General features: G+C 34.1%; 5 protein-coding genes and 2 long non-coding RNA genes across 11 annotated transcripts in view; 2 read left to right on the top strand and 5 right to left on the bottom strand.

Annotated features, from left to right (window-relative positions):
- The window catches only part of LOC140021752 (uncharacterized), a 14,633-nt gene extending 2,104 nt beyond the window's left edge, over positions 1–12,529 (top strand). Inside the window, exons 2-4 of one of the 3 annotated variants that reach the window (XR_011825722.1) lie at positions 1–597; positions 8,921–9,013; positions 9,132–12,529. The exon at positions 1–597 is cut by the window's left edge and continues 1,764 nt beyond it. This is a non-coding gene — a long non-coding RNA (uncharacterized lncRNA). Of the gene's footprint in view, positions 808–8,920; positions 9,014–9,131 lie in introns of those variants that run through there. The other 2 variants (XR_011825723.1, XR_011825721.1) reach the window with 2 other exon arrangements.
- Positions 12,530–15,236: 2,707 nt separating this feature from the next.
- LOC113718927 (uncharacterized) lies at positions 15,237–18,307 on the bottom strand. The gene is made up of 5 exons (XM_027243861.2): positions 18,028–18,307; positions 17,770–17,857; positions 17,570–17,643; positions 17,405–17,461; positions 15,237–15,995 (listed from the first exon to the last, which is right to left on the bottom strand). Exons 1-5 carry the CDS (start codon positions 18,133–18,135, stop codon positions 15,705–15,707), a joined length of 618 nt encoding a protein of 205 aa, XP_027099662.1. The 5' UTR covers positions 18,136–18,307; the 3' UTR covers positions 15,237–15,704.
- A 22,075-nt stretch (positions 18,308–40,382) lies between these two features.
- On the top strand, positions 40,383–41,356 carry LOC113717652 (uncharacterized). Its single transcript, XM_027242427.2, has one exon. The coding sequence runs from the start codon at positions 40,649–40,651 to the stop codon at positions 41,057–41,059; it is 411 nt and encodes a 136-aa protein (XP_027098228.1). The 5' UTR covers positions 40,383–40,648; the 3' UTR covers positions 41,060–41,356.
- Positions 41,357–44,889: 3,533 nt separating this feature from the next.
- On the bottom strand, positions 44,890–48,701 carry LOC140004484 (uncharacterized). The gene is made up of 2 exons (XR_011825469.1): positions 48,386–48,701; positions 44,890–45,375 (listed from the first exon to the last, which is right to left on the bottom strand). It is a non-coding gene; the product is annotated as an uncharacterized lncRNA (long non-coding RNA).
- On the bottom strand, positions 45,468–48,390 carry LOC113717996 (nuclear intron maturase 2, mitochondrial). Its single transcript, XM_027242880.2, has 2 exons — positions 46,042–48,390; positions 45,468–45,828 (listed from the first exon to the last, which is right to left on the bottom strand). The coding sequence occupies exon 1, from the start codon at positions 48,252–48,254 to the stop codon at positions 46,071–46,073; it is 2,184 nt and encodes a 727-aa protein (XP_027098681.1). The 5' UTR covers positions 48,255–48,390; the 3' UTR covers positions 45,468–45,828; positions 46,042–46,070.
- A 4,510-nt stretch (positions 48,702–53,211) lies between the features above and the next one.
- Positions 53,212–60,552, bottom strand: LOC113718730 (protein WVD2-like 7). 3 transcript variants are annotated; one of them, XM_072072219.1, is made up of 11 exons: positions 60,281–60,552; positions 60,071–60,151; positions 58,373–59,188; positions 57,942–58,169; positions 57,765–57,805; positions 57,501–57,683; positions 57,318–57,414; positions 57,146–57,217; positions 56,753–56,860; positions 55,662–56,147; positions 53,212–54,949 (listed from the first exon to the last, which is right to left on the bottom strand). In XM_072072219.1, the coding sequence occupies exons 2-10, from the start codon at positions 60,137–60,139 to the stop codon at positions 55,671–55,673; spliced, it is 2,091 nt and encodes a 696-aa protein (XP_071928320.1). In that variant the 5' UTR covers positions 60,140–60,151; positions 60,281–60,552; the 3' UTR covers positions 53,212–54,949; positions 55,662–55,670. The 3 variants fall into 3 exon arrangements, with proteins under 3 accessions (XP_071928320.1, XP_027099436.1, XP_027099437.1); XM_027243635.2 differs by lacking the exon at positions 53,212–54,949 and having other exon boundaries at positions 55,323–56,147; XM_027243636.2 differs by lacking the exon at positions 53,212–54,949 and having other exon boundaries at positions 55,323–56,147; positions 58,391–59,188.
- Positions 60,553–67,816: 7,264 nt separating this feature from the next.
- On the bottom strand, positions 67,817–70,357 carry LOC113718562 (probable aquaporin NIP-type). Its single transcript, XM_027243457.2, has 5 exons — positions 70,235–70,357; positions 69,917–70,138; positions 69,299–69,496; positions 68,219–68,280; positions 67,817–68,033 (listed from the first exon to the last, which is right to left on the bottom strand). Exons 1-5 carry the CDS (start codon positions 70,349–70,351, stop codon positions 67,817–67,819), a joined length of 816 nt encoding a protein of 271 aa, XP_027099258.1. The 5' UTR covers positions 70,352–70,357.
- Between the last annotated feature and the right edge of the window lie 1,433 nt (positions 70,358–71,790).

Below are 71,790 nucleotides of genomic sequence, written 5' to 3'. Positions count from 1 at the left end.
GGAAATAATGAACAGCTTGAAGGCTAAATTATGGAGTACTTGAAGTCCATGGCCATTGGACATTTGTCCATTAAGGAAGTCTTTACGTACATGTTTCTTTGAGTGGCTAGGATAAATCATGGGGACAAAAGATATTCTCTTTTTTTAATTTTTTTTTTGTTTTACCAAATGGGGGCAAAAGATAGTTCACTGAATTTTAGTTGTACGTGGCAATGGTTGGTCCTTTTCTTCTAGCTGCTACATGTGCTGTTCCCAGTTGAACCAAATATTTCTTTGGGGTGGAATTTTAAGTCCCTCAATTATCGTAAGTTACAATTAGATGACAAGCAGTGTTTTCAGTATTTTTTTAGTTACAAATAATTATAGCATGCCATGAAACCTTGGAGTGAAAATTTAAGGTCGATCCGACAACGAATGTGAGGTATGGACCAGCAAGGACTGCTAACTTGCCAAGGCTTTGCATGGAAATCAACACCTTATTTTCCCAGGTTTCATGGTGAAGAAACCTGCCACAAGAAAATCAACAGGTGGAGGTACCATGTCAATCTGCTAATTGGTGACCTTTTTCTCTGTTCTTCCTCCGATCTACATAATCAAGTAAGTTTGACAAATATATCTCAAATTTAGTTCAATAATCAAAATTGAACAAAATACTTACCTCAATGTCTAAATGTAATATTTACCATGTACATAACTTGGCGTGTTCAAGGATGACAAGCACGAACTTAGCACCAATTGAGAAGTCCAGTAGGGCTGAGGTGTCTCTATTTAAAATGATATGCGATCCTATGTTGGTATTTTTTAGAATTGATACAGGAGATCTAAGCGTGCCGCTTCCAACATACAACAACTTAACATTATGATTATTACTTCCTTTTGATCTGCACAACCAAAAGCAGCAGAACCTTCCCAATATCTTATTTTACCCAAAGAAAATAGAAAAATGGAAGAAGAAATGAGTGTAGGAAGAATAGTGTTTAGAAAGAATTGTGAAAATTTTTCAAAGAATTTCACAATTTACATGCTACACAAACCCTTTCAAAAAGTAGATTGCATGTCCAAGTACAATGTACGTCGATTTTTTTTTTCATATAAATTGTAGTAAATATAGCACTTATAATACATAAATTTGTAGAATTTGTAACCTATAAAAACTTGATGACACAATATGTTTCATAGTTAAATTGTTTCATATTTATAATAACTTCTATCCAAATGATTCATAACTTTTATTTTATAATAACTCAAATATAACTCCCAGCATTATAATTCCCAAAACTCTCAAAAATAAATTACATTATAACTCATTGTAAAGATTTGGTCAAGAAAATTTGGAATTTTATTAAAATACACTAATATTCTCTTGTTTGTGTCATTGTGTGTGTATGTGTGTTTGAAGCCATTGCCAATAATTACATACAATTACAAGTAAGAAACCATTTCACAAATCACAATGAGCTTTAATTGTGTGTATATATATATATATATATATATATATATATATATATATATATGTGAAAGATAAGAAATTAAAGGGTCATTCTGTAAATTTGGGATGGAGTTTGAAAGGTCAAACTTAATTACCAACCAGCTGTGCGGCCAATTTTCAACACTTTTATCGTAAATCTGTACAGTAAAGACACTCCCGTTTGAAATTCATTTTCTTTCTGAGTTCCTAGTGGCAAGAGGAAAACTGAAACTCAGAAAACAAGATGATTATTAGATGAAGGAAGAACAATTACACAGGTTTTTATTTTTATTTTTTGATAACGAGATAAAGACGACAGAGGGAGGTTCGAAGGTCGAACCGTAAAAGTATATGACTAATGTCCTTACCAGCTTGAATTTTGGACTAGTTCCACAGGGCATGGAGAAAGTTTGATCAGGTTGAATGATTGAAGTCTAGTTTTTGAAAGATAAATGTATTTCTCAAAACATTGGATGATTTAAATTCTTAAAAGCCTAGACTACTGATATGAAAGAAAGCAGAGTTTATCAAACAAATCAAATTCATGTACTGATTTTCTTAACACGCAATCCAAGAAAGAAAAGTATTTCGTCACTTCACTTGAAAGTGCAAGATCGTATAAATATTTGCTCCTTTTGGTTGTAATGTGCGCGTGAAATTGATAGCTAGCCCCTATGAATGATATTCATTCCACTTTCCTCCATCTATTGCCTTCTTTCCCCTCGGCTTTCCTTCAGCTACTAACATTTTCTCCCGAGCACTAATAATATACTCTTGACAAGTCTGACTTCTTTTTCAATCATAAAAGGTGCCTATATTAGTGCCAATTTTTTTTTGTTAGGATTAATCCTAATAAAACTCCTCAAAAAATGTCTCTCTCTCGCATTGCCCTTTGGATGTTTAATATAAGGGAAAATCGTCCAAAACGTCCCTCACATTTTGTAAAATAACTTTTTTCGTCCCTCACTTTTAAAAGTGTAATTTTATATCCCTTACATATTCGTATCGGTTAAATTTAGTCCCTAACTAGATTTCCAATCATTTTTTGGCCGGAATCCATCATGTGCAAGGCACGTGATCATTTTTGAAGGGTAAATTTGTCAAATTATATTTTACATAATCTGATCTATAGTCCTCCACATTTTATAAAATAAAATTTTTCGTCCCTCACATTTTATAAAATGATTTTTTTTATCCCTCACATTTCACAAAATGAATTTCTCCATCCCTCACATTTCAAAAAACGCATTTTTCATTTCTCACTAATTATGTGTGAGAATACATTTTTTTTAAACACATGTATATGTCTATTTGATTTTACTTAATAATAATAGAATAAACACATGTATGTAATTGGGCCCAACTTGTGGACTATCTTCTCTTTTTGTATGATTATGACTAATATTTACCAATAGAACCTTAATTTGCATATTCTTATTGTATTTTGACCGAAAATAGCTTTATTGGCCAACTTGACAATGAATGCAAGATTTTTTACTAGCTAATACCAGATGAAATCAAATGATCACGTATAATATATGGTATTCGTATTGTTAAGTGAAATCAAATAGACACATACATATATTTATGCTATTCGTATTATTAAGCAAAATCAAATAGACATATACATGTGTTTAAACAAAATGTATTCACACACATTTTTTTTTAGGGTTTCCCTCACACACATAATTAGTGAGGGATGGAAATATTCAAATTTTGAAATGTGAGGGACGGAGAAATTCATTTTGTGAAATGTGAGGGATGAAAAAATCATTTTATAAAATATGAAGGACGAAAAATTTGTTTTATAAAATGTGGAGGACTATAGATTAGATTATGTAAAATATAATTTGACAAATTTACCCTTCAAAAATGATCACGTGCCTTGCACGTGATGGATTCCGGCCAAAAAATGATCGAAAACCTAGTTAGGGACTAAATTTGACCGATGTGAATATGTAAGAGATATAAAATTACACTTTTAAAAGTGAGGGACGAAAAAAGTCATTTTACAAATTGTGAGAGACGTTTTGGGCGATTTTCCCTTAATATAAATCAGTATATGTCTTGTGCTATTATAGTATTTCCAATCATGTACAATTGGATTGGGTAGCCCAATTTCGGGCTGAACTTGGCGTGTGAACTGCACTGGGTTTTGTGAACTGATCAAATTCCTATTCTCAAATATAAAATTTCACAAGAAAGTTTTGAACAAATAAAATGAGTCAATATAAGTCCTAGATAATTACACTTATTATAAAAAATTTTGGACTAATAAAACAGAAAGTACAATGTACTACTTAATAACTTTTTTCAACACATATTCATTTGTAACAAATATGTGAAAAACAGTAACCATAAGTTAATATATATTAAACCAAAGTTGAATTATGATAATAAAATAAAAGTTGCACAAAATTAGAATATTTAATGGTATAGGAACTAATTGGACGTAATTTAGAAAATTTTCATCAAGAGTAAATAAATAAAAATTTTGATAATTAAAAGCTAGTGGTGTAAATTGGTCATTTGACAAAACCATGTGCATTGTATAGTACCAATTCAGCTACAAACTGGGCTTCCCACTTTAACTGGACCTCCCACTGCAACTGGACCTGATTAGAAAGATTGTAACAGCTTAGGGGTTTGAATTTGTTCAATCACGTATTCAGTTTCCTTCACTAACGAGAGTTCAAACAATTGCTACTTTTGTTAATAAAGACGTTAGGTTTTTTTTCCCTATCAAAGTACTTCTGTATTAATCCTAAGGTGTAAGGGTAGAATGATCATATTGTCACCTGTGGCGTATGCATTGAATCCGAAATGACTGAGAAGGAAAGTAAGTAATATTTTCAAAACTTTAAGAGTGATGTGTGATTATGTCAGAAACCTCAAAGGAAAGACAAGGGGCAGGAACGGTTGCAGGTGCAACCGTTTCTGGCGGTTTTGGTCATTTTCAATAGCGCGTAACTTTGGTTGCACACAGCGTAACTTTGTTTGCACAACGTGTAACTTTAGTACAAAATTTTGCGGGCCCCACACACGTTGTGAAAATCGATGTACAACTAATGATTTGGACCGCATATTTTTTTTTGGGCCAAAATCTGGCTGTGAACAATTCAGGAGCGGTCATCCCCTCATCCTCAAAGGAAGGTTCTAAATTTACCCCTTAAAGGAATATCAAATTTAACTTTGTTACAAGTTTGAAATCAAAGATACTATTGCTACTTTGTGCCAGTGTTGTTCGACCCGAATCGAACCGACTGGTTCAGTCCGACCGTGAATCGGCCTTTTTTCCGAACTAGTTTGTAGTATAAAATGGCTTTGGTTAAAAACCAGTCAAAACTATCAAAAAACGACTAAACCAATGAGCCGATACAACTAGTTAACCTGGTTCTCAAACTTTTCTTTCTTCTTTTCCCCAAATATAATTTGAGTTATCTTAATTGTAACACTTTCATTTATTAATAGGAATAAGAAAACGTCACCTATTTAGTGTAAATATCAAAATCACTCGCTTTTTCTAAATGATCTCTATATCAAGATGCTTTCATTCCTATGATTTCATTAATTTAACATTAATGATTCCAACTTGCATTAATTTGTTTTAATTTAGTTTTTCAAGTAGTTTTGGAGAATGGACATATTTTAACTATGAATTTACATTTTTATATATAATTATTAGGTGTATATTTGATTGCAAGTATAATATTTTTGGAACATTTTTCATGATTGGCCAAATATAACCAAGAATTTAATTTCAATATTTTTGAAACTTATAAAATTATAAGATAATTATAACATCATACTGACGTCAGCGAATTTTTGAGAACGGTCCGACAGATCCGACCGGTTGACCTCTGACTCAATAGTTTAGCCGAATCACTATTTGGTCCGAGTATAACAACATTGCTTTGTGCTTTTTTTGTTTTGGAGAAAGGATGCCTTAAGTGGTACGGGAGGAAAAAGTGTAAGTGAGAAGTTCCAAACTTGGGACTTATTACTTACACTAAAAAAAATGAAAGAACATCTGTTTAGATATTTTATAGAAGGGATCAAGCCACCTTGCAAAAACATAAGTACCAAAAGACAGGAAATGCCTTGGAATTCACAGTAGGGATGTAATCGAGTCAAATCGAATTCGAGTATTGCCATATTTGAACTCAACTCGTCTCATAGAAAGGATACTTGAGCTTGAGCGAGTGGCATTACTGGAGGTCGAGCTTGATGCATTGCTCGTAAAACTCGAACTCGACTCGCATGGGCTCGAATCAAAGTGAGCCTTATCAAACTCGAGTTAGGAAGATTTAGAGATTTCATTTTTCTTAACAAATTTTAAGCAAAAAGACATTATCGTCCTTCAAAAAATTTCATACAATCTAAAATATTTCATAAATTTAACCAATCTTGTGGGCACAAGGGTAATTTCATAATAACAATATATTAAAAATTAAAATTTAAAAACTCGATAAGGCTCGACGGGTCTTTGGATCTTGCTACTGAATATTCAAACTGGACTTGTTTGGCCCTATCAAGCTACTTGAATTCGACTTAAATTCAGTCAACGCGAATATGAGTTAAGTTTTTGATCGAGCTGCTCGCTAGCAACTCCCGAGCAGCTCGATTCAATTACAACCCTAATTCACAGTCAGAGTCAGTAAAGAGGCTGGTCGCACAAAATGGGATGGCCGGCGTTGAATTAGGTGCATATCCATTGCTTTGGTGGCTTGCCACCTAATATGGATGGTGTGGCATAAAAAGAAAAAAAAAAGAACAAAAAAAGTGAATAATCCAAAAGGGGAATATGTATTTCATTAGTTAAGGATCAAATACGTCTAGTACTGTACTTATACAGATATGTAGCATATCGTGGCATGTCAAGTTGAATTGCATCCCTTTTATACTTCTGGTTTCTTCTATTTAATTTTTCTTTTTGAAGATGGCTATCATGACAAAATTGTAGTTGTCAACAACGATACATGCACTAGCATTCTACTCACCATTTCTCAACAACTTTTCAGACAATAGAAAGTACCTAGTTTTCCTCATTTACGATTTTATGAATAACCCATCACAATTTCTTTCTCTTGACTGTTTGACAACGTTTTAACTCGTCCCTGAAAAAATTAAAGTATGGTAGTGCATTGATTTGGAACAAAGTTAAATAAAGTGCCATTAGCTCGAACATCGGTATAAGCATTTCGAAAATTAACACAATTTTCACCTGCAGACAAAAAAATGAGAAATTTTGAAAAATGTCATAGTTGTAAGATAAGTAGCCATAAATTGGCTGAAACATTAGATCGCTACCTTCATTTTTATATAACTGTAAACTTATGGTAGGCTTGACCATTTCAAAACTTGGTGTTAATCAATTTTTCACGAGTTGGTAATTTCTTACTAATGATTTACTCCGAGCCATTTAATTTCGAATGTCCAGACATAATAATTTAGACTCATGAAATTTTTGATTATTGAAACCATGAACATGAGTAGAAGTATTAAAAAGGTTGTCTTTGTTTGAACCATAAAGTTAAACCACGAATAATGGGTGAAAATGATTATCGAACTTTATCCTTGGGGGACTCGATTAAGAAGGAAGTTTATTACCAAATAAGAAAGAGAAGAAGAAAAGTTTCATGAGTGGAGAAGTTGTTAGGTTAGGGATCGGGATCCTCAAAATGGAAGGTCCAAGTATTTTTCATCTTCAACGCAGTTTACAGTAAAAATATCCATATTTTCCAAGTATTTTAACCAGTTAAATTGAGTTGTTATATCCTAATTCTTTTGGATGCTCACCTACTGTTTTAAAATATTTCTCCAATAGATTTCCAGTGAGCATTTGTAAGGGCACCTAATTTTTTTTTTATGTAAATGCATATATCCACATTTATTACTCTCTACATTAATTTAGGCAATTTTTTGAATTAACTTTAGTTTATTTTACAATAAATTAACAAATTTCTCTTAATAGGTGCCAACTAACAAAACTTATTCCAAATGCATGATCTCACGAAACAAAATGATTTTGTGGCAGTCAATGCTAGAATATCCCCTATTTCAATCATCCCAAACAATTTACTATAGGATATATAATATAGAGTCTGTTTAGATATACAATTATTTGAAATAATATTATAATATTTTTTGTGATGTGATGTATGTGAGATGAAAATCTATTTATAAATATAAAAAGAGTGGTTAAAAAAAATGTTTGTGATGCAAGAATTTTTTTTACGAACAAATTTTGTATCCAAACAAGCCCATACTTACTTCTGTGTATGGGTTTTGAGGTCTAGTCATTTTTATTAACAATTCTTGATAGAACACAATGATCTTGAGACGCATAATTTTTGTAAATAATTCAAATCTTGTTATACATATTATTTTCATCAAGACATAAATACAACCATGATCGAATACAATCATCTTGATATGCATATAAAATTCGAATATGGTTCAAATCCTATTACACATATTGAATGCGTTTGGATAGGAGATTATATAGAATAATTTTTTTTTTTTAAAAAAAGTACTATATCACGTTTTTGTGATCTGCTATATATTGGATAAAAAGATAAGAAAAGTGTTACTTACACTCCATATTTCATTATTTGCACTCCCACTACTTGTTACATCATGTAATCTAATAAATGAAAACTATATAATAAAAATGATAGTGGAAGTGTAAATAATAGAAAGGGGAGTGCAAATAACATTTTTCGAAGATAGTTAAGAGGATAAAAAAAATTAAAAAATGTGTCTATGATATAATCAAATAACATTTTGCAAATAAAAAAAATCCAAATAAACCCATTAATTCCATCAAGACGTAAACAGAACCACCCTAAGAGGCTTATAAAATTTATGAATAGTACAAATCTTGTTTCATCCATTGTTTGTATGAAGATGTAACTCTATTTTTGTTGTATACATATAAGTCATCTACTAATCACTAATGATTTCAACCACGTAAAGATTTGACCTTTTCTTGTCTAGTCCCGATTGGTCACTTTCCAAATCGGTCCATTGGGTTAGATAGGGCATTGAGGCATGTGAAGCGGTCCGCCACACCACCAACTCATTCTGTTTCACCCTTTCCGGCAGTTAACAAGCCACGCGTGCAGCTAACTCTGCTTGTATTTATTGTGTACTTCCCGAAGCTACGAACATTCTCACTTTCAATCCCTTGTCTCCTCAACCGTTTTTGCACCCCCAATTTTTGTGATACATGAACTTTACACATCTTGAAAATCCTCGAAAATTCTTGATCACGTACTCTTTTCCCTAATCCAGTGTATGTTTGCGTTTTGTGAGTTGGATATTGGTGGTTAGTTTTGACGATGCACATGCATTCCGATTTTGCTTATATTACCTGTGAGTCAAAGCGCTCCATACGTGTCAACTGTCACCCATCTCACACGCTTTAGCTTCCCGATGACTTTTCTCCAGGTATCCTCTATAAAATCAGCCCAGGACGAGCGTAGGCCTCATAGATTGGAATCATGAACTGAGAAATATCAATCCTTTGATTCTTGTAACATGGTATATTCGTCTTCTGCTTTGTTTCTTCCAGAGTTCAATCTTAAAGATAACTGGTTTACCTTGTATTGAACTTTTCTTGATTTTTTACTCATAAAATATTTATCCCTTTTCGATGCAGGTAACTTGAGATGGGACAGAAATCAGAAATGTATATCGTCCTCGAATCTTGTTAAACGATCTGATTATACTGGAAGGTGAGTAGTTTCCTTGCCATGCTTGTCAAGCGAGCAGTCTTTCGCGGTTTGACCTCTCTCTCGTTGTCTGTTCGACCCGAACTTGTGGTTTTCATGGGATAAAAACCCTAGTATATCATGCATGATTTCCCTTAAAAACCATGCAACATAAAACTTGTTTTGAACTTGTAATAGGGTAATCTTTTCTTGGCTCAAGCTTTTCACCTTTTTCTACCATCAGCACACAGGAATAACCAAAAGATTAGTCTACTTAATCCTTCACGGAGCCCAAGTCGTTGAACCAACCCGTACATGTACAGACTGCCTTTTGGATGCTTAGATCTTAATTTGAAGATCGTTCCAAATTGTAGATCTCACTCATGAATCAAATTTTTGTGCATGTGTGTAATTAGATCTTCATAGTGACTTCTCAACATGGTACTTGCCTGCATAGTCCTCCATATTTGGGAGTTTTACTATGCTAGCAGAGTGCTATAGCTTCAAAGGTGAATTGCGCCGGTTTAGTAAGTAAGCTTCTGAATATGATCTTCATAGATGGTCACGCCTAGAGTAATATCCAATATTTCACCCAAACAAAGATGCTAAAGTTATAGGATGAACTATCAAATCTTCTTTAGTAGATAGGAAAACACCACATCCTTACAAGTACGTACTACGTGGAGACCTTTACGAGGATTTTGATTTATGAAGTGTGTTATAACATGGATATGATAACGTTAATACTGGGCTAGAATTTGAAGGGCAGCTACAACTTCTTTATCTTCTCAACCTAGTTTTTCTTTCATAAATCGTGCCAATTTTAACCTCCCATATAAGATAACCTTGTTGAGCAACTTTGTAGAAGACATTAGTACATGAAACTGCTTAAGTACTAATCATCCAACGACTCACTATATTGCTTCAATCTTTTTTTCTGTAAAGACATAGAAGTACCAATCTCTAGGACAAGAGAGAATTGTAGTATTTGAACATAAAGCCCCCACCTCCACCAATCCACTCTCTCTCCTTCCCCAATGGGCCAATAACATACGGGTTGCCTAGGAGGAGAATGACCTAGCTAACTGCAGATAAATAATTTAAGAACTTTGTACTTTTTGCCCCAGGCAAAGATGGAGTAAGATGCGATTTCTTGATTATATTTTGTTTGTTGACATATACTAAAACCTGAAGCCTGAGAGTTTACAAAAGGCACACAGAAGCAAAAGAAGTCTTTTGAAGTATAATGAAGAGGCTTAGCTAAACACTTTAAGCTCAGTACCAAGAGGGTACTATACAGTCACATGATTTACGGTGTAGATTAATTGGATAAAGGGCTATGGTAATATCTACTAAAGTTTATCAAGTATGACATGTACATGAAACCAGTTACAAGAAAGTGGCATTTTGATGTATGAGATAAATGATGGACTGTAACTTTGAATCTACCTAAAAGTGTTGCAAGTTTAGCCGCTTTTGAATCCCTAGAGAAGGTCCTAACGCCTTGGAAGTCTGGCACTCTCTTTTACTATTGAGTACCTCTGTAGCTTGTAGACTTTTTCTTTTGTCAGCTTGCTTGCTAGGAAAAGTAACCATGTAGCTAGCAGTAATTTTGAACCGTCAAAAAAAAAAGTTAGGTGTCGCTACCCTAATGCAGGAGCTGTTTTGAGAGTTAAATGTAGATGAATATGAACAGTTCAAAGGCTAAATTGTGGAGTAGTTGAAGTCCGTAACCATTGGACATTTGTCCTTGAACGAACTCTAGAGTACGCTTCTTTTGAGTGGCAGGGATAAATACGAGAACAAAAGATAGTTCACTGAATTTTAGTTCACTGAATTTTAGTTGTACGTGGCCATTGCTCGCCCTTTCCTTCTAGCTACTACATATGCAGCTCCCCATTGAACCTAACATTTCCTTGGGGCAGAATTTGAAAGTCCCTCAAATATTGTAACTATTCATTAAGTAATAAATAACAGTTTTTAATTTATGGACAAGTACAGCATAGCCTAAATCCTTTGAGCAAAGATTTAAGGTCGATCCGACAGCGAATGTGAGGTTATGACCTGCAAGGACTGCTTACTTGCCATGGCTTTGCATGGAAATCAACACCTTATATTTCTGAAGTTTCATGTTGAAGAAATCTGCGACGAGAGAATCAAGGGATGGAGGTAGTATATTTGCAATCAGAAATGACCTTTCACTCGCTCAACCTTTCTATTTGGTACTTTCTTTCTATTGTTTGTGCTGCGTAATTGTGTGTGAAATTATGTGGGTTTATGTGTAAAGGCATTGTGAATAATTACCTACAATATTTAGAAATAATAAGCATGTATCATGCATATATGCATATACATCTTAGTGCATCTTAACAATGAGCTTTACTTGGGCAAGACACGACTTCAATCACTAAGCAATTCGTATTATACTCTTGATGCATTAAGATGAAAGATTTAGCAGGCTATTCTCTTGTATGTCTACTGCTGGTACGTGATAAGTTTTGAGATTTTCAAAGAGCATTGTTTTGTTGGTAAATTATCTATCTCGTACAAATCAGATGAAAGTGATGGTGTTATTGTTGTATAATGTACATGTTGGGATTGTATTGAATTCTTGAAAGATGTTTTTGTCATGGATTTTCCATATATTCTTTCTTTTCCTTTTTGGGCTTCATATTTCCTTGTATAGTTTCTTGTAGCTAGTTGTTTTAAGATATTTTAATCTGGAAAAGAGAAGCTAGCCTTTTCTTCTACTGATAATAAATCTAGATTTTTTTCATCTTAGCCTATACATGCTCAAGTAAGTACCAAGATTGCAAGGTCATATATCCCAACAAACGTTTGAGTAAAATACAAAAGAAAACGTAAAATCTTAGTATCCATTCAGAATTTGGTTTGGTTACTACTTTATTCAACGTAGTAATTCAACTCGTGGCAATTCTCTGGCAGTCCTATTAATTGAAAAAGGGCTTTTAAAAAAAAAGAAAAATAAAGGGAAATTCACTGTTGGTTTAAAGGGGAAATTTTAGAAATATACCCTTCTTTGTCTTTATTTATTTGTATTTGGCAAGCAAGCATTCTGGGGTGGTTTCTTACGTTCAAGTTAGTCTATTTTAGGTCTTGCAATTACCTTTTTCATGTAATTGATTGCAAATTCTTCTTATTTACCAACTTTATATATTGCTTGCACATATAGAACTTTGGAGACCTTACCAATTAAAGTTGAACATGGATTATACGTACATTTTCTTTAAGGGGTTTAATTTTATTGCCTCAATGGTAAATTATAATATATCATCATGTATATATAATCAAGAACAGAGAAAGAGAGACAGCACTAAGTACCAAATATTATTTACTATATCTGCATGAATAGCTATAAACGAGAAAGGAAATAAAAATTCTCTTTGTCAACAGTATAAGCAACCATCTAAATTGAATTCTTAAGTAAATTGGAGTACAAGTGATCTTCAATACTGTAACTTTAAACCTTTTCATCTGCCACGCATGGTACAATTCATTTCACCTAATTTGCTGAACTAGTCTACAATTTTAGATCTGCCAAATTTTGTTGGATAGATACCAGATCCCGGTACCCTTTGGGAGTGGAATATTGGTCCCCTCACACGAATCCAGGTCCTCTGCAATCACAATCCTAATTGCTTAGAACAATTCATGGGGCGAGATGGAACAGTTAAGATTGAGTTCTTAGCACAATTTTTAACAAGCGAAAAAAATTTATTTTATTTTTACATATTTTGTCTTAATGTCTACATTTTTTATTTTATTGTCTACAATTGTTAAATTAATGTCTACACCGTTCGACCGAATTTTTAACAAGTGAAAAAAATTATTTTATTTTAATATCTACATTTGTTATTTTTTATCTTCTACATTTGTTAAATTAATGTCTACACTGTTCGATACAGTTGCTATTGACAATTGTTAATTAAAACCTACAAGGTTGCATTGCTTTTTTTTTTTTTTCCCAACCTGAAGGATCGATCCCAATCAAATCGATAGATAAATGTTAGCGCAATATTGCTTCGTAAAAGGCAGTGGTAAAATAATTTTCAGGAATAAACATAATACATTGGATGGAGACAATGAGATCAACATCTGCTTGTAACTTAAGTGTTTTAAACTAATATGCATACAGCAATACCGATTCCCATGCTAAGCCGAAAATTGATGACATTTGTAAGCTTGTAAAAGGCTATAGATAGCTGAATTTGTGGATCCATTCCAATTCTAATTCTTGAACCAAACAACTCCATACTATTTTTTTTGGCTTAATTACATGATGCCCCTATATTTTTTTTGGTGTTTTTTTGGGGGGGGGGGGGGGGGTAGTTTCAGTTTACCTCCTTTATTCACCAAATGCCCAAATCATCCCTGGATGACTAACATTAAAATTGTTAGTTAACTTTTCTTGTATAAGAGTTGCAGAAAGATAATCATGTTCTCAAATATTTAATCTTTTCCCAATTTTACCCTTGTGCTACCAAATACGTTCATTATTTCTTTAATTTTAAAAGCATGAATATATGTATTAAAATTATATAATGTAGCATGAATATTTTAAAACAGCTCCTTATTCTAAATTAACTGCTAATAAAATAGAAATTGAACATTTGCAAAGATTAATTGAAATTCAATACTATTAAATATATATTGTTTTCATTGGTTTTTTTCTTCATTATCCTTATTTACAAGTTCTTTTCATGCTTAAATACATATAGTAATACTTCTATAGAAAATACTTAATCAAAATAAATTAACACAGTTAATTGAAAGGTATATAGTTTGTAAGAATACTTTATGAAAAAAAAAGTAGTTCATATGTACTAACAATTAATGCATCACCAAGAAATTAGCAATTACATTCCATACAAAAAAAAACCTTATAATACATTAATTGTATCATAAAAAATTTAAAATGATATATCACAATCGCAATTGAAAGTTTAATTTGAATTTTTTTACCTATAAAAAGAAAATAATTGGCATTCGTGGAATTAAAGAATAAAGAAAAAAAAGGGGCAAAAGAGGAGGAAACAAGAACGAGAGACACATAAATGTTAACAATAATATTTTTCTTTTTTCAACCTTCTGCCCTCTCCTAATCCCTCCTTTTAGCAAGAAGTCCCTAGCCAATGGCCAATATTAGCAAGCATATACTTGTTCAATGTACCGCGGCCGACCGTAATAGGTCTAATTACATTAGCCATCAAGGGAAATGTTGTGTTTTTTTATAAATATAGGGGGAAATCGCCACTCACCCCTATAGTTTCAGGGGAGCAATAAGGAATTAAGCCCTTTTTCTTCTCTCCTTCCAACCGATTGATAAGTGATATGGCTTCTCATATGGTTTGGTTTAACCGTGCTGCATGTCCGACTTGTGAGTCGCGCTTTTTTTATTTTGCCACTGAGTCAATGGGTTGTTTGGATTGAAATGTTTTGAAATAAAATAATTTAATTTACAAATTTCAATCACTTTTTTATCTTACATACATCTAGAACTGTTCACAAATCGAACCGCTTTCGAGCTCGAGTTCAAACTCAAAAACATTAAGTTCGGTAGCTCGCGAGCTCAATTATATATTTTATTTTTTATTTTAATAGTAAAATTACATATATCTCTAATATTTTATTATTTATTAAAAAATAATAATTTATTCATTTTTAAAAATACAAAATATATATTTTTGAACTCGTCGAACTCGAACTCGAGTTCGAGCTTGACATTTTGAACTCGTCGAACTCGAACTCGAGTTCGAGTTTCATAAAATTAATTGGAAGCTCGGATCAATAAGGCCAAAACTCGACTCGACTCGGCTCGGCTCGTTCGCACCCCTGCATACATCACATCACAAAAAGTGCTACAATAATTATCTCAAATAAATCATCCAAATGAACTCCTATCCAAACAAATCCATTATACACAATTGAGTATCATTTTAGCAAAGTCGACGTCCATTAAATAACCCTTTTGTTACTTTTACTTCCATAAAAGATTTGAAAACTTGAAAGAAGCCCGTGAACACAACTGAATATGCCCTTGTCAAGATCACTTGCATTCAGTTCAACCTCTCAGCAATTCAGCCCTTTTTTTTTTTTCTCAAGTGTCAAAAGGCAGCAAATTACATAAACTGCTTTAGTCACTAAATAAGATGACCAAGAAGACCGTACAAGGAAAAGAAGAGAGAACACTTTGTTCTTAACAAAACGTGGAGATGATCAATTGCAATCCCTACAAATCAAGTTGAGATTTCAAGCATGGCAGCTCTACAGCAGCTGTGTTAAATGCTAACCTCAATACTGTCCTACAAATCCCAGAGCATCCACACGAGGGATGGCAATGTGCAAGCAACCAAACTTTCATGTTCTTGAACCCTTCAATTTTGCAGGTGACTTTCTTGCACTTCATCCATCCAAAACTGATTTTTGTGCTCAAGTACCCATTATCACTTGAATTTCTCCACCGTCTGTCGACATTCCTACAACAGGACTTTCCACCATCTCTAAAATGCATAAAAGGGCTTGCCCCATGGATCTCCAAGCATAGAAGAAACGCTTTTTGATTCCACTCCCGTGGACCAGCATTCTCTCGCAAAAGTTTCGAAAGACTTCTGTTCACTTGACCAGGATACACCGGTTGAATTCCCTAAACTATTTGACGTGGAATGTTCATCAAACCAGGCAGGAGATTCATACATGTATTGCAAAGGATTAAAGGACCATTCAGGAGTCTCAAAACTTTGAGCCATCTCCCAAAACGCTCTTTGCAGCTCCTCCAAGCTGTGCACCTTATCCTGCATTAACAAGTGATACAAGAGGAACTAATAATTAATTCCATGCCATGTACTTTTTTTTACAGGTGACTGAAAAACAAATATCTTGACGAAACTAATTTGGACATATGATACAAAAGAAATTCTCATTTACTTCCATACCATGTGCCTGTTCTTGGTACTTCTTTCCTATTCACAGACGTTGAAATTTAATCAAAGTGCAGGTGAAAAATGTTAAGAGAGTCCATGAAATTAGCTACTATCGTTTAGCAAAATGACCACCAACCAACATAAATAGCTTAATTAACAATCCCATTTCCTCTCAGACTTTAAACTAACCGCTATAACCTTTCCCTAAAACCTAAGTTAAATCAAGGCCTCTCTGGTCAAGCTTGCAGATTCTGTGAGTCTCGGCTCAATTCCAAAAAATACAGAGGTTTCACTGTAATAATACACATGATTGCAAAAACATTAAACTACTGTTATAGCAGTCAGCTCATGTCACGGTCTTCCAAATGCGAAAAAGCCAGTCACTACCTACATCCAGGCTTCAGTGAAGCAGCCAGCTTATTCAGGTACAAATTACAATGCATAACAAATGTTAGCCTAAAAAGCTCGCTTTTTTAGCTCAGATTAAGATCTGGTAGTCTCATGAGAGAAAAACTGATGCACATCATCAAAATATTTCACAAAGCACTTTCAGCTCTAGATAGCAAACTAAATCAAATAACAAATACCCTGCCCAACAGCCAAGGAAGAGTGATATCGCATCTAACCCGTATAGAAGGCCAACGTAGGGTCAAGTGTACCATTATTAGTTGAATGACTTACTACCCTTTGACTCACCTACATCTTGATTTTCTTCTCTTCCAATAACCTGTTCATTTGGGTGTGTATATGTCCTATGATCATTTTCTGGTTACACTATAAACAAGCTACTGAACCTTCACACAATCTCAAATACTCTTCTACCTTGAAACTGAGGTCAAAATAATTAATCAGACTTAGAACTCCCGGAATTAAGTACTTAGATACTCAAGTCTGATTAATTCTGTGTCTTATGACTCCAAAATGTATGCCATGCTAGATATAGGATCCAACTATGATTAGTTATATACCGATGGAAGCATTCATTAGAGAAGGCTAATCAGCACCATAGGGCCTAGGATTTAAAGTGCAAAAGGGACACAAGGTTTCTGGGCCATATGGTTCGATCTCTTGTATCGTGCCTATATCAGAAGCCTGGATGAAACAATCGACTTGGAAATGTTCCTCTCTTGCTTCATTTTGATGCTTTTTAGCCATAAGCCCCTAACCTATGCCTGCTTATCAACTTGAGTGATCTCTAACTCACATGATGATGGACTGTGAAATAAGCAGAAAGAACAACACAGATAATCTTTCAAAAAACATGAAGATCATTTTCTTACCTCTTTTCTCACATTGTCTACAAGAGACACCATTTCTTGTAGAAAATCAGCAAATCCCTGAAAAAAAAAATGATAATCAGCATACACCTTGCTCGATGAAAGAAATTTGCAACCTCAAGAAGGGAAAAAAATAAAAAATTAAAGGAAGGATAACGAAACACTTACCTCATCCTCTTCTTCTTCTGCAGGATCATAAAGGCCAGTATCATACATTATCCTCCTTTTTTGATCCGACAGCACTGTTTCATAAAGAACAAATCAGAATACCATCTCATATAAGAAACTAAAAGATGAACAGAATACTACTGAACAAAGTTGCAAGTACCAGAGAACTGGGATTCTTCAGGGGATTGATGGTGCATTACCTGAATAGGCCTCCTGAATCTGTTGGAATTTTCTCTTTGCTTCACCCAACAGTGAAGGCGTTCTGGTCCATTTATCAGGATGCCATTGCTGCAACCATAATTAACATCCCACAGGCAAATCAACCAATAATTCGTATTAACCAATTCATATTCAAGAAACTATACGCTTTATTTCCCCCGTTTTAGCTAACCAAAAGAAAAGAAAAAAAATTGGCATAAAAGGAAAAATCAAGAAACTGAGACCGTTTCTGAACTCACCATAGCAAGCTTCCTATAAGCACGTCTTATCTCTTCATCAGAAGCATTTGTAGGCACACCAAGAATGCCGTAATAAGAAGATGACCCCCTAAAATATTCCCCCTCCATCGCAATTTTAACACAGAAAAACACCAATTCAGCACCACCCCAGATGAAATTTTACTGGGCTCAGCAATTGGTTCCCTCTTTCAAGCTTCAGTTTGATCGCATTCGCAAGAGTTTTAACAGAGGTCAGGTGATCAATTGGCCATCGAAGGAAGCCAAGTCTTTTATACTCGTCAGTAATAATCTCTGTTGTTGACTGAGCAGGGAATAAGTCGTTAGTTTAGAGGGTCCCAGTGGAAATTCCAAAGCTACGTGGACAAGTGTTGAGAGAAAATATCTAAGCGGACAACATTTGCGTGAATCTATCGATTTATCCATCGAGCTTCTATTGGTTTCTGGAAGACTTGAAAAGTGATCCGGAAAGTTCCGGAACGCTATCTTGGCCCACGTTTTGTTGGTAAGGACTCTAAGATTCCTCGTTGATGGCCGAAAGTCTTTTGGGAAGATATTTTCCATGGAAAACTCTCGTGCTCGATTGCTCTTCAATTGGCCTCTTTCTATGGTCTCAACCTAGTAACTCTTGACTATTTTATTTTATTTTATTTTATTCAATTGGCCCCTTTCATGGTCTCAACCTAGTAACTTTTGATTATTTTTTTATTATTTGATAGCCGAAAGTCTTTTGGGGTAGATATTTTCCATGGAAAACTCTCGTGCTCAATTGCTCTTCAATTGGCCTCTTTCTGTGGTCTCAACCTAGTAACCCTTGACTATTTTATTTTATTTTATTCAATTGGCCCCTTTTATGGTCTCAACCTAGTAACTTTTGACTATTTATTTTTTTATTTGGACAAATGATCAGTTTCAATTTTCACATTTCACAAAAATATTCTTTGTATTCCTCACTTTTTATAAAAAGAAACAAATTCATTTTTAACATTTAAAACCTGAAACTATTACATTCCTGAAATCAACTTTAACAACCTGATTATAAATTTTGGGAATATAATTGGTAGAACACTTGATTAACTAAACTTGATATTCATGTGAAATTTAATGAATCCAAAAATAAAAAAAAATTATAACATAAAAAAGAACGATTAATTTTTCCTACATTATTATTGTATACATTGACGAGTCTAGATACATGACATATCATTTTAATTTAAGTTTAAACACTAAACTTTGTATGTATGATATACACCTAGACTCGCAAGTGTATGTACTAACGGTGCATAAAAAGATTTATCCATAAAAGAAACCCTACTTTCTAAAACAAAGAACGGCCTTTTTATATTATAATTTTTAATTTTTTTTCTTTTTTGGTTCAATAAATGTGATGTAAATGTGTTGGAATTGATTGAGTGATCTATTAATTCTATCCTCAAAATTTATTATTGGGCTATTGGATGATTTAATTCAGATTGAACGTTAGGTTTAGGGATGTAATAGTTTCAATTTTTAAGTGTTAGGGACGAATTTGTTTCGTTTTAAAAATGAGAGATGAAAAGAATATTTTACGAAATGTGAGAGATGAAATATATCATTTTCCATTTTTATTTTATTCTAATAGGAAAGGAGTAGGATTTAAGAGGGACAGAGGAAATGGCGGGTTTAAACCCAAAATTTTTAATTTATGGAGGATTAATTTTAGGATTAATATTCTATAGTCTGACAGTGTATATATACTTTCACTATTGAATGCATGACACATAATCTGAATTTAAATTTAAAATTCAAATTTTGCATATGTGTTGTGTATCCAACTGTGATAGTGTATATTAAATATAAGATTTACTCTTAATTTTAACCACTAAATCAAAGTCCCATTGGTAAATATTATATATTTGTACAATTACAAGAATAATTTGCATGTTTTTGTAATAAATGGATCGCCTAATAAAATACACGCGTATGAACGGATGGGGTTTTTTTTGGGAGCATATAAGCAATTGTGTAAGAATGATAAAAGTTCAACGATGAGTGATTAGATTTAGATAACGTAATTTCTGAAATGAGTGGTACTATAGTTAGTGTAGAGTTGTGGAGAAATTAGTATACAATTTTAGTTTTTTTTCCTTTCCTTTTAAGGAAATAGGGACCAATTAACTACTTGAGAGTACAAAATGAAACTTGAAAAGTGATCATCATGCTTTAACATATATTTTACGTAGCACTGTCAATAGAGGCTGGCTAACTCAAGATCGGCCCGTTTGATTAAAAAAAAAGTTCACTGAGTCTAAACTTTAATTAAGCCAGGTAGAATTAAAACTTGAATATTAGGCCCAAACTAAATGCGAATCGAGCTTGAGCCATATTAGGTTCAGATCCGATTAAAATTCGGCCCATATATGAGTATAATTATATATGTAAAAACATATATAATAATATTTATAATTTATAATTATACATATTACAACATAAAATGCTAATAATTTATATATAAATTTGTATTAATTCATAATTATAAAATACATATTATATATAATTATGAGTTTGGACTAATCCTGATTTGAATCCGAATCTCATATTATAGTGTGAGTCGAATTTGAGACTTAGTATTAGCTTGAAACTCAAAAGTCCGAAACCCAAAAATTCATATAACTTGTGAGTTGAGTTTGAACTTGCTAAAGCCCAGTTCAAAAAACCCAATCGACACTTCTAATTTTACGCATGTATGTATATATTCTTGATCTTTCCTTTACATCTAATTTAATTTGGTAGGGGGACTAAATTTGCATATTTATGTTCACACACTTCGTTTACTGCTGATAAAATATTACATTTAATTATACAATATGCACATTTCTGACAAAATTGTGTAAATTTAATTCCATTTTCCACAAGTGGTATGTGTGAGGAGGCCAAACCTTACGATCTTACCAGATCAAGAAGTAGTTACCAGTATGAAAAGAACATAGAAAATATGACCATTAACTACAGGCCATAGGTAAAGATAGTTGAGCATTAACTCACGGTCGCACAACTAGAGAAGCTTGCGAACTGGGAAAAAATTATGGTGTAGAATCGTTCAAGGATTCCGAGTGCCTGGGACAGAAGATATTTCTCGGACGGGAACGTGTCCATGAGTTGGAATTTCAGGGTGACACGCACTCTTTCTAGAGAAAATCTTATCAAGCACTGAAATGCTAAGCTCTAAATTTTACAAGGGGAAAGATGACTATATATATTAACCATTGATGAGTTTTATTGGAGATAAACCGTAGGGTCAATTGCACATTGCAACCTCAGTTTTAATTTTCCACAATTTACTAACTTTGATATTGAGTTTTTTAAAACCCACTACAATTAACTGAAATTTTGGCAATTTGAAATAGATTTCATTTGACTAGTGATTAGTTAAAAAAAAAATTAAAAATAAAAATCCTTTCAATTCATGCCTTATCTTGCCCCCGAAATGCAAATCTTTTTTATTAAGAAATAAAAATTGGTCGAAGTGATTTCCTAACCAGTATTTTCAAGAACGCTCTTGCTGGGGGACGAACTGATGATAATATTGTGCTTTTACTTCTAGACGGAGCTCCAGTTAAAACTCATGCTGCTACATCAGGATGTCAGGGAAGAGTATCACTCGTCCCTCAATCCCGAGTGAACATTTCCAGGGTGGCATGATTATATGATCAATTATATATATGCCGTTCATAATTTTGTTCCAAAGAATTCTCCAAGGACATCTTTTAAAAATTAAATTAATTAAATGATTAAAATTTTCTAATATTGGATGCATGTCACATAATTTAAATTTGAAATTGAACTCTACATTTTACACCTGTTACATCCATTCTAAGTCAACAGTGTATATGCTGTTAGGATTCATTTGGTTCATGAATTGGATGAGATGGGATGACTCATTCTCGAATTATTAATCCTGAGTTAAGTCATCCTGGGATTAATTATCCAAATTATCTAGTGTTTGGTTGGTTTATGTTGGATAGGATATATTAGGAAACAATTCTATCAAGTGTTTGGTTGAAAATTGGATCGCCAGATGAGATGGGATGACTCATCCTCGAATTATTAATCCTAGATTGAGTTATCCTAGGATTAATAATCCAAATTATCTAGTGTTTGGTTGGTTTAGGTTGGATAGGATATAGTAGAAAATAATCTTATCATGTATTTGGTTGGAGATTAGATGAGATAGTATTACTATTTTAATGGCCAAAATAGCCCTTAATTTGTAGGATCGTTTTAATAAAATAATTTAATAATTTATAACTTTTATTAAAATTAAGTAATTTGAAACTTTAGAATTATAAAGTAAATCAATGGTTTTGATATATAAAAATTTGCATTCATTGAAACTTAGCCCATTCGAGCCCTTAAAAATAGGTTTTAACATTGTTTTTGAATCTAAATTTGAAATTTAATTAAATAATGGGCTGAGTTTTGTCTAAGTTAAGATTGAATTGAATAAAATCAAACTCATTTAAGAGTTTTAAATGAGTCAAGCTCAATTTAATTTAGAATATTTTTCTTTGGACTAAGTTTGAGCGTATTGAAACCCTCATTCTTAAAATCCAGTTGATAAGGTTATGTATTTTTATAGAATTTAGTTGAAAAAATAAGGTTGGTAAGGGCAATTTAGTCCAAGGGCAATATTAATTTTAATCTTATTAAACGTATTCTTTATTTATTTCTATCTATTTTACTTTTTGTTATTAGAAGTAATGATTATCATAAAGTCTATGCTATAACAAAGTATATGTTATTTATTTACATAGACTGTGTCTTATATTACTTAAATTAATACATTTAGAGCTTAAAACAAATTAAATTTTAATAACAACAATAACAAATTTAAATCATTATAACATAGTGGTTATCAACTAAATATAAAAGAAGTAAATATTATGTAATTTAAATTTCTAGTTTGCTAATATCTTTTAAATATTCAAATTACAAATTTTTTATGCTATACATTTTTTCTTGAATTTTTTGATAGTATAACTAAATAAAACAAGAATGAATTATAAGTAAAAAATAATTACAATATTATAATAAGCATATAAATTAGTAATGCTAATAGGAAAGTGAAACAAAATAATAACATAAGAAATGTGGGGTAGAGAGGGATTAGGGGGAAAGATTAAAAAAGGACATAAGAGAAGTAAAAAAAAATAAAAAAAGATGAAATCATAAAAAAATAAAAGAAAGTAACAAAAAATGGGAATGAATAAACAAAAAATAATAATAGGAATACTTTTGTCTTAAAATATCAAATAGGGGAGCAAAGTGTCTCTTTAATGAGTTTAGGAGGACAAAACACAGCTAAGAAAAAAGTTCAGCGGCGTTTAGTGCATTTAACCCTAATAATAAGGGGTATGTCACATTTTGAACTCGGTCATCAATTGGTAAATGATACGATACAACTGCTCATTGCTTGATGCATTAAACATACCTTTTCTTTTTGGTATTTATTGTGTACAGCTACGACACCACGATTTCAGAGTTTAGACTTAGGATTTTAGGGGACTAAGTTGAACCCAAAAAAAATAGAGGGTTATTTTGGTTGCGTAATTCGGGAGCAAAAATGTACCAACTCTCCAAGTAATTCTCTTGGGAGTTTTGTGGAGGCCTTCCTTGGCACCAAATTCATAACAGCTCTCTTTTAAATCATTTGCTTGACAATTATATTGAAGCTGCTGGGAAAAGTAGATACAATTATATTGCTTAACATACGATTTTGTATTAATATTTGGGAAGAAACCATTGTTGGGCAATGTAAGTAGTAAGCAGTAAGTACTACGTCTCCAAGAAAAAGGTTAAAGATCATGCAGATCCCATTGAGCATTTTTGATAGGAAGGACAAATACAGATGGCAGTACACAGCAAATGGTTGTTACTTAACTAAGTTTGGAATGCGTGAGCCAAAGAAAGACAAGGTAAAGTGTGGACCTAGCAAGGCATAAATGAACTCCAGCAGAAACAAAGAGATATCCGGAGTCTGGAACCAACTATGGGGCCTCAATACTAAGCACACAGTAAAACACCTGTTGTGGAAGTGTCTTCACTTTTTCTTTCCCACTAAAGAGGAGATTTTTAGGGGCACCGACAAAGGAGACCCAGTGTGTAAAAGTTGTGGTGAAGCATCTGAAACACTAGAACATACCTTCCTCTAGTGTAAAGTTAGAGGGTTTGCTTGGATTACGTTTCCCACCTTATGGGGTTGGCATCATTGAGTATAGATGGAACTTTTGGTTATGGTAGGAATCATTGCAAGAAGCAAGATCAAGAGTCGATGGAAAAGATCACATTGAGCTCCCTACCTTCTTTGGCAGTTGCGGAAAGCAACAAACGAATGCTCTTTCAATCATGAGCAAAAAGACAATCACCAAATTTTGCAAAAATGCTTTTGTACGGATGTGGATAACTGGATTAATTCAAAGAAGCAGGGAGGCTTGCAAACAATGTTGCAGAAGACCACAATTTTATGGAAGATAGACAGGGTACTAGCTGGATTACAAGAGCAACATGCCACTGTAATGTATATGGATGCAACTATGAACCAGAACAGCACCAACGCTGGGATAGGAATTGTTGCAAAAGAATGTAATGGCAACATTATCACAACTTAGTCCATACCATGTAGATGTAATGATGATGCAGCAATATTGGAAGCTCTAACCATCCATACTATCTTAGGTAAAGCCATTGAGGAAGATTTCGTTGGATTGTAAATTGAGTAAATTGTCCAACTGGCCCTCAAACTATTGCTTTTGTACGTTTTTGGCCCATCATCTATTTTATGTAATAATTAAACTCCTAAACAAGTCGGTATGTATGAATTTGGCTCTTCCATCCAAAAAAGCCATTTGAGCTCACAGCACAAGGGATAATTTTGTCCTTTCATAAAAAATAAACCTGGGGGAACAGATTAAAAAAAAAATCACCCAACCAACCCTCAAACTATTGATTTTGTATGTTTTCAACCCTGCAAAGCAAATGAAGAGCAAAGCAAATGAAGCATGTCAAGAAGTAAACCAACCCCTTGGACTGCTACAAAAAACACCATTGAATTCCAAAGTAGCGCGATCTAATTCAAAATTTTCACCAAGAGAGAGAGGAAGGGAGGGAGGGGTGGGTGGTCTGTGCAATGTTCTAGTTTCCTCTTGTAGGAAGCTGAAAGATAGAAGTGAAGCTGAACAGTACTTGCGTGGCTCTTTTGCATGTATCTTAGACTATATTGTTGGGTTTCTTCTACCTTTTTGCCATGTTGGTCCAATAATTCTTCAACTTCAATGATGATCCACTTGTAATTTAAGATTCTCAGTCTATTTGATTTTAATACTTATTTTTCCCCTGTTTTTGGGAGGGGGGTTGGAATGGAGTTGTAGGAATTGGTGGTTTCACAATTAAATAAACTAAAGATTTCTCCTTGAGCCCTAATCTGGCCTATCTGTTTCTGTTAACCAAGATCGTCGAAAGAATCTGAAATTGGATTTGACATTTATAGAGAGGCAATGATCCATGGTCTGTGCTGGTTGGATAGGGATGGATAGATGGCTAGTATTTTCGTTGATGGGAGAATTACTGTCTAGTTATCTGATTGTGGTTGCTTATTAGGTTAGGTTCAGCAGCTTTGCAGCTTGTCATGGGAAATCTATGCATAGTTTGACACAAATGCAATGTTTTGGATGGGTCATTTCTTAGTGTGACACATCCTACACTTCTTGAACATCTAATCTATTCCTCAATTTCCATTGCTGCTTGTTTCAATTTTATGATGATCTTTTTACTTTTCCCTTGATAAATAGCAATTTTGACTTGCCTCTTATTTTGCCATTCACGTGCTTTCACATAAGTAAAATTTGCTAAGCCAGTTTGTTTATCACAAAAACTTATTTGCTAACCATATGGAATATGATTAATCTCACGATTAATGTGCTAATTTGGTGAAGCAACATTCCACAAGTTGGCCTAATATGAGAATTTTAAATAGCAAATGCATAATTGACGTGTGAAATCTTGATAGGAATAGAGAAAAGCTTATGTATGTACGCTTTCTTTTTTTTTAACTTTTTATTTTATTCAAATCTTGTGTTCTTATGTATTTTTGTCGATTACACCAATGTTAGGCTTGTATCAACTGCTTTTGGTAACTAAATGATAGATAATCCATCTTCTCAGTTCTTCTCTGATATGACTTAGAAATTAAATATGCTTTTTAGCCCCTTCACTTTCTAGTGCATAACCGTTGGCATTCTCATTCTTCATCTTAAAATAGAAGAATTTGAAACTAAGGTGGTTGAAGGCACAGCTTAGTTGGGTTGCATCCTCTGTGCTGCTTACTTTCTTGGGTATTTGTAGGTTAACTTCAACTTGTGTCTTTTCAGGATTGAGCTTGCAGAAGTGCTGGGGATTTCAGTGGACTTAGAGGTGGCAATATGGATAAATGGTTCATAATTAGTTTTGACTTAATGGATGGTGGATGAAATTTATCAAATCTATTTAGATTCATTTAATAAATGGATTTAAATTAAAATCAATTATCCATTTATAATCCATTTAAATATTTAGATCTCATTAAGTGCAAAATAACAGCAAAAAAATACTAGTTAGAGGAAAGAATTGAGATAACACTAAGCATTTACTCCAGAAATCCCAATCGCTTCACCAACAAGTCCAAATTTGAAATTTTGAATAGACTAGCATGGAATACTTGACTTTATGCAAGACAAATATAGGATTCAACGTTCTCAGGGGAATTTCATCAAGCACTTCATAAACATAATAAGCATAGTGCTAGTAACAACGCCTTCATGAATAGCTAAACATAATAAGCATAGTGCTAGTTTCTACTTTGAAGCAATACTATGCAGTAGTAATAATAACTACTAAGTAGTAATATACTCATATCTAATACTACTATCGTTCATCTTAAAACGTCCCAGAAACATAGAAATAAAGAACGCAGCACTCCAATAGTGGAGGAGGGTACATATGTACCAGACCTACACACAGAAGCATCTTTATAATAATGGCCAAGCTTCAGCGAAAGCAGCAATACTTAAAGATGAGTCAGTCACAACATTTCAAAGCTACTGGAAGACGTACTCTGTCTGTAAGTAGTGTTTTCTTTCAATAAAGAGTTACTCCAAAAAGGTAAATAAGCATTTTGATTTTTGACAACAAGACTTGCACTTTAGATTAGTCTATCAATGTTGAGAATCCCCACTTTTATATTTTTCTTGCTTGCAAGTTTTGACTGAGATACGCTACTTTTATTTGATTTTTAAGTAAATGGATATATGTGGTTTTTGTGGATAATTCATAAAAATCCATTTAATTTAATGGTTTTATTTTGGTCAACCATTTAAAACCAATATTATAAATGGATAATCCAAATCCATTTAATTATGGATTATATGGATGGATAAATGGATCTCAATCCAAATTGCCACCTCTAAGTGGACTGATGCTCTGCTTGAAGATAATGTTATCAGTTATTATTTTTTGGGAAGCTAATTTATCTTGGTGGCCTTTGAATGAATGATAAGAAATTCGGATTAAATAAGCTATATGGTCTTTTTCTCCCCTATGTGCACAGACATTAAATCTATTGTCTATCTACTAAATTTTAGTTCTTGCAATTTTCCTTTTTTGTTCTGTAGGATGAGTGGAGATCAAATGGGCTTTTGGTCCAAGGTGAAGAGCATGTCACCAGGTATGTAATTTCAAAAAAAAATTTCTTTTGGTTTTGTCTCCTTTTCATGGTTCATTTCTTTGTTGCAGATGAATATTGGATCACCTCTATGTATGCATACATAGTTGCTGGAAGTTATTTTTTGGGGTGAATGGTATCTCTATGTAGCAATATCTTTTTTATTTTTCTTTCTGGATTAGGTTTAACTCTTCTTTTGGTCTAATCATGTTCTCTCACTTTGATTTTCATTTGTCTTTGCCTACAAGTATGAGTTAGCTCTCTTATTCCCTTACTTTCCCGACTTTAAAAAGTTTTTTCTTCCCCCTCCCCACTCTCCCTTCCAAAAAAGCCTGCTTGCTCGCCTGCGAATTACTAACGTTGCTAAATTCTCTCTTTACAGGAGGTCACTTAAGAAATAAATGGGATCAAATGACAGTCTTTTGGTGCTGTGATTTAATTGCAAGATTGGGTTGCTGTTTCTATTTAACTAATAGCTTACTACTAACTTAAGGTTTAAATGTAAATTCAAATTTAGCTCAACTGGACTCACATTTTTATAGCTCATATTCGACTTACTACTAGCCTATATTAGTTGATCTAGAAAGAGTTTCATTTGGATATATAAAATAGAATTTGATTTGGTAAGTATGGCCTTTGTCTATCCAAATGGCTTGCTTGCAAGCTATGTCATGTCATTGGGTTCAAGACCAACTAATATCAAGTAGTCATTTGGATTGAGATAAAATTTCTTGTGCAATATTCTATTATATAAATTTTAGCATTAGACAAACAAAACCCTCCAAATGGCTTGGGAACTTTTTTTATACACAAAAGATTTTAAAACCTTTTTCGGCTATTAATTCAAGAGACTTTCTACAAAGGATGAGAAGAAAGAAAAATTGAAAAAGTTGAATAAAAAACTATTATATTCTAATATTAATTTAGGGACTTATCAAGCAAACACGAGCAATTCACCGTCCACATAATTAGGCAGCACAAGTTGGGCCCTTGCCCCTTAACAAATATAAAATGCTTTAGAACATTAGGCTTTTGAGCCGAAAAAACACTAATCCGGAATAGATCAAAGCTTACGTTAATATTAATAACATCCGAACAGAAAATAAGAAGAAAGGTTTGAGAAGAAGTCGGAGCTATGATGGAAATAAAGCAGCTAGGGTAGGTTCCCTTTCTTCTCGTCATCTTTTTCTTCTTTCTTTTTTTTTGATTTTCCTATAATATATCTAAAAAGTTTTCATTTGGTTAATTATGCAGAAGGATCACTTCTAGGGCTTTTTCAACTGTTGCAAAGGTAGTTGGAGGTGAAGGGTGCCTACGAAGAAGTATGTCGATTATTTACCCTATTTTTAATGATATTCTTTAAGTTAATCACAAACCCCAATTTTAATATGTAGCTCTTATCCTCCAAAGGTGATTAATATGTGCATGCACATAAGTTGCTGCTGCTTAAGTGAATTAGATAGTCTAAATCTCTCTTCTCCTCACTATACTTTTAGGTTTCATTTGATAGAACTAAATTTGAATCCTGAAATCTGAATACTGAATGAATTCTGAAATTTGAATACTGAAACAATTAATTTGTTGAATTTTAAGTACTGAAAAGAAATATATGAATGTCTGAATTTTAATGCTAAACCTATTTATACTATTTGATAAACATTTATAATTGAGTGCTTAATAAGCTAAATTGCATGATTTTGCCCTTATATCTTTTCATCCAAAAAAATAGATCCTCTGAAGTAATTAGCTTAAAATTGTTAGATATGAAAATGACAATAATTATTTTTAAATCAAATTAAAATAAAAGATGAAATATATTATGGAAAAAACAAATTTGAGTTTGGTGAATATGGGAGGAACAGATAAAAAAAGTGAAAGGAAAAAAATGAAAATCATGAAAGAGTAGAAAGATGGAAAATGATAAAATTATGACAGAGTAAAAAGATGTGAGGAGTATGGTGTAACTATGAAAGTCATCCAATAAGGAAAAAAGAGAAATATAAAACCATTAGATAGAGAATATCAGATTATTTAATTAGATAAGGATTTTGAACATTGTTAACAAACAAGGGTAGATTTGATAGATAAGATAATATGGTTGAAGAAAATCCATTGATTCTAATCAGAATTAAGCATTCAGTTATGATTCTTATGCTCAAAAAAATATACACAAGTTGAGCACCCTTAACAAGTTTAGCAGATGATTTTTTATTTATCAAACATCTAAAACTTCTGAATGTCCGAAAATGTTCAGTTTCAGCACTTTTTTATGTTATCAAACAAACCCTTAGTTTGTGATAGAAAGAGTATTAACCAGAATGGAAAATGTAAGTCATTATTTAAGGTCTTGATAATGTACCACTTTTAAGAAGTTCAATTTTAGTAATTATCCTACCCATACTCACACACTAACTTAACTCATTATTTTAGGTAAAACTTAGTTAGTCAAGGGATAATGGGTATGACTAAGTTATCCACTCATCTCCTGAAATTTATCTTGTAAGTAAAATTTACCCTATTTTACTTTTATCCTTAGTGAATTAAATTCATAAGGATTTTTCAAACGGGTGCCCTTATTATTGCAGTCGTCCCTGAAGCTGTAGTTCATACTTCGTACGAATATATGTAATTATCCCCTAGCATTCTATGTATTTCAAGGAGGGCGGAGGCAAGGAACAAAAATTAAAATTTACCGACATAAGTATTATATATTTAAATAACTAGGGAGAGGGAAGTGCCCGCGCATCACGCGGGTGTTTGGTGCCGATATTTAGAGAGGTAATTTGAGAAGAAAGAGTCATGAAATATGACAATTCAAGTTTGAAATTATGCATGTGAGAAGAAAAAATAAGTAAAGTGTATCATATAACCTATCTCGCATCTTAAAGAATCTGTGACATCACAAAATCCAAAATCCTCCCACTTCCAGAAAATGTTTTCATTTTCAACAGAAACAAACTCGTAATTTCATTTAAACTTGGGTTAAAAAACCAAAGTTTAAACTTGTCAATTCTTTATCTTATAAACTTGACATTTATCAGATGCCATGTGATCTACTTTTAGCTCAAGTAAACAATCAGTCTAAAGATGAAGATATAATTTAGAAATAGAGAAATAGTTATGCTCTCAAGATAAACTGAATTGTATAAATATGGTAAAGAGGATAATATTAGTGAAGATGGGAATCTGATACTTGATGGCAATTCAGTGGTTGAGAACTTTAGCATCTTGTGATATCTTCTTTGTGTTTTGTATCTCAATGTTGTCTTTATTCTTTAATCATCATGCATTTAAAAGATTGCAGGTAATTTTATTAACTTTATATTGGTTATATTTGTGATTCATTTTCTAATTGGATTCTATAAACCTGGTAACAAGGATAATACTACTGAAGCAGAGGCCAAGAAAAGGGAATCTTGAGGCCAAGATATAAGGACAGAGTAATGGCAGCCAAGACACTTAACAATGGCTGCAAATGATTGGGTGTCAACAGGAGGTGTATTAGGATAGTAAACCAAAGGTATTAGTAGTAGTCTTGATCAGCTTGCATTTGACAAATTAGTGCATGCAAGTCCAATATTGCTTTTTTTCATTATAGATTAAATTCGACAAGATATTAGCAAGTGCAGCAGAGGTTCTAATACTTGATAGCAGTTTAGTTATCGTGAACTTTTATAGCAATTTCGGAATTGTAATTCAGCATAAAAATTTGTTCTTATACAATATAAAATAAAGCACTCATTTAGCAGTGAGTAAAGTGAACACTTCACACTCAAATCAATAATAAACGATATAATCAGGCAATTCACAAAGCTTTACAATCAAACTCTGTGAAAATGAAGTTCGTACATAATGTAGAAAGGCAGAGCACCACAGAAAGCTAACCTTATTCCATAATCCTCACCGAGAGCTCTCTCCTGTTGTTGCTCCAAACCTATAATATTATAAGCATACCAGTCAAATTACAGAGGGCAACCGAATTTGTACAAAAATCTCTTTCTTGCAGCTAAAGTTCATGATGAGAGTCTCCAATTGCAGGAACTAAGCACACACCGACAAAATTAAGAGAGGAACTAAAAAAATTGGGGGGAGGGGGAGGGAAATCTAACCTCAAGCTAAACCACCAGGAGTAGTTGCGATTGAAGAACATTCTGAGATGCTTAGTATAAAGCCAGGAAGAAATATCCCAATCATAGAATGCGAAAAGGGAGAAACTGATGCTCAGTCGTTTAGGCATTAACATACCAACGTTTTGGCTATTTAATTGGGCTGTAATAAATGACAAGCAAATGGGTAATTTCAGAGCTGAGCTCGGATGAAAGGGGAAACGATGAGGCAAATCGTTTTAGACAAAAGCAAAAAGGGAAAACTTAATCCCTGAAGTTGAAAGGGGATAAACTGACCCATGTTAATGGCTATAAAATTCAGATATAAATGACAGAGAAATAGGTTCCGACCAAAGCTTTAACATTGATAAGAGTTCAACAACCATTCACACGTTTCAGACAAAGCAACATTCTCAAACGGTTATCTGCATCTCAAAAGTCACACTGTTGTTAAGACATTCTAGTAATTACACTAACACACAAGCATATATGTATTGTATGAAATGCAAAAACGGTTGCACACTAATTACACATTTCCCAAATACCCAGATGTCCCACTTCCAGAAAATGTTTTCATTTTCAACAGAAACAAACTCGTAATTTCATTTAAACTTGGGTTAAAAAACCAAAGTTTAAACTTGTCAATTCTCTATCTTATAAACTTGACATTTATCAAATGCCATGTGATCTACTTTTAGCTCAAGTAAACAATCAGTCTAAAGATGAAGATATAATTTAGAAATAGAGGAATAGTTATGCTCTCAAGATAAACTGAATTGTATAAATCTGGTAAAGAGGATAATATTAGTGAAGATGGGAATCTGATACTCGATGGCAATTCAGTTGTTGAGAACTTTAGCATCTTGTGATATCTTCTTTGTGTTTTGTATCTCAATGTTGTCTTTATTCTTTAATCATCATGCATTTAAAAGATTGCAGGTAATTTTATTAACTTTATATTGGTTATATTTGTGATTCATTTTCTAATTGGATTCTATAAACCTGGTAACAAGGATAATACTACTGAAGCAGAGGCCAAGAAAAGGGAATCTTGAGGCCAAGATATAAGGACAGAGTAATGGCAGCCAAGACACTTAACAATGGCTGCAAATGATTGGGTGTCAACAGGAGGTGTATCAGGATAGTAAACCAAAGGTATTAGTAGTAGCCTTGATCAGCTTGCATTTGACAAATTAGTGCATGCAAGTCCAATATTGCTTTTTTTCATTATAGATTAAATTCGACAAGATATTAGCAAGTGCAGCAGAGGTTCTAATACTTGATAGCAGTTTAGTTATCGTGAACTTTTATTGCAATTTCGGAATTGTAATTCAGCATAAAAATTTGTTCTTATACAATATAAAATAAAGCACTCATTTAGCAGTGAGTAAAGTGAACACTTCACACTCAAATCAACAATAAACGATATAATCAAGCAATTCACAAAGCTTTACAATCAAACTCTGTGAAAATGAAGTTCGTACATAATGTAGAAAGGCAGAGCACCACAGAAAGCTAACCTTATTCCATAATCCTCACCGAGAGCTCTCTCCTGTTGTTGCTCCAAACCTATAACATTATAAGTATACCAGTCAAATTACAGAGGGCAACCGAATTTGAACAAAAATCTCTTTCTTGCAGCTAAAGTTCATGATGAGAGTCTCCAATTGCAGGAACTAAGCACACACCGACAAAATTAAGGGAGGAACTAAAAAAATTGGGGGGAGGGGGAGGGAAATCTAACCTCAAACTAAACCACCAGGAGTAGTTGCGATTGAAGAACATTCTGAGATGCTTAGTATAAAGCCAAGAAGAAATATCCCAATCATAGAATGCGAAAAGGGAGAAACTGATGCTCAGCCGTTTAGGCATTAACATACCAACGTTTTGGCTATTTAATTGGGCTGTAATAAATGACAAACAAATGGGTAATTTCAGAGTTGAGCTCGGATGAAAGGGAAAACGATGAGGCAAATCGTTTTAGACAAAAACAAAAAGGGAAAACTTAATCCCTGAAGTTGAAAGGGGATAAACTGACCCATGTTAGTGGCTATAAAATTCAAATATAAATGACAGAGAAATAGGTTCCGACCAAAGCTTTAACATTGATAAGAGTTCAACAACCATTTACACGTTTTAGACAAAGCAACATTCTCAAACGGTTATCTGCATCTCAAAAGTCACACTGTTGTTAAGACATTCTAGTAATTATACTAACACACAAGCATATATGTGTTGTATGAATGCAAAAACGGTTGCACACTAATTACACATTTCCCAAATACCCAGATGTCTCATCAATCAGAAAATTAAATGTATTAAAATGAGGTCATTTCGGTAAACATACCTAAACACATGCTTCCTTCACTTGTATCTAAAGTTTTTAAAATAATACACAACATTTTACATTCCTAAAAAGCCCCTACCCATGCAGTTGAAATTCAATCCACTTTTTGACCAAAACTCGATCTTATATAGTATAAGGATTAGTAACACATGAGGACATTAAAAAAAAAAACTATTGATGTCTTACAATTCATTAAAGTATGAAATTTTTGTTATGCACTAGACTGAACTACAACTGGAAATTGCAGCATTTCTTGGCAGTTTGACCTCGTCATTTTTGTCTAACATTTTCTTGTTTCTATATTTTGATGTATAAATTGCTCATGTAGGCTTGTTTCATCAGTATAGTGCTGTTCTTTATCCTGGAATAACAATATCGGAACTTACCAAAAGGAAAAAAAATCTATAAAATGCTTTTTTATTTGTGGTCATTGTCAAATCGATGGATTATATGTCCTTGTTTGTTTTGTTAACAATTGTAATCAAATTGCTTATTAACACGCGCATGAACTTCTAGGAATTAGTGTGAGTAAAAACAACATTTTTTTATAATATCCAATACCTATAATTTTTTTTTTCTTTTGAGTCAATTGGGGACACATCTACAAATTCATGAGATGAAAACAAATTTTCCTAAAAAGGCAAATGACATTTACACTTCAAAACAATCCTTGGCACTTAATATTCTTTCATGCAATAAAACATTATACTGGAGTGCCAAAAGCTGCTCTTAAAGCGCAGATATCACTTATCGTAGAGAACTTCACACCTTTTTTTTATACTTTTTTTTAAGTGTAAGTAGGAGGACTCGAATCCGAGACCTCTCACTTACACTCCCTCCCCCGTAGAGAACTTCACACCTAATCTAACATTTCCTTTTAGCGATTCGCGAATCTTTTCAAGGCAGACCTATATGTTTGGATTATAATTGTCTAATAAATTTTTTTTGCGTTTTTTATAAATATATTTTTCAATCATTTTTTTAGTTTACATAAATCAAATCTTTATATTATATTTTTCTATAAAGCTCTGAAAAAACCAGCAATCCAAACAAGTTACTTTACATTTTTCTATGAAAAATAAAATAAATAGCAATCCAAGGCATGAAGTCTTTTGAGGGTGCAAATGGCTCTGCCGCAAAAACACTCATCTTTACTGAACTACTAGTTTTTTCAGCCTCACGCGATGCGTGAGGATGCCCTGGGTCTGTGTTGAACAAGTTAAAATGAAGACAAGTGAATTAATATAAAATAGTTATATATTAAATATATGATGGGTGCTAGTAACTATGGGGAATTTAACTTTAGGTAAATTGGTTATTATCGTTATTCGTTTACTCAATTTATTTATGAAGTTGAAGAGATTTTTGTACCTACTGGACTTGGACTACTAATTGACTTAATATGAGATATCGATACGATATATTGGTATTTCATATCTGCAATAAATTATCAACGATCTAACAGTCGTCATGTGTGTGAGTGTGTATTTTTTCCTAATTGCACTGATAAATAAGACCTTGAAATTAGGTTATCTAACATTCTTAATGTAGCATTAATCAGTAAGTAATGACTAAAATTAGGTAGAATTATAAGGCATGGTTATCTAACTTTTTTAATGTAGCATTAATCACTAAATAATGCCTAACATTATAAAATGGGTTTATCATTTTCTATTGTTTGCTATACTTGAATGAGCTTTCAAACATATTTAAAAATATTTTTAGACCAATGTAAAATTAAATTAAATTTTTTTGTATATTCAATGGCTTTTTTCTTTTACATTAATAGGTCTGGATGCATGGCATATAATTTTTATTCAACTCTATCCCACCATATCATTTCTCCTAATCAAGATTTCATATTGGAACCTTTTTTGTTTGTTGCAATTCAGATGATTGTTTGATTGATAGATTAAAAGTATTCAAGAATGAAGGGAGCAACAATGGTATCTTTAGACAAGACATCATCTATTGAAAATGAGTCTTGGACTCTCAATATTGAACGACTTCAACTTGCAGGGGTAAATATACATATTTTCTTATTTTTCTTTCTTTCTTCCCCTTTTTTGGTTGTCTATTCTTTGTTTATTTTTGTAGATTTTGATGATTTTGGATTTGATAATTTGTATAGGAGGCAGCACTTTATGTGGTGAGTACGACAAGCATGGAAGAATCTCTTTGAATTTTCACTAAGATAATGACTTAGATATATACAATATCCAACGATTTCTTGAGTTAAAAATTTTTCATTTCTATTTTCTAGGTTCTTTGGATCTATAATTCTTACTCATTTGATGATTCTTTCGGTAACTTGGTTGATGATTTTTTTTTGTTGTAATCTGTATCATAAGCTGCAAAATTATAGGTTATTTTGTATTCTTAAATCATGTGCTAAAATAGGTGAGTTTCTCTGTTTCTTTTTCTTTTTTAATAGAAGTGTTATTCAAAACCAAGAGATAGTTGGAATCTTTAAATGGTGAATTCCAAATCGACTTGTGTTTAAGGATAGATTGAAATAAAATGCTAAGAAATAAAGGATGGATTTATTTTAGAAATGGGGTGACAAACTCGTGTTTAAAATTAGAAAATATGTATTTCTAGAATCATTTTTTCATACTTGAAAGAAAAAATTGGGACTATTGTAAAAGTTCAAAAATTATAATTCATTTCTTAAATTACATAAATTTTTTATGAAGAAAGTTTGTCCTTTTGCAAAAAAAAAAAAAAAAAAAAGTTTACACGGGGATCCCTCTATACTTGCTGAAAACCAAGAACAGAACCAAGAACCGAACGATAGGAATTGCTGACCGCCAAAATGTTCCCATCCAAGAGCCCCACGCGAACATCTATCTGTGTTGTCCACAAAAGAGAACAATAAGTCAACAAAAATTAGGGTCAAAAAATAACAAAATTACAAAACAACCAAGCAAATATAACATACATGTTGAATGAAGGGAAAAATAAATGGCATGATTGGAAAATATGGCAAACACCTAAGGCTAAACTAATACTCATAAATAGCTAAGGTTGCCCATCTCTCCGGATCACAAGGGGCAACAATGACTCAAACAAAAGAGGTACAAAGAACAAATAAATTACAAAGGAACCACAATACTATAGCATGCATCTTCCAGTGTCCTGAGTAAGAGAGAAACAGCAAATGGCATTACCGAAATATGAAGCACCACTAAGGCTAATGCTAATCACATGAAGAGGAAATTGCTGACCAAGAGAGCCACGCGGACAGATGTGAATTTCCAGCAAAGCCATTGCCATCCAATGCCGAAAGACCAAAACGCCCCTCAAAGGCACAACAATTACAGTATAACCGGCCCATTTTCACTGTAGCAAAGCCAACTGACGCTTTTAGTATAGTAAAGATGAGACAGACATTTGGATCAGGCCAATGTCCTTTTGGGCTGGAGTCTGTTCATCATATCAGACATTTGGATCATTACGTTCTTTTCAAATTGGAACTGCGTGTAAGTGGGACATTTAAGCCTTATGCAGCCGCATGAATCCAGGACCAATTAGCTATGGCCATAATGCAGGAAACAGTAGCCCAAAATTTTACATAAATTGATTTGGACATTTGGATCCTTTTTTTTTTTGTTTTTGTTTTTGAAGAATCTACTGGTCTTGTTTTAATGTCCATCAACAATATTGATGTATTTGGGTATAGTATAATTATAACATCCATTTTTGTCTATTATACACTTCAAATTTAGTCAACTGTAAATCTAATTTTTTTTATTATCGTCCAAATATAAATCTAAAGTCTTTATGTCAATCTAAAGTGTCCATCTTTTTTCTTTCGAGATTTGTTGAGAAACGACTTTAAAAAAGAACCGCTGATAGTAATTTCAAAGTCTTGTATGGGGAACAAGAAAATGAAAATTTTCCTTTTAAGGTTTCTAGGCGATTTTTTTTTTTTTTTTGGAAGAAGTTTCTTGGGGATTTGAAGACTAAGGTGAATACTGGGTAGGTAACATATGACTCCAAAAAAAAAAAAAAGATGCGAGCTAGAAGTAACCTGCCATAGCAAATTCCTTAGGTCCATGTCTTATTTCGATGGCAGTATGCTTTAGTGGTACGTAAAACATTTGACAAAAATTCACCGTTGTCCTTTATATATATTTTTTCCACATCCTTGTAGCCTAGAGTTTTTTTTTTTTTTTTTAAGAAAAAAAATCAAGTCACAACCAACCAAAAAAAATTCTACTGTCAATGAGATTTTTGTAGCATTGTGTTATCAGCCAAGTTCTTTATAATGCCTTTTTGTTCTACAAACATATTTAACAATGTCTAGTTTTAGCAAGTTCTTCTGGGGCAGGGCACTCAATTTCAAAATTTCTAGGAACATGCTTCCATCATCACATGAAAATTCCCATGTCTCTCAATCTTAATTTGTAAACCTTGAGCTGAAATTTGCTCAAAATTGAATAAACAAAGTGGCTGGCGCCTCACAACACATGGGCAGACCACAGAAAAATGAGAGGATCATGTCAACAATTAATGCAGAAATATTATGCAGTGTAAAGTTGATATTGAATATTTTTATGCAAATGATAGGCTGTCCAATATTTTTGTGTTCCATCTATCTTTGTACATAACGGTGACTTTATCGTCTTTGTAAGGAATAAGGTTCCTTTAGGAAGTAGCTTTTATCATTTTACAAGTAATATTGCCTGTCCACATATTATTACATGCTTCGATCTCATAGTATATATAATATGGTTGGAAAAGAAGTCGAGGAAAGGTCATCCCACATGCAGCATAGAAGTATAGAACCAACACCTTGACTTCTAACATCTTGAAAATAAAAGGCAGAGAATTTTATGATGAAACAAATGCTTATTTTTTATGGGATTGTTTAAGACGTGTTGAGTTCAATGAAGAGCAGGCCTAAACCATGGTAGAAACCATTTCTCCATCAAAGTTGTGTCATTTTTTATTGAGAATCTCGTGTGTATTCTTTGATCATTTTACCAACCCCCTTGTTTGGAAGAAATAAAAGAACAAGAGCATCTTATACATTAGAGGAGACAACCATTCTTTTTAGAGTAACATATATACATGTAGTATCAGCCACGGATTTAAGGGGGGCTGGTGGGGGCTTAAGCCCCCCCCCCCAAGCCGCCGGAAAACCCCCTATATATAGGGGATTCCGGCGGCCAGCCCAGCCATTCCGCAGAGGGCAAGCTCAGGCTCCTGCTTGATGATTTTTTCTTTGTCTGATGAGGTCAGACATTCCGCAGAGGGTTGCACGTATCCATACCCAAACCCTATGGCAGAGTTGCAATAAGTCTCTACGGTACCATCCCTAGATTCTAGGTTGATGTTGTTCAGCACAATGTGGCTGCAAGGAACCGTGTCGCTGCATGCAAATTTCATGGCGTTTTTGCTTTTGGAAGTCCCGCTAATGTTCTTGTACATGATTTCACTTATTTCAACTGCAGAACTCTGGATATAAAAAGTCGTTGTCAGGATATTTTAAGGATGAGTAGATAAACAATTGCCTGCACTTTTTTTTTTTTTGGTCGAATTTTAGTATCATTCAGAGTTTATTCACCAAAGAGAGCAGAAAATACAAAGTCCGTCTGGTTCCCAATTAACCAGCTATTCTGGAAAACCATGAAGCTAGAGGGTGAATCATACCTGGTTCTGGCAAGGCGTCGGCGAATCACAGTAGAATTGGTCAATGATAATGGGATTTGAAACGTCATCTACTCTCATATTCTGATATCGTACCCCTCGAACATACCCAGATCCTCCCTGCAGAGCTACCATTTTTAATCATTCTCCATATAATTATATGTTTTTATTATTTTTATAATTATTGATTCTAAATTTTACTTATTAAATATATTTATTTCGTCACAAAAAATTTTTTTTAATACACTTCGGCCCCCCAAAAATAAATTTCTGGCTCCGTCCCTGTGTAGTATTATTATGTAGTTTATGAAAAGCTAACCATTATTGAGAGTTTGAGCATGCAATTATATGATATTAGTACCATAAAGCTACAAGATGAGGTTTCTAAATACCTAAACCATGGGGCCCTAAATTGGACCCTCCACATGCAATGTGATATTTGTCTTGTAGATTAAGCCAATACCAAATATACATATATAGATGAGACAGTGCGTGTCACACTCCTATTTGCTTAATGTCTAACCCCAATTACTAAACATATGACCTTTATTTTTCTGTCTTTGGTGACTTTCATGCACCTAGAAGCGTAAGCAATCCGCTCTTCAAGACTTCATCATCATTCATTTTCTTTCTTTCTACCTTCTTCTTCTTTCTACACCAAGAATAGTCACCAATCACTACACCGACCATCAATTTTAGTCATCAAAACCAATCAGCTAAAAAACATTATCAAGCCCCATCAAGGTCAGTTTAATTTCCAGTGGCTAGCTAGCCAGGATCAAAATGTTGCAGTTGGCAGTAATTTTGGTCATTTTTGCTCTAGCAGTTCCAATTAATGGACAGGCTCCAGGGAGCCCTGATGAAGGAAACAAGTGTGGAGGCTGTCCTTGCAACAATCCATGTCCCGTGCCTTCACCGCCACCGCCACCGCCGACACTGCCTCCACCCCCTCCGGCGTTGCCTCCGCCACCACCGCCTCCCAAGAAGCCGCCTACTCCCGCCTGCCCTCCTCCCCCTGGTTCATCAGGCTGGCCCGTTGTGCCCACTCCACCTTCTCAGTACATATATGTAACAGGTCCACCAGGGAATTTATATCCTGTTGATGCTAATTTTTCGAGGGCTGCCCGGAGCTTCACTGTTGGATTGCCATTTATATTGCTGGTTGGAAGCATACTTCAGCTAGCTTTGTGGTGAAGATATATGATCAAATTGTTGTAGGATTCAGAATTTCCAGGTAAAGATTCGAAGCAGATGCAGTTCATGAGGCAGAGATTCGGATTCTAATGACGAAGACTTTTATGGATGAGAAATGTTTGTGATCCTTTAGACTATTTCTAGCTTTACCTTAGCTATCTTCAAATGTGTCATAATCCTTGCCCTTTTCTTTTGCGATGGTGAGAAATTATTGAAATGTCACGAATAACCCTGTTCTTTATGATTGATTTCATATGGGCTGATTATCTGATCAAAGTTTATTATGTTATCCCCTCATTTTTCTTTGTTTTCTTGGACATTATTTTCCTTAATTTTGTTCCATTGCAAGTTAATCTTTTCTTCTTCTTCTTCCATTTTTTTTTTTTAAGGGATGAGATCAGTCAATACATTTATATTGACTTGAGGAAATGCTAGTCGTATTCTGTTTATTTATTTTCTTTCTTTTCCATCAATAGCATTAGATTTATACCCAATTATGGGCTATGTTACGTATAAGAAGATGCGTTGCGTAAGTGCAATGTTTGCTACCAGAAAATAAAGGTAACCAACATCCTATACATTTTTGGTATAGAAACAGACCAATAAAAAGGGAAATAACAGTGCATAATTGCCGTCAAGTCTCAAATTTATTGATGATAGATCGTTATCTTTACATGTAAGAGCCAAGTTTTAGTTGAGCACTCAAGACTCAATAATGAAAGCAACATATTATCCACCAGCTTGCATTTCCACTGGCGTCTCAATAGAAAAGTTAAGCTCCTTTCCCTTTTGGGTCCACTATTATTTAATTACTTAGGGTCCTCCTATGCTATATCAATTAATTGATAACCTTTAGTTTAAGTTCGATTTATTACATTTATTGTTTCTCATATTTGTTCCATTGTATTAATGGAAAATTCTATCATTCCTTTTGGATATCATATTCATAATTATGATTCAATAAACTCTCGTCACATCAATCAATAATTTATATATCTAACAGTGAATTAATACGTAACGATGAGACGTACAAAAGGTATTGTAGAATTTCCCAGCACGGAGATATAGTATTAAATACAAAAATTTGTCTTATACTACTATTATCAACTCACCAACTTCTTCTTCAAAGTTCAAAGAAATGAGAAAACCTTGAAGCTTTTTGAAACTAATTGAACACGTAATCTAGGCTGCTTGAAAACAGTGGAGATTTTGGACGGTTGGAGAGCAAAGAAGAATTGGTCAATAGCGATACCAGATTCAAATGGAAAAGTCAGATTGAGACGCTCATATTGTGGAATTTTCTTCATCACAGTGACCTACATTAATTTGACAACCTTCTCTATATATAGAGGTGACAGCTGTTTGGGCTGAATAATAATTCTTGTGACTAAGATTTGACTAGAATATGGTAACGGATTGTTTCAGATTAATCAAAAAATGTAGCAGAGAATAAAATAAAGAAAATGATTTGAAAAAATAAAAATAACGTTACATTGGACTTGTTCTAGACTGGGGAAAATTTCACATAATCATTCATCTGATGTAACAAAGAAACCTTGCGTACAAAAGAATACAGCAACAACAGGCTCTTGTAACTGACCCATTGGTAAGATAAATATGATGGGAATATTCATATTTGCAGCCTTTCCAGAAAGAAGCAAAGCTATAATCCCTTTGATGCACAAAATTTTTTTTTTTTTTAAAAAAAAGGTCCCCATACCCATACTTAAAGCTGAGCAATTTTATGCCAAAGTTTCATGTCACCGTCCACAAGGTTCCTTTCCTTATGACAGAGAATTTGCTTGCTCTTTCTTGAGGAGAATATTAATGGTCCCATGAAAAAAACCAAGGCAACTGGGCATTCCCAAATTTATCCTGTGGGGAAATGTAAGAAGGTTCTAAAAGAAAACCTCTTTACCATCTGATTTTTCTGTCAGAGTTTGTCAGTGAGTAGAAAGCAGTAGTGATATCAACATTGGAAACGAGGACCTGGGACCCAAATTTGACACCAAGATGGGACTCCACCATTGCTTCTTCTTCATGTGTCAAACCACCATTTGTTTGTTGGGTTATTACTCATCTGTTGATCCGTCAGCATCGCGCTGTTAGTTTTCTAAGCCTACTAATTTATTTCAACCTTGTATGGTTTGGCACCTCATGATTTCGTTGATTATCCAAACTTCTTGTCTTGGAAGCAAATCGATATGGGGTTGATGTAGCTAATTAACAACAACTAATCTTCGAGTTGATTTGATCTTAAACGAATCGGTAGTTGTTACTTGTAATTATGTTACATTTTCTTTCTTACATGCGGGACCCTAATTGTTAAATTTATCTCTCAGGAAAAAGCAAAGAATGATGATTCCAACCTTTTCTGCCATGTGGAGGAAGCCCAATTGAAAGGAGTAAAGAACAGGCAAAAGGTGTTTTTATGTTTAAATGGTTTTAGTTAGTAGTCAGTATAGTTCCTCTCCTCTCTCTCTCGATTGATAGAGAGGACATTTTTGATGTTTTGCTATTTCTAGCTGAAGATAACCTACCTACAATCATTTTGTTCTTGGGTAGAGTAAAACACACCAAAAAGGAAGAAGGCTAAGAAAGAAAGAAAGAAGCTCCCATCATACAATAGGATGAAATTTTCTGCCAGACAATAATACTCTATTGCGTGCTCTTTTAATTTTCCCTTCTACAAGCACAATTGGCACATCAATATATATATATATATATATATATAGCATCGCTTCTTTGGTTAACGTGTAAGTGATGTAAAGCAACTTTACAACTACTAATTTATGCTCCATTTTGAAATCTTTGAATGCATCCAGGATGGATGGATTGATTCTCAAGGGCAGAGGGGCTGTCCACTCAGTGATTTCTGACCAAATTGTGTGGAAAGTAGATTATTTAGAATAATTTTTTGAAAGTACCACTTTTTTTATATGGTGTATATGAGATATAAAAAAAAAGGTTAAAAAATGTGTTGTTGATGCAAGTAGATAAATTTTTTGCTAATAATTCACTAACCAAACAAACCTAAAAATCAGTAATCTCGTCTTAAACGGGCTTTGTGTAAGCACTTGAAATGCGCATCCTAGTATAGATATAGACATTGTAAATAAGGGAAAAACATCACAGCAAATGCAAGAATCTCAAGTGTACAGATCCGTCATAATGCAATTGCACATGAGAAGAAGAACATAACTATGTACGAACCCATGTTTGATTTGTCTAATGATATACTGTGGATTATAGTTATTAAACCAGGCCGGTCATCAACCTCCCAAGGAGACCGCCTCAATAATTATACTGTGGATCATAGTGGTTCAACTGCAGATCAAACCAACGGTATATTTGAGTTTTTAATCAAATTGGTGGTTGAATTGGCATGGTTTTCATTTTTTACAGTTGAACCAACGGATTATTGACTTTTCAAACGATTTCTCTCTTATCCGATCTAATTATCAACTCAATCCGATTAAGTGACTTGTTTGTCGGTCAATGTAATCGGACTGGTTCATAGGTCGACCAGATGAACCGTCAAACTGGTCCAAGTTTAATAACCATGCTTTGAAGTGACCAGAATTGAAACTTCTTTGCCCTTTGAAGGTTGCTAAATTGTCTAATTTTGGATCATTTCTTTTGTAGTTTACTAGCAATTTGGTGGTTGCGTGAAGAGTTTTGTAAGATAAAGAAAACAAGGATTTGGCTTGCCAACTGCGTGCGTTGAACCAGAACGTTTTGCGCCTTCCTTGTTGGCAGCGTTCTCCTCGTGTACTTCCCATACAAAGACACGTTGAGCCGATTAGATCCAAATTTTGACAATCTCCAGAAAATAAAAGCACAAATCCAGCAACTACCCTTAGAAGACCCAAAATATGGATTTCATATACAAAGTTGTAACCTAAAAATTAACAATTCAAAAAAAAAAGGGATTAATCTTATGTACACTGACAGTGTATACACTATTATGTTTGGATGGATACCACATATGTTGAATTTAAATTTCAAATCTAAATTTTATATATGTGTCATTCATCTAATCATGATAGTATATACACCGACAGTGTATACAAAATTACCCGAAAAAAGAAAAGCATATGGAGCCTTTATTTTCATATGAAACTCAAAAGTAAGAAGTGTGCGCTTCAGCGTCTTCATTGTTATCTTCTACTTCTTCCTAATATAAACTTGCACGGTCCTTGTCATCAAGGGAGCGTCCTATACATCAGGCCAGGGATGCAACAGGATATCACAAGCTTAATGAGAGGACCACTCCAAAGTCACCTAGCATCATCTACACACACCACGACAGTCTCCTTCGTCCACAAAAGAAACAGAAAGATACACAAGAGATATAATAGTTAAATGGTGGCAAAACACTTGAGATTCCAGCATAAAGAGCAAACCATGGCATTCAATAATTTGACCACTTGATTGCTTCAAAACAAAAGTGTCAAAACAAACTCAGAAATGAAAAGAAAATAATAATCTAATTCCCTATGGAAACAATTGCACGGAAAGTGGAATAAAAGAATCCCAAACCAAAGGCTGACAAAAGGCAGCATCTACATATGTTTCACAGCCCAAAAGAACACACAACCAAGAAATGATTCGAGAACGAGAACCAAGCATTGAGCTTTTGGAGTATATGGGTTTCGGTTGGGGTGGGGGTGGGGTGGAGAGGGGGCGGGAAGAGGGCAGCCAGAAGTTGCTTCTTGTAGATGCCCAGCTGACTGAGTTCACAATATACACAGGCGCCATATACATGTCTAGGCTTGAAGAAAACCAAAAGGGAAAATAAATCAGAGAAAGTCTTAGTAATTAAATTTTTGTGAATTTGTGTGTTAGATTATATGTAACAAAAAAATACAAGCTATTCTATGCCTTCTGTATTGAAGCCGAGGTAATCATTGTACTTCATAAGAGAAATCCAGTTATCATCTTTAACAGAAATTTTCTGCTACAAGAGAAAGAACAATAACCTTCAAGATCACAGAACTCTGACATTTCTTTACATTTGAGCAGCATGTATGCTTTCTTCATTGTCTAATTCGGCTGAGTTTCTTTCATCATTACTATCCTCATTTGAGCTGCACAACAGTCTATTGTCCCTTGGGGTGATGATTGAAAGCTGATCCATGGGAATGGCATTTCTCTTGTAGTTCCAGACAAGCATTGAGATATAATCTTGAGGTGAAATTAGTCCGTGCTCTCCAAGGCACCTACGCTGTTCCTCCAAGGTTCTTGGATCATCGAGCCATATATATTCAAGCAACGCCTTCTCATGATCAGGCCGCCAACCAACCGGAAAAGGTGAATAGTCAGTCTCTGGCACGAGGGACATTCTGGTATACTGAAGCCCATCAATAGACTCTACAAGGCCCATTCTAAGTAAATTATGGTACTCTGGAGATTGTCCTTTCTTTTCTTTCAAAGGACGACTCAAATTTCTAGAACCAATCTTGTAGACCTTTGCTCGTGATCGAAGCTTGTATTTTGCAGCATAAAGCTTAGCAAGTGAACCCCTTATAATATAAGAGCAAAAGTTAACAATTTTCTTCCGATTGTCAGCATATCTGTACCACTCAACCATTGTGGACAATAACTTATTCATTTGAGCATTTGTGTGAGCTTGAGTGGCATGAAACATTCTAAAGCAAGGCTGAGGATCTGGATCTCTATCCCCCTTGAGAAAGCCTAACTTTCGAAACTGTTTAATAGATTGTTTCAGGCTAGCCGTAACAGACAACAACGTCCCAACACCCTTCTCACTAATGATCTTCCCCCCCGTTGCAGTGTATCGAAGAGTTGGATACACAACTCGACGGCATAATACATGGTCAAGAAACATAATACCTTTAGTAATGTGCTCGATGGGAAGATCCTCATTGTCAAGCTTCAGCATATACTTCTGATCACAAAACTCAATCAATTGCTTTCGCAGCGTAGCTGCATCTGCCCTAGGGCCCCTAACTCCGATGAGAATGTGACCACCATAACGGATGTAATCAATCTTTCGGGTCTTATCTGGACCACTCGTGGGAACAAACTCTGGCCAGGATGTATTTCCCTGTTCAACTTCTCCCTCTGGACTATTCCAAATCACATCACTTTTTGAAGGCCGATAGAACTCCTTAATCTTACCTTCCATCCATCTATCCAATTCATCAAGACAAACATTAGCCAACAAAGGACTAAGGATACCACAATGCCCCCATGAAGGAACTTTCTCAGCCTCTTCAGGTGCAAACCCGAAAAAGGACACCAACCAGTATGGATCAGGCTTTGGCTCATCTTCAGCCAGCACTCTCTTCTTCTGATACTTCCTCCTCTTCTTTTTCTTTGGCTCCTCAACCTTACTAGTGATCACAGGCGTAGTCAAAGCAGCCTTTATTAGATCAATCACTTTCTTATCTCTAATATCCCTCATCAGAGCACTTATAACCAATCCAACCTTCATCCCATCCAACACTGTACTTAAATCCCCCTTTATATACCACAAATAACCAGCAAAGCTTCTCCTTATTACCCTAATCACCGTATGTGCCGTTCTCCCTGGTCTAAATGCAAACGACTTCTGTGAAAACCTAGCCTCATAAACTGGCTCCAAAATTAAAAACAACACCTCCTGAACAATCCTATCCTGAAATGGTGCTGGCTGCGTGGTGGTCATAATAGCCCTGATTTTCCTCTTCGACAATGACTCGTAATCAGTCTTATCCCTAGGCGACTTGATGAAAAACTCTAACCTAGCGCCCCACTTAAACCTATTGTCCAGAACTGCATTCCTCAACGCCAACAAATCTTCAAGGGTAGCTCTTGTTATTGAGCTACGAGGCACATATGCCCCTGTTTCATCAGCAGCAACCTTTTGATAAGCCAACACCCACAACTCAAATCTCCTCAAATAATCACTCAAATTAGTTACGGTTTTTTCAGGTTCTCGAAAATTCTCAATCCACATTTGACTAGAGACCGAAACCCCATCCTCCTTCATCAAGGTGGCCGGGTCATTCGGGTCCTGAACTCGCCTATTTTGCGTAAATGTATACATAAATGCTCTAAATAATCCAAACCCATTATTTCTTCGGTCCCAATTTCCCAATTCAGTGCGTAATATAGTGCTTGTTCTGGGGCGCAAATTTGAGGTTCTTGTGAGCACCCTATGACTAAATAATTTAAACCCTCGATGCATTACAGAAAATCCCAATTCATAAAAAGGGGCAGTCTTTCCAATTCATTCCATCTTGAGAGAAAATTTTGATGATTTCTACAGCTAAAATTCCAGTAAAGAGAGAGTAAAACAGGGAGTTTTCGAATTCTTACTTGAAACAAGAAATTGACGGCAAATGGGCAGCTGCCGAGAAATTACAGCATCCAAACTCTTTGATTTAAGCATCAGAGAAACAGAAATTTGAAGCTAGAGTAAAGACAAGAATGTGGAAAAGCACAAGAGAGCTTAAACCCTACAATTGAATAAACCCTCGAGGGATCTGTATTTTCTTTTTCCCTCTTTTTCCATTTTCAGTTTCATTTTTTTTTAAGTACTTTTCTTTCTTATTATAAAAGCGTCCTACAGCACAGTGATCTCACGTTGATTTAACTCGAAAGCGTGAATAGTTTAGGAACCCTTTAGAGCTCAGACAGGCCACACGTGCACCATATAGTAAAATCAAAAAGCTTATAAACCTCACAAAAAATATTTTCCTCACATTGCTCCCTTGAATATACAATTGAACCAAATCACCCTATGTACTATTACAAATTTTCAATTAGATACAATTGGGTGGAAAATCTCAATTTCTAGTTAAATAGGTCACGTGCAACACACATGATTTTATAAAAAAAAATTGAATTAATCTGCCAGCTCTTAATTACCGAAATTTTAGATTACTTACTCTCGATAAAAATTTGTCTAAAACAATCTAATTGTTACCCATATTGTTAAAAATTCTAATTTTGTACAGCTTTTGGTTTATTATCTTAATTAAAGTTTATGGCTATTTTACAACTGCAAAATGTATTTAAAAAAATGTGATTGTTAAGTATATTGTACTTTTCCTCTTTCTCCCTTCCCACTTCTCAAATTCCGCCATTCCCTTACTAAAAGATTTTTTTTTAAAAAAAGGCTTTATATTTTATTAGTTTAGAAGTTTTTACATAAATTAAGCATAATTATCTAGATTTTATTTTAACTTATTTTATTAACTCAAAAGTTTGTTCAAAACTTTATTATGATATAATATGCGAAGGGTAATTTAGTTAGTTCACAAAACCTTATATGTTGTACATAACAAATTCAGCCTGAAATTGGGTTGGCCAGCACAATTATGCATGATTGACAATAGTGCAATGGGTTGGATTTGTTCAATTAAACATTTAGGAGGACAATGTGAGAATGAGGCATTTTTAAGAGACTTTATTGGAATTAAATCATAAATATTTAAAGAAACTAAAATCCTTTGTGGACATAGAGGGGGCCAAACCCTCAAAAATTTAGAAACTATTCTCTTTTTTTTTAATTCAACAAATTAAAGAATTTCAGTTGTATCTCCAAAGATTTAGATTTCATCCTCCTAAATCTAATGAAAAGTGTGAAGTTGCCCTCGTAAAATTTATACAATTTTGTCCTGCCAAAGGAAACTTTTGTGTCGTCCCCACACTGAATTATGAACAATATTTGATTAAGCTATACTTGAGTACTCAAGCCCAACTTGATTATCTACTCAAGTAACTTGACGACTTCATCCTCCATCATGCTGAAGTTTTCTTGATCTAATTACATACTTATCAGCCTCAAGTGCATATTAACAGAAGAAGCTTTCAATTTTGCCATTTTCCCCCCTCCTTGCATTAATGAAGAAATGGTTTGTGCACTAGACAAGTATTTGAGTCCTTATGTGCTAACCAACATAGAAGATACGTTGGCACAAAGGAAATTGGAGATGCCCAATTGAAATGGTAAATTCACACAAGTTTTCAGCATCAACATTTAAATCACAGCCCAATTAAAGGCATATAGTTACAAGATTGAGAACAGGAACAAAAATTTTACTGCTTCATTTTGAGTTCCCCATTGATCTTAGGATCTTAGGAATTCGAGGTTTGAGAAAGAAAAGAAGGGGGCTTTTGGTTGGGGGGGTGTTGAAAAATGATCTCAATGCAGGGATCGGGAAGGAAAGTTTCTTTAAAAACTCTACCAAGTTGCCCTTCCAAGTCCCAACATTAATTAAGAGGAAGAAGCTAATTATGGCCACATTTTCTGTGTCTTTTCATTATAGCGAACAAGCAATTAGAGTGATCGGATGGGAGTTTGAGAAAAGATTAAGCCTTACAAATTTCATTAGAAAATAAGACAAAATGGGATTAAACTAGGGATTTTGTATTTATTGCTTTTTGCATGGTATTAGTTAATCACTTCTTATATGTATTCATCTTAATTTTACTACTCAGTAGCTTTGCTATTTGCCTGATTAACCAGCTTCTAATCGAGGTTTCTCTCAATTCCTTTCAAATTTCTCTAATTGAGGGATTTGATGAAGGATTTGAAATCTTCTCAAATTCTTTTAATTGTTTAGATTATTTAGGAGGTATTTGAATTCGTAAATCATAAATTATTATAGTTTTTAAAATGTATTTTAATAATTGATGAATTATAAATTCAAATATCTTTCAAATAATTTAAACAACTAAAATGATTTGGAAGGATTTCAGATTTTTCATCAAATTCCTTAATCCAAACGAAGCCTGAATACATCACATTACTTTTAAAAAAAAAAATACATCATATATTTATTACTTTGGGAGGCCATGGCGAATAACCAATGCTGGCAAGGACCAGGGCTCGATGCCTCAGAAAAGTAACTTTAACAGCTGAAAAACCCTTACCTTTTTAGAGGTTTTCTGCTCAAGGACCCTTACTTTCAGATTGATGTTAAGGCAAAGGGAAACAAAAACTTGAAGTGGAACTTCCAAGGAAGAGTAAACTTTATGTTAGGTAATCAAGATTACACTTTTACTTATTTTCACTTTCTAGTTGATCTGATCAAATATAAAAAAGTTTTCCAAGTTCTCTGTCTTTGGAAAAAATCCATTGCTTTTCCGTTCAGCCCTACACAACTTTCAGAATTTTGCCCTTTTTCTCCAAGGAGAAAAGAGAAAAAGAAGAGAAGGAAAGCTTCATACTACTTTCTGGCTGCTTTTTCTACCTTTTTTCATGTGTTGGTAAGGAAAGGAGTTTATTATTGCACAGACAATCTCAACTTCCATGGTCAAGCTTTAAATCTTGATTAAGGGTTTTTTTTCTGAAGGAAATCTTGATTAAGGGTTAAATAATTATTTTTTTAAAAAAATGGTTAACTATTAGCGTTAGGTTATCCACATCACAATTGGACAAGAAGGATATAAGAATCAATGCATATATAATAAGCTTTGGAGCTGTTTTAGCTAATAGACAAATTGGATTAGAGAATCAATCGTCTTTTTGACAACAATAATGAAACATAGGCAACAGGCAATCATCAAATCTACCTTCTCCTCATCCAATTAATCAGAGAAAACGCATTAGCATCACAGACTAATCCTTCCTTTTTTTAACTCATTATGCGTTTTAAGTTAATTGGTTGGTGATTAGTACTTAACCAACTGATCTTCTTAAGAAATCTTTATGCTTAACAATTTGTTTGTTTTTTCCAATATCATTTTGGCCCACATGTTTTAATCATCAGGCATCTCACCATCCAGCTGTGGGACTAATCTTTCTTTGCGTATGGTAGAATCAAATTTGATCATTGAATTGAATCACACCTCTTAAGAGTCAACAAATGCACGCTCCACCAGCAATCTTGTCAATCTCCTGTCTTTCTTCTTTTTTTTTTTTTTAGTAAATCTTATATGCACTGATAGTGTACACACTATGACAGTTGGATGCACGACACATGTGAAAAATTTGGATTTCAAATTTAAATTCGAATTATGTGTCATGCATCCAATAATAAAAGTGTATAAGTATAGAAAATTAATTCTTTTTTTTTTTTTAACTTCCTGAAATTTTTCATAACCAGAAATCAATATACCAAAAGATCTATAGATAAACTTAAAGAATCAAGAAGAGCTTTAATTGTCGACCCATGTGGTTAATGCTTGTAACTTTGTAGGGAGGAAACTCCATTTTTTTCTTGTAGTTTTTTAGGTTCATCAGTTCATTGTCTGTAATGAATAAGGTTACAAGAAAGGAAGAAATTATGATCAGGTGTGAGTAAACATGTTGATTTGCAAATCTCCAGGCTGAGGTCAAAAATCATGGCGATGTTTGAGATTTGCCATGTTGTCTTGGATCTTGTTGATCTTCCTTCGGAACATAGAAAGTGTAAAACACATAGAAAATTCACCTAGTTGCACCTTAACTAGAAAAGGAAAAAAAAAAAACTTTTTAATTTGGTTCTGATCAAAATTGATTGTCCACATTCCTTTGCTTGGTTTGAGGCCAAAGGGAGTTACATTTGGCAATTTTAGAGTACTTTATATGCATTAATACAGTGATTACATATAGCATGGTGAATATGTGGATTATTAGTGTACAAATATGTTCTAACAAAAGTGTAAAACAAGAACATCCTTTCATATGTTCTTAGGAAATACTTGTCAAATTCAACCCCGATCGTTGAATTCAAAATGCTCAACCAACGTAATAAACATTGCTCCTATCGTTCCACCTACAATGCCCTCAGCCAATCTTCAAACTGCCCCTTTTGTGCTTCTAGCATCTTTCAGTAGGACTCCTTTTTCTAGTCACCTCTTCCCTTCTGGTCCCCAAAATAATCATATCTAGGAAACTCCCACAGTTTTTCATCTCAATATTCACTGGTCTAGGTAACACTAACAGCCTTAACAACTCTGCCGCTCAATTTGGAATGAAGCACAAGCCTAGAGCTATTAATATATTGCAAATGGTGGACAAATGAGCCACCTTGGCTAGATAAAGACATCCAAAAGGGGCCTAAAGCTTCAAGAACCTCTTTATTCCATCCTCTTCTTAGTCCTAGCAACTTTGGCTTTTTTCTTTTTAGTAGTGACAAAGTCCTCAGGATTTTTCCAACCTAGGTCCACACTTGATACGTTTCTAAGCCAACTCAACACCTTTGGTATACTCCTTTTCTTAGAATTCAATTCATCCCCCTCTAGTCTCCTCACTCCTCTCCTTTTCTTTTCTTTCATATTCCAGTCCTTTCTTCACACAAATCATTTCCACAACATGGCTTCAACCCTCCAAAAACTACTGTCAACCCTACTTTTCCTCTCAACAGTTCTTCTTTTTTCGGCAAGGTCATTGGCCCAAGAGTGCCCATATCCGTGTTATCCACCGCCAACGGGTGCCGGAAACAATCCACCAGCGACTCCAACACCACCATCACCACCAGCAGGAGGATCTTTTTCTCCTCCAGGATCTTTCTCACCACCGACAGGAGTTATTCCGTATTTTCCTCCACCTGGCTATGTTACAGGGCAAGCACCGCCTCCTCCCGATCCTATCGTGCCATGGTTTCCTTACTACTATAGAAAACCACCTCATGGTGATCAGTCTTCATCAACAACCTTGCAAGGATCATCAAGAACCATGATCATCACCATCCCTTTTCTTGTTTTGACTTTATTTCCTGCTTTTCACTAAGTTTTCATCAAATTTGATGTAATTAACTAAGGTCTTAGATGTTATGAGAAATATTCTACTAGCTAGGATTGTTAATTTGTTATTACCATAGTGATGATTTCACTGTTGACATGTATCCAAGAATTTGCTGTTTTCTTTGCTCGAAAAGGCAAAGGTTTTGGTGATCAGAAAGGGCGCATGATAGAGATGTTGGTGGCCTCCAAAGTGTTGAAGTCGTCCAAGTTTGGTAACGTGGATACTTCTTTGTTTTTTCCCTTTTTATTTATCCCCTGCCTTATAATATGGCACAATGACAAAGACTTTCTAACCACACCAAGAATCTCTATTTGCATTAGACGCCATGTGTATGTACTTATAAAATGATGCAAACAAATTTTTGCAAATCTTAAGCTATACGTGTCCATTAAAATCACTATCTGGATTACAGAAAAGCTTTTTCTTATTTGCTACAAGTACAGGGAAGTTTCATGGTTCCTTATCCTTTATCTTTATGTGGTCTAAATTTTGGTTTAGCATGCAATATTTCATCCAAAAGGGGTAGCTGATATTTCAGTTCCACGGTCTGATTTGTGTAATAAGTCTCTTCTGTGGCAACATAACAACAAAGTTAGATTTGGACACAATTAGCCAGATAATGGTGTAATTTTGTGCATCTTCTAATTTACTGTCCTCATCAGAAGGGCATTTCTCAAATAAATAAGAAAAGAAAAGAAAAGAAAAGAGAATTTAATAGAGTTTAGGTGCAATATCAAAATCATGTTTCTAGATGAAGTTGCAAGGACAGATTTTTACAGGCTCTCCTTATCAATTGATTCTAAACGACATGCAGGACAGTAATTGATAATTACGGTGTCCAAATATTTGCAATTAGTAACAAAAACTGGAAAAAGAAAAATAACAAAGAGACTGATCACAAACAGTAGTATCTAAAGAGGATGATGATCGCTTAACCGAACATGCGGGTTTGCCATTAAGAGTCCAACAAGAGAGGATCTAGAGGAGTATATTGCTTTCCTTTTCTAAGTATGGTTTACAAGAAACGAGGCATCTTATGATGATAAGTTGTGGAACTTGTGAAGGGCTTTTTTGTACTTGAATGAATCTTGATGAGCAGTACATAGACACAAGGTAGCAGATGAGGTGATGAATAAACAGTCGGTGAGCGGCAGCAAAGATAGCTACATCCTGCAAGAAACTCTGCTAGCCTGCAAAATGCTGATCTGCACCGTCAAAAACATATAAACAAAGATGAGATGATGAGTTTAGTATGAAAAATCCTGAGTTCAGAGTAGGAATGATTATAAAAGACAAATTCTGCTTGCATCATTTACAGGATTTGGATCAAAAGTGATATTGAATGCTCAGAGTTGCTTACATCATGATGCAGTAAAGCTTTCTGTTTAGCAATCTTTCAACTATGAGATTATTAAAATACAAAGAACCGTCTAAACATCAACAACTACGGATTGCTTCCTTTGTATTTATCAACTTAGAGCTCTAGATAACCTGTCTGCCTCAAACATGCTCTAGATCACAAGTACTTTATTATCACTACTATTTTTTCAGTAGAAATGCGTTGGCAACCACACCAAATTAACTGGGAAATTTTCATGGATTTCTGGTTGTAACACGATCAAAGTCTAAAATTGTAGAAAATTCTCCAACTGCAGGAACTATAAGCATTCTATTGTGTGGAACTAGCATTTACATTAGACTTGATTGTATCCAAGCGGAAATTTTACGCTTCAGAGTTCATCTTGTTGGTGTTGCAGTCACAACCATGGTATCTGCTTCAGCAGATTATGTTCGACTGTTCTATCCAAGAAAAGTTCATTTTGCCAACTGCAGTACTCAGAACTGGAAGGCATGGAAACATTGAACAGAGAGGTATAAAGTCTCCAGATGGCTACAGAAATGGATGGAAATAAGAACCTCAGCGATTTAGGAAGCAACGCCAACAGCTAGGTTATTTATTCTTGAGCTGTTGCATAGGTCAACAGCTTTAATGCCCTTTTTTATCACACCCTTCGTCCTTCTCTCAAATCCCACCTTATGTTTCCCCTCGACTTTCTGGCCTTTATTCAGCTTGTTAGCTTCTGATGCTCTTTCTTTCTGTAAACTTGTATGCTTGACCTTTTCCTGGTCTTCCTTCCCTGCAAGCCCTATTGCAGATGCAGTAGGATGGCAATTACTAGCTGCAAGATCTGAGAAACGTATATTTCTCTCAGAACGGACTGCTGAATGATAACGGGTAGCTCCAGATAGTGGTGGTGAGTTCACTGCTTTTGCAGATTCAGTAGTAAAACATGCTTGGCCGCTTCCCCGATTTGAACATGATCGTGACGCTGCAGTAGCTCCAATTGCAGTGCTTGAAGGCATATTTTGGACTTTACTTGATTTTCCATTATTAGCTAAAACCTGAAGTAGATAATCAGTTACAAAGTCTCATAAATCATCCTTATGCTGCAATAAACTTGAAGTCTTCTACAGCATATGAGAAGCATACTAGTCACGAGAAAATGTTAATATGAAGAGTGGGAAAAATATCATTCAAAAGCAGTCAAATCTCATAACCTATCAATATATCCTGAAAGCAGAGAAGTCAATAGGCGATTCAATGTCGCGAGATTTTCTTTTCTGCATGTGCCAAAACGAACAGTTAAGCAAAAAGGAGCTTAACTCATATGCAAAAGGGCATTTTGATATTTGTTTCTCCTTGAAAGTTGAATACTAGGAGTGCATGGGTGGATGTCTGAAGTAAACAATAAAAGCACTTCAACAACAATTTCAAGTCATGAAAAGCAAAGGTTGGGTTCTCTATATGGATGTTCATTCAAGTTTAAAACAAAAAAAAAAAAAAGCATGCAAACAGATGCTTGTTGTGGCATGTCAGTTAGGATGACTACAAATATAAGACTTGTGACCAACTTGCATCTCTCAGTATACAATTTGCTGCCAACAAATATCATAATATATTCAGAAAAGCAACTGAAAAACCAAGTACAGCTGACTCCTCCGCTTACCTTGTTTTTATCCGACCATCGTCCAGCTTCAGTATAAAATGAAGGCATTGGTGTTGCTTTAAAGTTTAGGCTTCTGCGCAACTGCTTAATGTCTGCTTCAGTCTTTTCCTGGAATAACATAAACTAACCAAATAAAGCATCTAGGAAAGATATATTAGACAACTGAAACGCAATATTTTAACATATTAAATGAGAAACAAATATAAGGGTGGTCAAACAGCATACACTACATAAATATTCTTTCTTCTAAATAAGACCAAAAAAAAAGTAATGCAAACTTATTGGTTAAAGATCACTTTTATTGATTGCAGCAAAGTCATTTTCTTTGGGAATGTTGAGGAATCTATCTAAGTGTTTCAGAAAGTACATAAATGACCTGCCCAGGCATATTACCTGCTTTTTAGCTCTAACTTCCAGCATTTCAGTCTCCTTAGCATGCATTTTCTCCTCCAACTTGTTATTAAACTGAAATAAAATTTGCAATCATGAAAAATTTACAAGTATAAACGATGCCAGCACGCTATTTTAAATTAAGTTAGAATAGACAAAACAGTATCTTCCTTGCCTCTTTCCTCTTCTCAGCACGTTCATCACTTTTGAAGCTGAAAGCAGAAGCACTTGATTTGATAAATTGCTTGGATGAATTAACAGATCGCATTGGCCTAGACAAGAATAAGAAACAGATATAAAACCAGAATAGCTAGAATGTTGAAAAGAATGGATTTTTGCTGATTTTTTGCTCACAAACCTGCTTGCATTGTGGTGTGTTCTAGGGGCAGCCTTGTCTGCTGTAGAAGGCCGAGAACTTATTATAGGGGCAATCTTGTCTGCTGTAGAAGGCCGAGAACTTAATCTAGGGGCAAGCTTGTCTGCTGTAGAAGGCCGAGAACTGACAGCCTTTTTTGTTGTTGATTCTTTTGCATTGCTTTGGCTGAAAGAAAAGCATCTCTCTTATACTAAACAGTCAAAAGCATAAGTTCTGAATTAAAAATAACATCAAAAAAACAAATACCTTTTGTTTTCAGGTAGTTTTGTCTTAAAACTCTGAGAAACCTATACAAATAAAAAGAGCATTTAAGACAAACCTCATTTAGAGTTTTGAACGTAGCAGACAGTCGGCACTTTTTTGAACATTTCGGTTGTTTTATAGAGTACCTTCGTAGTAATCCAATCAACAAGAGAAAATTACCTCACAGGTTGATGCTTTGGGAGCAGAATACATTGCTGAAGCTGCAGAATCACATAATTGCTTTTCCTTTCTGGATCTTACTGAAGCATTAGTATCACTCTTAGAAGGCCTCTTTGTAAAGCACTTAGAAGCTTCACTTGACATGCTTTTCTTGGCCTGAACAACACTGAGCTGAGACGTTGTCAATTTGGACTTTGCAAGTTTAGTTTGTGATGACCCAAGCTTTGCCTACATTTACAAAATTGATCAATTATGGGGTCACAAAGTGCTTTTTTTCCCCTTATAGAGTGGGATGGAAAACATAAATATTGAAGTTGAACCCAAGTTCAAGTAACACCCTGAAACAACACAGCATTTCTCAAATACCTGTTAACCTCCCCACAACTTTACCCACTGTATAAGTACTAAATAAGAAGCAATAAAGGACAAACCTTGGAACGACAACCTACTTCGTGTCTTGAACAAACTTCTTGCTCAGCCGTGGGACTCCCGGGCAACCAAGTTCCAGTTTTAGATGACATATCTGAACTTGTTGCTTCACTATCACCACTGTGGTTCTGTTTTACATGAGTTTCTGGTTCACAAGTTCTCAGAGGTGAATTTCTGCCTCCAGACTGACATGTTTCTTCTATTTTGTCATGTTCACAAACAACATCCTCAACATTGGAATTATCAGAGGTGTGACCAGCTTCAGGCTTAGAATGTGAAGTTCCAGAATGGTCCAATTCATGTTCTGCTGCTTCAACATCACTTTCAAGTACTGAGTGACCATGACTAAGAGCATGAAGTTCCTCGAAATTGGCATTATTATCATGTTCACTCTCAGGCTTAGAGTATGAAGACGCAGAATAATCTAATTCATATTTTCTCAGTTCAAGCTCTCTTTCATCGAATGAATGACCTTGACTGTCGAATGAATGATCATGACTGTCATCATAGCTTGTCACAGTGCTATGCTCATTAAGATTCTCAATGTCCTCTTCACAACCCATGTTGTGCAATTTTTCACTTCCACTATTTTGACAGTCAATCCCACTCTGACATTCTGATAGGTTCTGGCTCAAAAGTGCCTTCCTCCTAAAGTGGGCCTCAAAATATGCCTTCTTCTCAGTAACCGAACCAGGTTTTGAGCATTTCTCAACCTCTTCAAGATAACGATTATGCGAGAAGGATGACCTCCGCTCCCAACATAAAGCTTCTGTTTCAAATCTTCCAAATGAAATGGAGCCAGAGTGTAAAGAATCCGCCTGTCCGATTCAATCAATTAGTGTTAGGTTCCATTTTCTCTTTCTTCTTAATAAAACAGATACACACTCACGAAGGTGATGCTGAAAAGAAAAAAACTTTTGTAAAGCATTACCATGCGCTCGACACTGAAATATTTAAAATTGAGATTCTACTGACAAACATACACTTGTGGATGTACAAGTGACCTAAATTGCTAGGTAATGCATCCAGAGAGCTAAATATGTGGCACTACATCAGAAATTCATATACTCAATACTGAATTCATGCATCACATGCATTGATCATAACAAATTCATAATGCCGGACTTAAATTTGCTGAGAAATGTCTCATCTATTACTGAGATAGAGTACAGTAGTCATTGACTATCATATAAAAGGGCATACTGGTCAGACTAAAATTCCGGTACACAACTATGAGATCCACAAATTCGAGTTAATAAAAAACTGTAATCTAAGAGACCCAATTGAAGCATTGAACAGAAGATGCGTCCAACACTATAACACTACAACAACTAAGCAAAGACTTTCACAAGCAAAACACCGTCAGTTTGTTGAAAGCCAAGGCTTTACATAAAAGAAAAGAAAACTCAAATCTAGTAGCTGCTGCAAGTTGCTAACAAGTAGCCGAAAAAGAAAAGTGATTCATCATCATGATGATCCAGAAAAGAAACTCAATCAATCCCATTAAAGCAGAAATATCCAAAAAAAAAAAAAATTAACACAGTTACTGCAAATAATTAAATCTAACTCCGACCCCATTAACCCCCTGCACAGAAAAGAAATATTAAACAACAAAATCAAAAGGCCGGTTCAAAGAAGAAACATAAAAAGGGGACCACAAATCAGATCAAACTAAGAAACTAAACAAGAGTAAATTTTACCTGAAAACTAAGCCTAAATGGTTCTTGAATATCCCCAGCCATATTTTTGATTATTTGTCTTGTAATCATATCCTAATTCATCTGTAAATTATCAACAAAACCCACAAAAGAACATCACAAAGGGTCACAAAATCTGTAAAAAAAACCTCATTATATCAGCAATTATCATAAGCTTTAGAAATGAATCATCACTTTGAAGTAAGACAGGACCTTGAAGAGAAGGAAGGGAGAGAAGTACAGGGAGAATGCTTAAATGGGTTTCTTTGGAATGAATCAAGGAGTGAAAAAATGTGTACAAGAATTGGTTCTTTGCTTTAAAGATGAGACTTCAGGAAGTGGGAGTGAGCGAGCGTGAAAGAGAGGCTTTGTTCAGTTTTCTTGCAGTGAAAATGAAGATGAACTGATGAAGCTGAAGAACCCAAGTGTTGTGGCTGTTAAAATGAGTGAAAGTAAGAGAGGTTTAGTGTCCCCTGCCTGCGTGTACTATTACCGTATTGTGTGTTTTTCATTTTTTTTGGTTTTTATTTATAGTAATTAAATCAACTTAATTATTTGTACTCGTGTTTAATTAGGATACTTGGGTATTCTTTATTTTAGCCCTCGAAACGAATCAAACATTTCAATTGAGCCCTTGCAACTCAACATGAATACATGATCCATATTGCTACTATTTGATGTCCAAATGATGTAGGAAGACCAATCAGAAAAGGTTGGTAATTTACCTCCTCTTTTTCTAGTATAAGTAACATTAAAAGAAGAAGATTGTCGACCTGTATCATTTCATGTCGTACTCTCTTTTTTTCTTTTAATTATGTAAAATTTTTATGATAAATATCAATGATTGAACGCGTGTATGTATGTGTGTGTATATATATATATTATTATTTTTTGATAAATTAATTTTACTTTACCATAAGGCTTCTGTCAAGGACAAGCTTTCATTTACATGTCAAATAAGAAACACAAGTGGCTTTGAATAACAAATCAGAACGTTCATGTTTGCAGGGACAATTTGGAAGAGAGTTTCTTCTTTAGAGGACCAAAATCAGAAAGAATTTTAGTATTTTTAAGGCCAAAATGTGGGATCCATTTCGTTTATGGTCAATAGTAATGGTGGGATCTTCATTTTTTTTTTTTTTTGGTTGATAATATGGTGGGATCTTCATCTTAAAATGAGTCAAAACTGACAAGATTAAATATGCAGACTTTAGAGTCTCTCTCTATTTGTGCCTTTTAATCTTTTTTCCCGAATTAATCAGAATAAAATATAATTATAGAAGGATAATAAATAAATACTGTACAAGATTGGTAACGCTTCAATCATGATCGTATGCTGAAAGGGTGCATGAATGATGTGATACTATTCCACTTTTTGTCTGCTTATGATATCTGAAATCTGGACCATGCAAAATTTGGGCCTATGCTTGTTCTCTTTTCACCATCAGATGATGTTGATGTTTGATAACCGTCCGATCTTTGTAATCCGACGGATAGGAAAAATTGGAGTGAGATGGACAGTCCTGGGGGGTTTGAGGTTCTGCCACTTGGCATTTTGAACTTTGGACTATTGGCCCATTGTTCTTTTTATTTCACTTTTCTTCTTTGGCTGAATTCCAGTGGAAGTAGAAAGAACAAAGAAAAAAGGGTTTCAGCAAAGAAGACGAAGGCGAAAAGGTGGGCATCATTACAAGAATGAATGGGAGCTGGTGACTGCAACAAGAATTGTCAATGGATAGAAAAAGGAAAATGGTGGACCAATCAATTGAAAAAAAAAAAAAACTAACCTAGTTGTGCATTTTTCCAATTTCAACGTAATTTCATGTTGTAATGTCTAGAAAAGAAAAGTAGATAATTGTTAGAAGTAATTTTTTTCAATTTTAATGCTCAATTTTGTGTATGCAATATAAAGAATGCGACAAACCGTTCATAAAATTTTATCTTCTATCTCTTCTCGTTCCGGTCTTCTCTAAAAAGAAAAAAAAATTAAAGAATAATAGGAGAAGGAATGAAAAAGTTATCTAAAGAATTTTTTTTATCTATATTTCTTTTTTGCTTTATTTTTGCCTTAAAATGATCAATAGGCTGATAAATAGTACAGATACAAGGTTTAAGTATTGATTTGAGTGCAAATACAAGGTTTAGGTAATTGACTACAAGCCCAAATTGTACCTCTCTAGAGGTCTAAGAAAGGGTCCCTGATTATGGACTAAGTGGACTGATAATGTTCTAGGTTACTATAGCCTAATTGTTGGAGTGACTAAAGCTATGAAAAAAATGCAATAATCTCACTTTTTACTCTTCATTTTCTTTGTTAAATAAATATTTGTATGTACACATGGAAAGCTAGGGCAACATGTACTATAATATTTTCTAAATTTGGATGTTAAAGAATGTATTAAAAAAAAAGAAAATAAGGAAGTGTCATTCATATTTTTGCACCTTTGATGCATAAACTCATATTTAATTGTCTCTTTTTGCAATTATATACTTTCTCAATTTAACTTTAACTTTTCAAAAAACTAACATTGAAGACCCTAATTAATCGGTGCTCCAACAAACCCAATAAACAAAGGTGTCTAAAAGGGTTATTAGCATAAGTAAAAAGCGATTCATTATTGCACAAATGCATCTCATACATAAATCACGTGCTAATGTATTATCAAATATATCCAACAGTAAAAATGTACACAAATGCACGACCAAACACTATTGCATTTGTGTTTTATATCAAAAAATTGGTAATGTTGCATGTTCCCATGCCACCAAAATCTTGAGCTAAGCTAAGTTGCTTTCTTTAGATTCTATCATTTTGTAAACCTTTGATCCGAGCAAACCATAATGGTTTGATCACCAAAACCCCAACAACCAAGAAATCCATGCACAAACATAACATGGTATTTGGCGAATAAAACAAGAACAATCCAAAATATTTGGCCTCCATGCATGGAACATGTGCATGTCTCACCATACCCGACAATTGTATTCTTTTTGGGACGGCCACCGCCCCAAGCCACCGTGTAGAAGTTGAAATTTGATCCCCCAAAATGAAGCTTGCACCACCAAGTACAAGCCTCTCTCCGCCGTGCTTGGATCTAGCCCCTCCTCCAAATTAAAACCCTATTTATTCTATCACCGAATGGTCCCAACTGACTCGTGCTTAGGAACCCCTTGTGGTCCATCTTTGCATGCGATTGTTCAAAACTTGAAGAAGTAAGATAATGTGTTTGTTTTGCCAGAACCAAGAAAAAATTTTACAAAGTTTTTTTTTTTTTTCTAATTTTTCGAATTTCTTACTAGTAGAAACTCATATTTACTGTTGAAATTGCATTTTCTTTTTGGCTTAGTTTCATCAAAAATATTTAGAATATCACTTATGGTTTTGTTATATAGCAATCTTGGTTGTGTTACAGATGCTAAGCGTCATTAATCAAGTTCGACACGGAAAAATATCCGGCACAGAAAAAAAAAAAAGAATCATTTTTTCAACAAATTTCCATCTTTCAATGTGATTTACAGATTCCTAGACTTGTTCACTGTGCCAACTTGGGGAAATTATTGATTTGTAGTGTCTAAAAACTTTTAGAGTAGAACAAATTTTAGTCATTTATCAATGGTGGTCCAGGTCCAAAATGAAAGTGATGTATGCATAATATTCCGGCAGCGATTTAGTACTTCCAGTGCATCTTTGAGTCTCTGACTTGCCCTGGAAAACTGGAGGACAAAAATATAGAGTTGCTTATTTACCTTTCTTAAACTTCGAATAGATAAACTAGCTAAAAAATTAAAAAGAAAATAAATTGTTCAAGTCCTTTTTTTTCCCTATTACTAGAGCAAATATCCATTCAAAATCTAACTGTAACGTTGAATCATTAGAGCTCTAAGGATTGGAATTTACTGTCTGTGGTAATTAGAATTAGTTAAACTCCGGAGAAATTTCCAAAATGATGATGAATTTTAAAAAATTTATGCAAAGAGAGCATTTTGAGTATAGAATTTCATCCAAGGGGTCTTCGCATTCAGCAAATGCGAACTCCTGAGCTCACATTTGTTGAATGCGAAGCCACTTTAAATTTCCGACCCACAAATGCGAAGTCACTTTATCCATGTTGAGTTCCAAAAGGAGAAAAAAAAATGATGAATATAATAAATTAAGGTAGGTGGATATAATAAATCGAAGTCCCTGATCAAAGACTACCTATATATAATGTCAATATTGCTCCAGAAAATCAAAATTTAAATAGTTTGTCATTTATGGTGCTTCTTTTGTAAGCTGTAGGCATCAATTGGACAAAAAATTGTATTCCAAGGATAGTAATATCGTGGAATAGGACGGAGAGATGGACCAACATATATACCCCTAAAATTCTAATTCTATTCCTACAAAGTTCAAACATCGGAACCCTAACCACATCTGCCCTGACCAGTTTCTTCCTCCTACCTGAAACATATAAACTGAGTAATTTGGAAGGAACGAGATTTCATGAAAATGGGAACAAATAGGTGATTACACTCTGGTTGCAATTGAAAACTCATAGATGAGACCCTACCCATGTGGGCATCAGTACTATTGTATTACAAGACCTAATCCACAGGTTTGGTGAAAGAGCTAACTCCCACATTAATTAGTATGAAAATCTCTTGTGGGCATATATATATTGCAGCAAAACTAATGATTGCCAAACACAAAGATAGGTGAGGAGTCTTCGTGTACTTAAACTAGGGCCAGTTTTAATTGGTTCTGAAATTTTGAGATCTAATCTCTCAACTGTCTTAATCCAATTTAATTCTGTTTTTGAAGAATTTTAAGTTGAGAAAACTTATTTGGAGCAGCTTCATAATCAGGACAATATTTTAAAGATTTCAAAAAAAAATTGAAAAAGGGCTTCAAATCCTTTTGAGGCACGCTCAAAGCAATCATAAAAATTGCAGCAAGCAAAATCAGGCCAGTAAAGTAGGATTAGCTTCTTTTTTTTTGCCTTTTTTTTTTTTTTACTGAAACCATATATTAATTGCCTATCAAAATCATTACCCTTGGCAAAAAAAATATTCTTTTCCAGTTCTAAGTTTTCATTTTCTCTGTCTGAAATGTAACCAGAAATCGTATGTCATGCATTTAGACTCGTTAGTATTGAGAAAAAAAAAAAACTACATTGACAATGTAAGTGTTAGGTTCATGAGTAAAGGGTTATGTCCCACCTTGGTCCGAGAGATAGAGAAAGAACGGTTAATATGTAAGTAAGTGTCCGAGACCTAATGACTTAAACTTTTGGATCAAAATTGGATTCCTGACTTACATATTGGGTTATTTGGTGGACTCTCTCGAGGTGTTTCTCCCTATTAATAAGAACATCCATTTATTGAACAATTTAATGTACTTAAAATTATTTTATATGTAGAAAGTTCAAGGCATCAGTCATCACAGGAGGAGGTGGGGCTCAGAGGAGTATGGTGCAGTTTGTCAATCCTTTATGTCATTTAGATTATGACATGTTAGTTGCAGTACGTGCATTCAATAGCAGCCATTTTCTATATGACAACATATATGGTCGCATTTGCAGCCATGTGAGAACCCTTCTGTTAGTTAATTTGCATGTGAATCCATGTGTTTGCTTATGTATTTATATTTTACTGGTAAGAAACTTTTATGGATTCATGAGAGAAGAAGACAGAAGTATGGGAAGCCATTCTGAAGTATTTCAAAGTTTTAACAGAAGCATCCCGTGAGATCATTATTCTCACCGCTCCATAATATCTCATCCTGAGGCAGTCAAGGGTTTTTAATTAGTTGTCTTAGGAATATTTATTTAGTCCACAAAAGTCACAGAAGATAAAAATTGGTTGAAGCCAAGTCAAATCTTGTGACTTCAACAATTTGGTTAAATAAAATTGGTTGAGACCAAGTCAATTCATGCGAAAGTAATTTCGTTCATTATAAACCTTGTCTCTGTATAATTTCATTCATTACATACTCCTTAATTACACTTTTGTTTTTCTACATTGATGGGAATCTGAAAAATAAATCATGTAATCCATTAAGAATTCTCCAATTAGACTTATTCTAGCTGCCAAGCTCCTTGTCCATTGGAGACCCTTCACCATTGGGAAAACTTTATAAGCTGAAAGTGCCCTCCCAAAATAGACTTGCTATGTAAGGCCACAGACATTATCTGTACTGCAATTATAGGTTAGAAGTCAAGTAGATGGCCAAAGTTGAGAAAAATTTCACATCCAAAGATTCTGTGTTTGGATTCCTCATTGTTGTATTCAAGCATGGTTTAGATTTTAAACATCATCACAATCTTGTCTTGTCTGTACATAATCCAGGCTTTTAGGAGGGAAGGTGGGAAAACTTTAACCAAAAAAATGAAAAAGAATCACACATAGGGTCTGTTTGGTTGGAAGTAAAATGTTTTCCTTGGGAAAATATTTTCCGTGGAAGTAATTTTCCATGAAAATCATTTCCCTTTCATCATTTTCAGGTGTTTGGTTAGCTTATTGAAAATATTTTCTTACTTTATTTTTCTGGTGTTTGTTTAACTTTTGAAATATTTTCACTTTTATCTCTATCTTTACTTTCTACACATTATAACTACATACTTCTTCCCATGCAAAATAAGAAAATTTATCTCATTGTTTAACTTTAAAAAATCTTGGAGAAAGGTATATATGAATAAAAAATATCTCCTTAAGCAAATAAATAAATTGCTGGCCATTTAGTGTCAAATATCAATCACATGCAATGCTTATTGTGACATATATCTTGCACTCTCACTGCTGAAAGTTTCTCTAGAAAAGAATGTCCCTATTATACATAATTAATTACTAGCATAGGATGAGTAGGATGAGATTTTTTTTTTATTTTGAATATACTAGGGGGAGGGTTGGGTGGTACGGGGGAGGGAGTGTAAGGAAGAGGTCTTGGGTTCGAGTCTTTCTGTTTACACTAAAAAAAAAAAAAGAACATACTGCAAGATGATTTCAGTAAGTTTGGAACATACTACAGGCAAGATGCATGCATTTCGGAAAACAACTTCAGGAAGTTGGGAAGGGAAGTTGTTTTCCATAAGATGAGTGAAAATATTTTACATAGGAAAATGTTTTCAGTAACTTTTGTGCAACCAAACACGGGAAATTAGGAAAATATTTTCCTGGAAAACATTTTCACCCGAAACAAACGGACCCATAAAATAGAATTATCTATTTATTGCATTAAAATAACAAATCAATGCCCATTCTATGTCCGTAATTTCTTCATCTTGCTTTACTTTATTAAGTCACAAAATAAAATTCCAAGAAATGAAATAACAACAGGCAATCCTCTAGTGGCTAAGGTTGAGACCTTTAGAATTAGAGGTCCTGAATTCAAATCCGCATACACCCTCCCTCTTCTTAAATCCCACTCATTCATTGGTAGCAAAAAATTGGCCTTCAGAATTAGAGGTCTTGGATTCAAATCTCCCGTCCACTCTCCACTTCTTAAATTCCACTCCTTCCTTGCTAGAAAAAATTAAAAAAAAAAAAAAACCAGTGATCCGACTAAACTCAACTCTTTTGAATTCTACTTATTATAGGCACCCTCAAATATATTCCAAATACAGTTGGACAAGATAAAGCAACCATATATACCTTCTCCTCATTCTCAAAATTTTCCACCCTTTTCGGTAAGCCACTGGCAGCTCTCTTGTACAAGATCTTGGAGCACCGGGCAAAGGAAAATTAAGTGAATTGAAACTTAAAAATGGTGCCCTATGTTCTGGCCCTGGACACGCTTTTCATAAAGGTTGAGCTTTTGGTTAATTCTTGAAGCGGTTTCTCTGTGAATCTAATCAGATTGTAGGTGAAACCTCCAGCTATGGTGCCCAAAAGAGGTCCAACTATGTATATCCATAGTCCCTTGTATTCATTCATAATTATTGCTGGTCCAATACTCCTTGCTGGGTTCATAGATGCACCTGATACTGGCCTGCCATCAATATTTCAATTCATTTTAAGAGTGGAAAAAGGATAAAAGAAAATGAATATCTTCTTACAAAAAAAAAAAAAAAAAAGAAAAGAAATGAGGGTAAAAATTTGACTAGCAGCAAAGATATTGTTGCTTCATAGCTCACATAATTATACAAAAAAGAGAAGAAAGTAAATTTGTAGTACCCTGCAACAAGGACATTGATTAGTATTGTCATTCCAATTGCAATTCCTGCTAATTCACCAATCTGTGAAACGGGATGAAAGTAATTAGTGCAAAAAATAATATAACTAGCATTTTGTTCAAAAATAAAAAGAATTTCCACCATTTCAGGTTGAACTTCATCCCATCTAATATTAAAAAAAAAAAAAGGAATAAAATCATCAGAGGAACATAGTATAAACATTTATTGTCCAATTTAAAGCCTAAAAGTAACAAAACTGTAAATTTCTGAAAATTGATGGACTATGTGATATGGAAAATTGCCTTAGTAATTAAAGTTGCAATAGTACAATACTCACACGTCTGGAGCAAATAGAAAAATTTTAACTAATATAACCTAGAGTATAGCCACATATGTTGTTTACAGTCAATTTTAACTAAAAATATTATGAGAACAATTGTTTTTTTCGTGGTAAAGGCAAAACCTTTTATTAGCACGAGAACAATGTAGGAATGTAGGAAAAAGGCAAAACCTTTTTCGTGGTAAAGGCAAAACCTTATTTGTTAATAGCACCCATTTTGACCTTTTTTTTTTTTAGTGATATGGGGGGATAAATTCATACAAAGGGGTGATGATAAATTCAATAAACAATAAGGATATTTTTGTTTAATTAACATGGTTAAGTCAATGAACAATAGGTGTCATTTTAGGAAAATCCTTTACTAAACGACATACAACTTAAGCGACAAAAATAAATTAAAGGATAAACTACTTTTTTGATTTTATTTTAAGGATTACCATATTTATGTTTATCGCTTGATAATGTGTTATTTAACTGTTGTTTTTTATAGGTGGACTCGTCTTTTTATCTATTTAATTAACATAATCAAAAGGTCAAAAAGTGTGTCATTACCAACTAAGGGAGTGCCATCAACATTTTTTTTCTTGTTTATGCGTCGAAAGTTTTCAATGCAGAATCTCTTACTTACAATCTCTACTAGTTTACCACCCAACCCAATCCTCCCCTACTGCCATAAGCATTTTTCAATACAAATAATTCTGCAACTTCAACGGTTTTGGGAATACAAATAATTGAACTCACGGATCTGTTATCTGTGGCAACACCAGATATGACGAACATCAACAGAAACGAGATGACGAATTCAAGGACCAGAGATTGAACATTAGAGCCTGTTGGTACAGTCCCGAAGAACGCTTGGGCCTTCACATCAAATATTAGACATAGGGTGCCACTAGCAAGAATTGCTCCCAACAGCTGTGCCACAATATACAAAGGCACCTGCAAAGTCCATTTTCAACAAATTAAATATTGAGAATCTTCAACGCCACATTTTTTCAGTTTTACCTTGGCAAATCCATTAAGGGAAATAGCTCAAATTTCTAATCTATTTGAAAAAAAGGTGAATTAATATAACATTGAAGAGCTATCTCCATAATTTTTTGCAGTAATTTATTTGTTAGAAACCATATTGTGTCATATTTGCTCTTACAAATTTCATGCTCTAAGAAAGGGGTAGCTGGAAATTAGCCATAACAATATCAGGATATAAGTAGAGCCATGCTAGACTAGCTCAAAGGCAAGAAATCATTTTAATTGGAAAAACTATAAGATTTACTCATTTAGAGAAGGAAATTTTGTATTATGCTAAAAAATGCAATATTAACGGAGATGAAGAGAGGGCCAAAGCTTGAAACCTGCCTGTTTATAAGGGAAATGTCGAAAGATGGCAAAAGTGATGGTAACTGCAGGATTGAAATGAGCACCAGAAATGTGTCCAACAGCATAAACCATGACCATTACTATCAAACCCCATGCTATACATACTCCTGGAAATGTTATTGACTCGTAAATTTTGTTAACAGCTACAGAACCACACCCAATAAATATCAAAAAATAAGTCCCAATTGCCTCAGCAAATACCTTATAAAATGGCAAAAAAAAAAAGAAAAGAGAAATTATATCAGTATCATTCACTTCAATCGGATTGAGAAATAAAAAGGTATATTATTTGCAAACCTTTTGGATGATCAAAACCACATCAGTTGAAGCACAGAAAGTAGTTTTTTCATTTGATTTGTAGGGAAAACTTGAGGCATTTCCCTCTTCAAGTGCTGCAATTTCTTTCTCCGACATTTTGTAGTTGTTCAACAAACAAACTAAAACATTTGTTTTCAACAATTATTAGTAAGAGTTTTTGTAAAGGAAAAAACTTTTTGTTCTTCCTAAAAGAGGAGGTTGAGTGGAACAAAAGTAAAAAGATTTATGGCTGTGGATAAGCTGAAAATTACTGGTAAAGCAACGCCTAGAAATGGTGAACGGATATTAGGCTTTCAAGTATAATACTGGTGTATTAGACATTCACCGCAATATTGGTTTTTATTTTTTCTAGCCTACTATTTGAGAACAAATATAACTTTTTTTTCTTTGTTTAGCAATTATGTATAAGCTGTAAATAGACTTATTATTCAAAAAAAAAATACATACATATCTTTTGACACAATTCTCCCAAAATTCAATGTTCAGCAAAGTTGCGGATTATGATTCACACAACAATAAGTTAAATCTTCACCCTATGAGTATATAAAATTCATCTTATGATCTGATCAGGTGACTTGATTACCCATAAGACATGATAGTAGCTTCTTATGTAAAGTTAATCATTTTCTATAACTTACAAGAACTTGTCAACATCTCAGTCAACAAGAAAAAGACTGTGTTTACCACAAAAACTGCCAAGTAAAAAAAAAAAAAAAAGAGACCAAAAGAGTTGTTCAATTCGACTTAATTTGGAGTATTTTAATTTAGTTGAGTGTCTGGTATAATACTCGGCCTTAAAAGTTTAATTGTAATTCAGTACCTAGCCTTTAGGAGGGGTCTATTATGTAAATAATTAAATTTTCTTAGTTTTGAATTACTTAATGAATTTCAATTATCTACAAAAACAATTGAAGAACGACAACTTTTGTATAATAACGGGCTGTACTGGAACAAATCTGAATTATATCAGCTGTATAAACGTGCATCTGTAACTTGGACTAATCATTTGCCCTCAAAAAGAAATAATGCAGTGATATTAATGAAGGTTCTATGTTAAAATGGAATTCAGGTGTTTATATTCTAGAAAAGTAATGTTAATTAGGAAAAATATATAAATGCAATACAGGATAATCATCGTTAGTGTGCAAATTCATATGATAGTTTAGATGTAATGTAAGTGTAGTAATGAGGGGAGGACACTTATTTAAAAAAAAATCCATTAAAGAAAAAACATATATATTTTTTATATTTTAATTAAAGCAACTTTGTGGTTGGATTGAAATAAAAATCTAGAAATTGTTTTAGCCCAAGGTATATTGGTTGACTTAGCCCAAGATTGAAGGGACTCAGTCCATTCAAACCTTTATCAAATCTTTTGTGAATGTGGATTCCCTTGGAAGAATAGGTGAAAACCAATGTGAATAATAATGAACTAAAAAGATAGGTCCATCAATGCACATGATCATTGTTGAGAACAATTTATTTGATTTCAGGTGGGCATAGTCCAACAGGAAAATTATGTTGGAGTCAATCAA

Source organism: Coffea arabica, chromosome 11e (genome assembly GCF_036785885.1).
Source record: "Coffea arabica cultivar ET-39 chromosome 11e, Coffea Arabica ET-39 HiFi, whole genome shotgun sequence".
NCBI lineage: Eukaryota > Viridiplantae > Streptophyta > Magnoliopsida > Gentianales > Rubiaceae > Coffea > Coffea arabica.
The sequence above is the reverse complement of the archived record's forward strand: the minus strand, read 5'-3'. Positions and strand labels throughout refer to the sequence as shown.

What these genes read in the sequence shown, in the direction of transcription:
- LOC113718730 (XM_072072219.1), bottom strand. Translation starts at nt 60,139, where the DNA reads ATGATTACAAGACAAATAATCAAAAATATGGCTGGGGATATTCAAGAA. An exon ending in CATTTAGGCTTAGTTTTCAG is followed by an intron (nt 59,189 to 60,070) that starts GTAAAATTTACT and finishes TGAATCGGACAG; the next exon opens with GCGGATTCTTTACACTCTGG. An exon ending in AAACTACCTGAAAACAAAAG is followed by an intron (nt 57,684 to 57,764) that starts GTATTTGTTTTT and finishes CTTTTCTTTCAG; the next exon opens with CCAAAGCAATGCAAAAGAAT.
- LOC113717996 (XM_027242880.2), bottom strand. Translation starts at nt 48,254, where the DNA reads ATGCATCGAGGGTTTAAATTATTTAGTCATAGGGTGCTCACAAGAACC.
- LOC113717652 (XM_027242427.2), top strand. Translation starts at nt 40,649, where the DNA reads ATGTTGCAGTTGGCAGTAATTTTGGTCATTTTTGCTCTAGCAGTTCCA.
- LOC113718927 (XM_027243861.2), bottom strand. Translation starts at nt 18,135, where the DNA reads ATGGAGGGGGAATATTTTAGGGGGTCATCTTCTTATTACGGCATTCTT. An exon ending in CTTATAGGAAGCTTGCTATG is followed by an intron (nt 17,858 to 18,027) that starts GTGAGTTCAGAA and finishes TTATGGTTGCAG; the next exon opens with CAATGGCATCCTGATAAATG. An exon ending in GATTCAGGAGGCCTATTCAG is followed by an intron (nt 17,644 to 17,769) that starts GTAATGCACCAT and finishes TTTATGAAACAG; the next exon opens with TGCTGTCGGATCAAAAAAGG.
- LOC113718562 (XM_027243457.2), bottom strand. Translation starts at nt 70,351, where the DNA reads ATGTCGGAGAAAGAAATTGCAGCACTTGAAGAGGGAAATGCCTCAAGT. An exon ending in TGGTTTTGATCATCCAAAAG is followed by an intron (nt 70,139 to 70,234) that starts GTTTGCAAATAA and finishes CCATTTTATAAG; the next exon opens with GTATTTGCTGAGGCAATTGG. An exon ending in ATCAATGTCCTTGTTGCAGG is followed by an intron (nt 68,034 to 68,218) that starts GTACTACAAATT and finishes TATTGATGGCAG; the next exon opens with GCCAGTATCAGGTGCATCTA.